General features: G+C 55.0%; 1 protein-coding gene across 7 annotated transcripts; it reads left to right on the top strand.

Moving 5' to 3' along the window:
* Positions 1–6,900: 6,900 nt before the first annotated feature.
* On the top strand, positions 6,901–42,877 carry Aspg (asparaginase). 7 transcript variants are annotated; one of them, XM_040742374.1, is made up of 17 exons: positions 12,632–12,746; positions 16,115–18,503; positions 18,832–21,427; positions 27,178–27,286; positions 28,154–28,265; positions 29,756–29,881; positions 30,991–31,074; positions 31,892–32,018; positions 35,478–35,590; positions 36,371–36,553; positions 36,679–36,792; positions 37,320–37,442; positions 38,491–38,586; positions 38,818–38,981; positions 40,420–40,506; positions 41,867–41,966; positions 42,196–42,877. In XM_040742374.1, the coding sequence occupies exons 3-17, from the start codon at positions 21,145–21,147 to the stop codon at positions 42,277–42,279; spliced, it is 1,905 nt and encodes a 634-aa protein (XP_040598308.1). In that variant the 5' UTR covers positions 12,632–12,746; positions 16,115–18,503; positions 18,832–21,144; the 3' UTR covers positions 42,280–42,877. The 7 variants fall into 7 exon arrangements, with proteins under 7 accessions (XP_040598311.1, XP_040598308.1, XP_040598312.1 ...); XM_040742376.1 differs by lacking the exon at positions 12,632–12,746 and having other exon boundaries at positions 15,597–16,238; positions 16,498–18,503; XM_040742372.1 differs by lacking the exon at positions 12,632–12,746 and having other exon boundaries at positions 15,597–17,999; positions 18,388–18,503.
* The last annotated feature ends 11,176 nt before the right edge of the window (positions 42,878–54,053 follow it).

The following is a 54,053-nucleotide window of genomic DNA, read 5'->3' as shown; positions in this document are numbered from 1 at the left end:
CGGTGAGCCACTGGACGCTATCACAGGCCTGGTTCTGTGACACCTTGGGGGTGGGGACTTTGGGCCTCTAGGATCACAAGAATCGGCTTTGGTTGTAGGAGCCTCACAGCTTGTAGTGATGTGTTAGGGTCCTAGTTTCCTTTTTTTGTTGCTATGGCAAAATACCTTGACAAAAGCAACTTAGGGGAAAAAGTTTATTTTAGTTCACAGTTCAAGGGACGGTCCTTCGTGGCCGGACAGTCAAAGAGGCGGGAGCTTGAAGCAGCTGTTCATGGTGCAGCCACTGTTGGGAAGCAAAACGGAATGGATGCCTGTGGCCCAGTTCTCTTTCTCCACTCAAACAGCCCAGGATCCCCTGCCCAGGAAATGGCACCACCCACAATTGAGAGTGACCAGCCGCATCGGTCACCAAAACTGAGATAGACAGTCCCCATAGCATGTGCAGAAGCCCATCCCCCCAGCGATGCCCGGCCCTGGCATTGGCTGCATCCATCACAGTCGCCATGGCCCCGGAAGAGGACCTAGCCAGCATCTTTAGTTTCCCCATCGACAAATGGACACAGCCGAGCTTATTTTCAAGTGTGGTTGACTGCGGACCATGGTCTCTGCCTTAACGTGTGCACATGTCTTGCTCCCAAATCTCTACAGAGAGTTCTCTTGTCCTTCATAAGTACATCGTTATTGGTCCATGCCTCACTGTCATATAGTGCCACAGGGGAGAGCCTTGTCACTTTGTATTTATCATTATCAGACAGTTGGAATCACCGAACTCATGTGAATTATTGGGATCTACCATTTTGTTTTCAGACTCCATTTTAAATGTAGGGTGAAACAAAGTTCAAGTTCCCAGACCCTGGGGAGCTGGGGACTTCCCGGTAGTGACCAACTTCCTCCTTAAACATCTTTGGTTCCCTAAAACATAATGGCTGTTCCTAACCACAAAGAACAAGTAGATGTGATTGGTTACACTGTAAAACTCACGTCCTGTATTGGGCGACAAAGATGAACCATGTAAGGAATGTTCCTAATCCCTAAGTCCTGATTGGTGGGAGATGTAACTGTGGCTGGCTCAGCTGTCTGTGATTTTTCTCCTTAAATGCTTGCTGAAGTGAGCGTCAGGGTCACAGTCAGCTCCTGACCAGTTAGTCGCTGCCACCATCTCAATGAACTCTTGCTTTGTGTGAACTCTTGTGCCTGCTTGGGTTGTTTGGGAATCTCCGACCCCACAGCATAATGAAATAACACCCGGTGGAGGCGCTCAACCAGTAGAGGTCGTGGTGGTTCACACAGACTCCCAGTAGCGACTGGGACGCCCAACTGCCTAAGACCTGTCTGCAAGCGAGAGAGGGGTTCCTTTTTACAACTGTTTTTTCCTGTAGTTGGACTTGTGTGTCCTTTATTTCTTCTCAAAGAGTGTACCCTGGTTTGAGTTTAGTGCAAACCTCTTGCTTATTTCTAGTGCTCTTCTGGCTTCTGCTTCAGTCCCCTGAGTTCCGGGACTGCGGGAGTTCCACCGTGCCCGCTCTCCCTGAGTCTTTTGTAAACTGGTTTTTTATTACTGGTTTTTTACTCTTGTGAGCCACCATGTGAATGCTGATTGAACTCTAGTCCCCTGGAAGGGCAGCTGCTCTAAGGTTTTGGTTAGTAGTTACAAATAATTGCTAATCTTTGTACATACTAATCTTTGTGGAGTTGTGTTTCATTCCTCTTGAGTGAATACCGTAGGATAGGATTGCTGGCTCTCGAGGTAAGTGTGCACTTTACTTTTTACTGAAACGTCTTAGATGCTTTCCAAAGTGGCAGTGCCATCTTCATTTCTGCTTGTAATGTGTTCCAAACTCCCCACCACAGGGAGACCTCTCTAACTGGAGAATTCACCGTTTTAGTTTTTCCTTCCAGGGCCATGATCCATTTCAAGTTCAACTTGTTTTCTATGTGTCTTTGGGGATATCAGGTGAGAAGGCGAGGTTGAGCTTCGTTTGTGTATTTTCCATGTATTTGTTCAGAGAATATATTTTCCGTACAGATTGTCTCTTGATTCATTTGGATCCTCTTTTTGTACTGTTAGCCCATGTCTTCTTTTCACCCTGTTTGTCACTTTATAGTAAGTCTTGAAGTTGGTGGCACTTACTGTGTGTGGGAGGCCAGCCTGATCTACAGTTTATGGGGAGGTCCTTTTGTTTATGTGTTTCTTATATTGGCTAATGAATAAAACAGTTTGGCCAGTGAAGCAGGAGGATAGGTGGGACTGGGAGACAGGGAGAATTCTAGGAAATATAGGCAGGCCAGCCAGCCAGAAAGAGTTGTCATATAGAGCCCAGGAAGAGGGTTAGCCAAGAAATACAGAACTAGCCAATAAGAAGCCCAAGTCACTGGCCAACAGTTTTATTTGGGGCTCAAGGATAAGGCAGGAAAGAAAACTCCACAACACACAGTGAGACTTTGTCAAAAAAATAAAAATAAGGAAGGAAAAAGGAGAAGGAAGGAAGGGAGGAAGAAAGAAAAGGAAGGAAGGAAAGAAGGAAGGAAATGCCATGGTTCCTTGTCAGAATGTAGGAAAACAACTGCCTTGTCTGCAGACTGCTATAACTACTAGTTTGTTCCAGACTCCCTACTTCTTGAGGAAGATTCTTTGGGATTTCTACATAAAAAATTGTATGCAAACCAAGACAGTTTTACTTTTTTTGTCTAGGCTGTATAGCTTATTTCCTTTCCTTTAAAAATGTTCATTAACAAACTAAATGAACAAAATAGTGGGCTTTATGTTTGGCACTGGTGTGTGTGTGTGTGTGTGTATGTGTGTGTGTGAGAGAGTGCGTGTGAGAGAGAGTGTGTGTGAGAGAGAGTGTGTGTGTGTGTGAGAGAGAGAGAGAGAGTGTGTGTGTGTGTGTGTGTGTGTGTGTAAGGTGCACCGCTCATACTGACCCTCGGTCCTCCTGTCCCTTCCACTGGCCTCATCCTCTTCCAGAATGGTCCCCATTCCTCCTTTGTATCTTAAGAAACTTAGACCTCGTGTATGAGAGAGAACGTGGTAGCTGTCACTTAACATGGTGATCTCCAGCTCTGCCTGTCTCCAGTGAGTGACAGTTCACTCTTCCGTGTGAGGCCATGTGTATACCTTCAAATATTGGTGCAGCCACTCCGACTCTCAGATTCCATTTGCTTGGAATATCATTTTTTCCCCCAGTCTGAGTGTGGTTTGTCCATTCTATCAGCTTGTGTCTCGTAATTGGCAAATAAATACTATTTATGTTTAAAGCTACTACTGAAATGTATGTGCTGATTTATTCCCCTTTCTTCATCTTGGGTTTCCTGGTTCGGTGAGTTAATAATGTTTGGTTTTTTCCCCTCCCGTTCTCATATGCTTGTACATTCTACTAGTGAGCTGTTCTCCCGGGCTGTCTGCCTGCCTTCTTGCCCTGTGAGTAGCATTCCTTTAAATGCCTTCCATGGTGTTGGCTGCAGAACTGGTCATGGCTTCTTCAGTTTGTGATAGTCGTGAAAACTCTTTATTTCTCCTCTGGGGTTACGAATGTGTGACTTTGCTGACAGAGAAGTTGTATCCAGCTTCACTTCGGGCTCGAACACACGCTTCCATGTTCTCTTTGCCTTTGGGTTCCGCTGGCTCTGAACTTGGTAATTCCTGTCTGACATGCACTCTTGACATTTTGGCTGTGACACGCCCTTTTCTGGCCATGTCCTTTGGGGTTCTCAGGTACTTGGGTGTCTATTTGCTTCCCTGGATTTGACACTCTCTGCTATACTTTTATTGAGTAGCCTTCTATGCCTTTAATTAACCTGTATCTTAATTAACCTGTATCTCGGTTCCTTCGTTTCTACCACAGATTCATAGGTTTGGGCTTTTGGATCCAAAGGTCTTGGATGCTGTGGTCATGACCGCTTCCCCTTGCTGTTTGAGTGGCAGTCCCCTTGCCTGCCGTGAGCACCTGGGGTTCTCTTGCCCAGCCTGCGACCGTGCTGCCCACGGGTGTTTCACAGGGTTTACTGAGGTTTCTGTCTATGAGATTTTCATCTTCTCAGGATCTCCGTTTCTGGCTGAATTTCTCAGCCAGGTCTGGATCGGATCCCGTTTACTGTGCTCACCTGTCCCCTTTAGTCCTCTGGTCTCTGACGACTTTTATAACCAGATTCTGGTTTCTTTGTCCCCTTTAGTCCTCTGGTCTCTGGCGACTTTTATAACCAGATTCTGGTTTCTTTGTCCCCTTTAGTCCTCTGGTCTCTGGCGACTTTTATAACCAGATTCTGGTTTCTTTGTCCCCTTTAGTCCTCTGGTCTCTGGCGACTTTTATAACCAGATTCTGGTTTCTTTGTCTGGCCCTTGAACTGTCTTCACACTTTGACTCAGTTATTGAAGGAGTATGAACTTTGAGGCATGTTGGTTTTGTCTTATCTCCTGTGTTCCTTTCTTAGTTTGTGTCTGTTTGGATGGATCTCCTCGGTTTCATATGAAAATCCTGTTAGCAGCCAGCTTCATCTGGAGCCTCAGTCTACCACTCAGAGAGGAAAACCAGCTGCCCTATAGCAGCAGCACCCAATAAACCTGAAGAAAACACAATAAAAGGCACTTAAAAACAGGTGGTGGTGTCGCCTTTAATCCCAGCACTAGGGAGGCAGAGGCAGGTGGATCTCTGTGAGTTAGAGGTCAGTCTGGTCTACAGGACAAGTTCCAGGACACCCAGGGCTACACAGAGAAACCCTGTCTCCATAAAACACACACAGACACAGATACAGACACAGACACAGACACAGACACACACACACACACACTAAAGACAACTCCTGTATTACCAATGACTGTAGAAATAAGATAGAAAAATCAACATAGGATAAGTGATGAAGGTAAGAAATAATAAAGATAAATAAAGCAATAACAAAAGAATGAAATTTTAAAAAGGGATCCAGGGGGAGACAGGAGAGACGGCTTATCAGTTAGAAGTACTTACTGCTCTCCACAGGACCCAGGTTCAGTATCAACACCCATGTTGGGTCACTCACAACCACCTGTTACTCCAGGTTCAGGGGATCTGACACCTTGTTTTGGTGTCTGTGGGCACACATACATGCACACACACACATACTTTTAGAAGTTAAAAGTGCAGAGAAAGGAGGGTAAGTTAAGAGAGAAGAACGTGAGAAAGGAATAGAAAAGAGCAAGAGAAAAACACCTGAAAAGTTGGGGCTGAAGACGGGGCTCCGCATGTGAGGACCCACACTGCACACCCATTGGTTCCTGGCACCCACGTCCGGTGCTCACAACCGCCTGTAGTCTAGCCCCAACACAGCTGACACCTTTTCTGGACTTTGTAGGCACATGCACACCCACCCACGCACATACGCATAATTAAAAATAAAATAAAAATACGTAACCTAAAAATGACTAGTGAACTCAGGAAAGCGGGGAGAGCAATAACACGCCTTTTATATGTGGGCTCTGGGCATCGAACCCAGGTCCTCACACTTTGCATGGCAAGCACTTGACTGAGTAGCCAGCCCTACCCCATTTTTATTCTGATAGTTTTATAGTTTAAGCTTTTATTTTCAGGTGTTCATCCACTCTGTACTAATATTTGTACGGGGGTAAGGCAGATATCCCAGAATGGCTGGCCTAAAAGAGCAGAAGACTCAAACAGTTAATGTTGGAAATCAAGTGCAGACTTCAGCACCAAATTTACGGAGTTACAGAAGGTCGACGCTGCACTCCAACACGTCAGAGAATACGGAAGAGAAGGGCAGCGCATCATGGGCTGCAGGATCCATGTCAGGAGGCAGAGAGGGAGGAAGAGGCAGGGAGGAGGCTGGGGCCAAGGCAGAGCCCTCAGGATGTGCTTTTCGTTCAGTCCCTTCCGGGTGATGTCAAACCATGGCGGATTAATAACCGACGGTTCCGGAGCTCTTGGGATCCATGAGCGGCAACCATGCCTGTAGCACGTGACCCGGGGCATTTCAGATTTGAACCGTATCAGAATTACATGGCTCTGTTTCAGAAAGCGCTAGTTCTGTAAAACCTCATCTCGACACAATTCCGATTGATACGCCTTGAGATACTAACGCGCTTCGATGGCAGCGTGGAAGGTTTGGAGGCCTTGGAGCTGATGTTTCCCGGGGTCATGCCTTGCTCATCACCTGCCCTCTGGCCTCAGATGTCTCTACAGTTGCTCATCGGGTCAGCGCAGGACCGCTTCTGCTGCAACAGGAACGCGGTCAATGCAGTCTACGTGGCGGACCCCCGGCTGTCCTGACCCCACCCTCACAGCCTGGTCCCATCCCCGCCTCTTCTCACGTCCACACGCTCATCCTTGTGCTTGAACTTGTCCTCCTCTGCTCCCTGTGAACCCTGCTCTTTCCCTTCAAGCTCCCAGCAGCGTTTCTTCTGCCAAACTATGCCGGGCCTCTGGGTCGACGTGAGCACCCTCTCCTACGCTCCAGGATGTGTCTGTGCTGAATGAAGCAACGCATTGGCTTGACACTCGTTTTTATTGCTGGGGAGGAGCTCTGTTAAGTATTTTCATCCTGGGCTGGTGCTGGGCTCCCCAAGACAGGGATGTCCTTGCTGGGCTGGGAAGAATGAGGTCCCTGACCCCTAATTCAGGTGTGGTTTGGATAGAATGTGTAAGGAGGAAGGACTCACTGGTGTGTGGGGGTGTCTGTCAGGACAGAGGAGGCAGCAGGCCCGCGACTAGGAATGACTGAGCCGTAGCACTTCACGTGGGGAGTAGGAAAATGGTACTGCTACCATGGAGACAACGCACGCCTCCTCCCCAGACCTGAACCCTGAAAGCCACCCCAGCAACAGCATCCAGGGGCTGGTTGCTATGGAGATGTCATGAGAACGACCTGCTAATGTAAAAATGGGTTGTGGGGTTGGAATGACAGCAGTTCACAATGACTAGCAAGTACGGAAATAAATTACTTCAAATACTTTTAGGGGAAAACAAGAACAACAGCTTCCGTTTGGAGTGGGATGCGCAGGGTGCCAGGCTTCGGAAACAAGAACCTTCAGCCTGGGGAAACCCACAGTTCAGCCGGGAGACAAGACACTCTGAGCACATCCTCTGCATGCAGGAGGGAGGCCAACCACGCAGCAGAGCGTCCCAGCAGCCTTGACCTGTCTCTGCCTCGTGGGTGTCGAGGTGGGAATGTAAGTCGAATGGGACAGGCTGAAACCCTCCTGGAGAGGTGAGTGGAGGCAGCCGCCATGTACTGGGTCACACAGAGTGTCTGGGCGTGGGCCAGAGGGAGGAAAAATTGGGAGGCAGAGAGCACATGGTGACATCCCCACCTCCCTTCACGGAATGTCTGACCCTGGACATTCCAACCCTGAACGCTGCTTTTCCCCTGGTGAGAATGTGTGCTATACAGGAGGCCTTTGAACTGCCAGGAGAGTCATAAAAATAGGTGATGGCCAGGCCCAGTGGTGCAGGCCTGTAATCCCAGCTACTTGGGAGGCAGGGGCAGGAGGACCACGAGCTCCAGGTCAGGTGGGCCTATAGTATTTTTTCTTATACGTAGGAGAGATTTATATAAAGTGATGACGCTTGGCTATAAAGAAACACGTTTTATGAGAGGAATCTGGAAGCCATGTTTTCATCATAATCCATTAAAATTATACACGTACGTAATAAATGTGTAGCCTCCCTCTTTCAACTGTTTGGAAGCTAAGTGCAACCCCCCACATAAAAAGCCCAAACAAACATGTTTCTAGAGCACTCTTGGATCAAAGAGGAGATCGCAGAGTGTAATTACAGCCAGTCAGAAGGCAATAAGATCTTTTTTTTTTTTTTTTGGTTTTTTACAAGACAGGGTTTCTCTGTATTATTTTGGAGGCTGTTGGTCCAGCCCAGCCTCGAACTCACAGAGATCCGCCTGCCTCTGCCTCCCGAGTGCTGGGATTAAAGGCGTGCGCCACCACCGCCCGGCTGGCAATAAGATCTTATACTAACACCCGTGAAATGCCCAGACTAAAAGATATCCACCAAATACTCTTTAGAAGCCAGAAAACAATTGCCAGGGGAGATGTATTAAAAAATCAGGTTACAGCAGGTGATAGGGAGTAGATCAGAGCCGGATCCACAAACAGAAGCAGATAAGCCCCTCATCAGTCTGATTAAAAACCAGGGCCCTGGCTCAAACTATACCAATGCGTCACAGTCCCAACGCCCCAAATCACCAGTGCTGTCGAAAGAGCCCCATCAGTAAGTAGTGCCACAGCAAGTGGTGTCAACCGGGAATCTTATCGGACTGTTCACTAGTGGTCACACGGCAGCACCTGCCTCACAGGAACCCCACTTCCAGACTCCCAGTTTCCCACAATCCAACACGTTTGTCCTAGAGCACAAGCACTCATATGTCTGTGGAAAGAGCATGTCTTACTGAAAACAAGGAGTCGAGTCTGGCCAGGAGAATTGAACTGCCAGCTCTCCCGTTAGCATGCAAATGCAATGCAGTTCTAATTAGGATCCCAGTGGGCTGGTATTTTTCTTAGAATTAGGTGGGCTGGAGAGATGGCTCAGGGGTTAAGAGTACTGCCTGTTCTTCCAGAGGTCCTGAGTTCAATTCCCAGCAACCACATGGTGGCTCACAACCATCTGTAATGAGATCTGGCGCCCTCTTCTGGCCTACAGGCATACATGCAGGCAGAATACTGTATACATAATAAATAAATCTTTAAAAAGAAAAGAGTTAGGTGAAATTATCTTAGTCTGTATGGATGTGAGCTGCCTTCTGCAGCTGAGAATGGTGGACGTCTCCTGAAATCCATTTCCAGGGCCTGCCTTGCCAGTAAGCTTCTGTGGCACAGCCCTGAAGGCTTCTGCTGGTTTTGGTCTGTGCTACAAGCAGCCAAACATAGCTCCCATTTGGTATGGGATGCACTGAAAACAAAGGAAAGGATGGCATATCCAGCAGGCTGCGTGGGCGTCGGTCGTGATCAGGGGCCAACAGAAATGGAGACCTAGACAAGAGCAGCCGTTAACATCCGTTTCCAGGCTGTTTATTCAGATAGGCTGAAACTCAAAATCAGTCAAGCTCTACTCTCCAGAAAGAGATGGCACAAGCCTGTGATCTCAGAACTCAGGAGGCTGCAGCAGGGAAGCCCAAATTCAAGGCCAGCGTTCATTGGGCAAATGAACAGCGTGAGAGAAGTACAATAAATACATGACATGTGCAGCATCCTGAGCCCTTGGGGACATCGCTGTGCCCATCCCGAGGAAAACTGTTTCCCCCACTCTCAGCATTCCTGGGCTGCCTGAAGTCCTTCTAGGTGGAGACCTCATGATCTTTCCCTTCCCAGTTAGCTCGTCTGTTTGTTCTGTCCTCCTTTAGGGAGGAGCACTGTTGTTATCCATACCACGTGGCGGCCCTGAAAACATACAACGGAGAAGTCTGGGCTTGCATACTGAGGAATACATTCATACCTACCTACCTACCTACCTACGGCATACTTGTATAATACTACGTACATACATACATACATGTGGTGATAGATTATTTATGATTTATTAAAGCTTGCCTGAGGATTCAGAAAGCAAAGCCAGCCTCAAGCTATAGAGCTCAGGCAGTGGTGACACACACCTTTAATCCCAGCAGTCAGAAGCTAGGAGGTGGTGGTGCACACCCTTAATCCCAGGACTCAGGATTAAGAGGTAGACAGATCTCTGTGAGTTCAAGGCCTCCCAGATCGACGCAAGATTGATCCAGTCCTAAAGAGACACAGCTCACACAAAGATGCCATCAGTACCTGGGATCACACGCCTTTAACCCCAGCACTAGAGGGGTATAAAAGATAGGAGCGCGGTGGTCTTCAGTAGTCAGGATCAGGCGTTCATTCTCCAGCCACACTGAGGATCGGAAGACACTGAAGTCTCAGGATTCTCCAGCTCATGGAGGAGAGGCTTCAGCCTGAGGTTTGGTGGAACCAGGATCCCCTTTCAGTCTGAGGTAGAGTGAGAGCTAGTGGCCAGCTGCTTTGCTTTTCTGACTTTCAGCGTGAAGTTTGAACCCCAACATCTGTCTCTTATTTTTTCACGTTATTGTATTTTTCATGTTACACACACACACATGGTTGTAGCAACAGTTATGAAAAGACTCACAGACTTGGAAGAGAGTGAAGAAGGGACATGTGAAGGACTGGAGGGGGAAGGGAAAGGGGACATGATATAATTATTATGTTTCTCTATATCCCAGACATGCCATATATATGCACATGTACATATATGTATACTAAGTGACATTGAGATTTCAGTGCGGTCACAGTAGTCACACCCGTAATCCCAGCACTTGGGAGGTAGAGGCAGGTGACTCTCTGCATTCAAGGCCAGCCTGGTCAACATAGAGAGACTCTGTCTCAAAAATAAAATAAAATAATAAAGACCCCAACTATCTTGAGTATCCATTTTACCCTAGGGATTTCAAGTTAGCATAACGTTCACAATCCTCATCATGATACCATTCACGGTAGCCGTGATAGGATACTGAGTCAGCCCAGACGCCGGTCCACAAGAGCTGATAAGGGACGCTCGTTGTGCACTTGGGGATTTTCTCAATTGTAAAGAATAAAACTGAGCTTCCCCCCCCCTCCAGGAAAAATAGAAGAACTGGGAGATCATCATACCAAGGAAAACAAGCAGGCTCAGAAAGACAGACGCCGTCTGCTTTCTCTTGTGTGCAGAATCTGGGGCTTTAAAACATGGACGCACTCATAAGACATGAAATCGGAGTGGGGTCTGTGTATTTGCAGGGAGGAAGTGGTCTCTCAGGAGTCAGGGCAGGGGTAGGGGAGATGAGAGCAGCAGGGGTGGGGGATGGACTGTCAGTATGAGCAAGAACAAAAAGCTGTTTTGAGTGCTACATCTCTGTTTTCCAGAGAAGGGTAGGGCAGGCGGGCAGCGGAGTCTGTGCAAGCAAGCTCGTACGGGGCACCGCCCTCCGCAGAGTGGGCTACCAAAGCCAGGCAGGACCTGTGCCCATCAGGAGCCTCGCCCCAGAGACCAGGCAGCCACACTCCTCAGGGAGGAGCAGGTGGGAGACAGGGCCTGCCTTTAGGTGAGCAATTTGTTATGTTAGTATGTGGATTCCCAAATGCCACGTTAACCTAAATAGCGTAACATTAAAAGGCTCTTGACAACCTGCAATTAGGAAGCGGCATGCCAACGCGTACGCAATGTTCTCCCCTGAAATATTTTCCAGTGAGCTGCTTCTGCGCCTGTTAAAAGTCTGGGGAAGGGCTCCTTGTCACTCGGGGTTGGATCAGCACCGCCACCTAGTGCATGCGTCTCAGCACTGCAGGCAGCCAATACCTCAGACACCAATAACACCCCTTGAGCCCAGGGTGGACCTGCGACCCCGTGGAAGCATGAGTTTTGTGTGTATTTTGCCTGCATGTATATCCGTTCACCACATGCACAGTTGGTGATCTCAAAGGCCAGGAGAGTGGACAGCTGTGAGCTGCCATGCGGGTGCTGGGAATTGAACCTGGGTCCTTTGGAAGAGCAGCCAGTGCTCTTAACTATTGAACGTTGTCTCTAGACGTGGAAGCATGTCTATACAGAACTCATGGGTGTCTGACTACTTTTGTTTGGTACCGTTGCTTGCTAAAGTCCTAGGCTCATTTCCGTTGCTGTGATAAATTTACTGGTGAAAGGCCACTTGCAGGACAAAGGGGTTTATTTCCGTTTGTAATTCCTGATCACAGTCCAGGATTGTGGGGAAGTCAACTGCAGGTAGCTAGTCGCATTGCGTCCACAGAGCAGAGAGGAGTGAGTGCAGACACACTGCCTGCCTGCTTGCCGTGCTCAGCCTGGTTTCTCCATTCTATCTGCCTGGAGAATGTTGCCGCCCACAGTGGGCTGGGTCTCCCCACATCAGTCAGTGAAGACAATCCCCGGACACGCCCACAAACCAACCGATGTGGACAGTCCTCACTGAGTCTCTCTCCCCAGGGTATGTCAAGTTGACAATTCAAGGTAGTCACCGAGGCAGATATGAAATGAAAAAGCCAGTGTGAGCAGTCAATACAATGTCAGTTTCAATTGAATTGGAATCGACAGAGTTTCAGCATCGATGCTTGATTTGCTTTTCTCACTGTTGAGGCAAAGCTCCCAGTAAAAGAGCTTGAGGTCACGCGGCATCCACGGTCGGGAGGCGGAGGAGACGGATGCGGGCACTCAGCCTGCTGTCTCGGTTCTGTCCTGGACCCACATGGTGCCATCCACACTCAGGGTAGAGTCTCCTCCTTAGGTCAACCCTAGCTGGAAACTCCTTCACAGACGTGACAAAGGTTTGTCTCATCTGCGATTCTGGATCCTGTCTAACTGACAGTGTTATTCACTGTCGTCAGAGCCTGCAAGTCCCGCACTGTGGATGGCGCCTTCTGCACCTCCTCCTCTCAAGGCAGCAGGGTGTTCCTGTCCCCACAGATGTTTGTGGCCCTCAGAGCCTGTGTGGCCTCATGTGGCCACTCTGCTGAGGTGAGTTTGAGCAAAAGTGTAGGAGCCCACATGGGGCAGGTCCTGCCCGTGTTCCTTGGGGCCAAGCTGCTTTCCCTCAACAATGTTTCTTAAATCTGTCATCTTATTGTGCAAGTCAGTGTGTGTTCTTCTATAGGCCGTTGCGAAAGTGTCCCAGCGTTGCCATCCATTTCCTCCAGACGCATGCGTCACCCCCTCCTACATTTTGTCTGCTATGACTGCTAAAACTAGCCTGCACGGACCCGTTTTCATTTCTCCTGGGTAAGTGCCTGGAAGTTCGGGGTTCCTGGATCTAGGAGCAGAGGTAGTATAAGGGCATCAAAAGCCACCGCCTCCCTAAGTGTTACCAGCTTCAGCGGAAGCCACTCTGTGCTGCCCACAGCAGGCCAGAGCTGGAGCCCACCCTTGTCTCCCAGCATGCCCTGGGGGCCCTGCAGGAGGGCGGCTGCTGGCTGTGTACCTTTCTTCTTGCCTGCAGGGGCTTCTCAGAGTCAGTGGTACCTGGTTCCCAGCAGCCAGTCCTTCCCTGGGCCTCAGCTAGACTGTCCAGAGGGATCTGAGCGTCAGCCTGGGGTGGCAGAGGCTCAGTGGCTCGGGGTTGCCTGTGGGTGTTGTCTCCAGTCTCTGCCCACGTCTCTTCCTGCTCTTTTGTCCTGTCTTCTCTTCAGACAGAGTCTCCAAAAGTGGCTGAGGTTGGCCTGGGGTTTGCTTTGTAGGCGGGGCTGCCCATGAATTCTCTTCTTGCCTCAGCCTTCTAAGTTTTGGGGTAACAGGTGTGTACCACTATGCCCAGCCACTGTGTCTTCCTGTCTGCACTGTGTGTTAAGTTCCATAGCACATTTGGGGGTTTCTCTGTTTGAGATAGGATCTCACTGTGTAGCCCAGGCTATCCTAGAACTTGTGGTCATTCTGCCTCAGCTTCTTGAGTGATGGGACTGCAGGCGTGGGTTTTTATTGAGTTGTGGGAGCTATTTATTCACAGTTCAATCCCTATTAGATACATGTCTTGTGGGCATTTTTCACTTTTCTGATCTTGTTTGTTCATTTTTTTTTGGAAATCGTGTGAAAAACTACACAACATAAAAGTTACCACAGCAGCTATTTGAGTGGTGTGCGTGTGTGTGTATGTGCATGCAGGTACATGTATGTGTGTGAAGGTGCGCATGCCTGTGTGTCTATGTGTATGCAGGTATGTGTGTATGTGAAGGCACACATGAATGCGTGTATGTGTGTGCGTGCGGGTACATGTGTGAGTGTGGATGTGCAATTGCATGTGTGTGTGCCTGCGTGTGATTGTGGAGGTCAGGGAACAATCTCAGGCGTCACTCCCCAGCTGCTGCCCACATGGTGTCTGACACAAGGCCCTCGCCGCTTTGAACTTGCCTGCTTGGCTAGGTTGGCTGGCCAGCAAGCCCCAGGGACTGCCTGTCTGCTTCTCCACACTGGGGTTAGAAGCACGCACTCACCACCACCCCTGGCTCTTATTTTGCATTGCCTGGGGACTGAACTGCGGCTCCTGTGTTCACAAGTGCTCTCTTGGCCAAGCTGTGCCCCGGCCCGACTGTAGTTGTTAAATAGCAAGCGTACACATACGTGGGACTGTTGCACGCGCTCTTTCATGTATGTGAGTGTGCTTGTCTGTACCTGGGCATGTGAAGGGCAGAGGTTGGCATTGGCTGTCTCCTCGGCTACGTTCCGCATCACTTTATGAGACTCTGGACTTGAAACTCACTGTTGGCTCCACCTGCTAGCCTGTGTGGCTCTGGGGTCCACCCTTGTCCAGGTGATAGGGTCCTGCTGCTCTGCCCGGCGTTTACGTAAACGCTGACATCTGTGCTCAGGCTTCACTTCATCCACTAGCTCTCTCTCGTCCCAGAGCTTCTCCGTCTTTTGTGTCTGGAACTCTGAACCCGTTTAGCAGCCTCCTCCTCCCAGCCTGGCAAGCAACACTCCATTTCCTGTCTCTATAGCTTGGCTGTGATTGCCAATCAGCCCGTTTTTGTGCTGCTGTAACAGAATACCTGAGACTGGATGATTTATAAAGGAGAAAAACTTATTTTCAGAGACTGGAAGACTCAAGGCCTGGTATTTTGTGAGGACCAGTACCCTGCATCCAAGACAGTACCTTGAATACAGTATCTTTGTGTGGCAAAAGAGCAGAGGAACCAAACTCCCTCAGTGAAGTCCTTGTGTGACGGCATTATTCTGTGTGTGAGGGGGAGCCCTCATAACACCTCGCAGAGGCCACACAAGCCCGCGCTGTTCGCAGCAGACGCACGTCTGGGCGTCTCAAGGAACCCCGCTCTGTGTGTCTCCGTGACTGGCTTATTTCTCCTCTTTGTCCTAGGAGTTCACCCCTGTGTCACATGACAGGATCTCCTTCCTTTCCTGTGTCCAGGCCACAGGAGCATGTGTCTAGGGTTGCATATGTGCTGCTTCTCGCAATGGTGCTTGCTGCGTGGCTGTGTGTCCCACAGGGGACCACCCAGGCAGCTTCCCATGGAGCCCTCTGCCTTGCGGTTCCACCAACGGTGCAGGCCAGGCTTCGGGTCCTTTTCCTTGTTGGTTTTTTTTTTTTTTTTTGGTTTTTATGAGACAGGGTTTCTCTGTATTGTTTTGGTGGCTGTCGGTCCAGCCCGGCCTCGAACTCACAGAGATCTGCCTGCCTCTGCCTCCCGAGTGCTGGGATTAAAGGCGTGTGCCACCACCGCCCGGCCTTTTCCTTGTTTTATAGTACCTTTTGGGTGGGGTGGGGTGGGGCGGGGCGTGAGGCGTTACCTCCTTGAGGTTTTTCACGCCACAGTGCACATGCGGAGGTCATTCCTTTCTCTTCTTCCATCGTTTCGTGGGTTCTGGGCTGGAACTTCTGTCTTTATCATGTGTATGTGTGTGCCTGAGTGCATGTGTGTGCACCATATGTGTCCAGTGCTCATGGAGGCCAGAAATAGGCACGGGATTCCTTGGAGCTGGAGTGACAGGTGGTCATGAGATATCTGATGTTGGTCCTGGGAACTGAACCCAGGTCCTCTGGGGAGCAGCGAGTGCTTTTAACCACTGAGACATCTCTGAAGCTCCAGACCCCTCCCCCTCCCCCTGCTTCTGCCTCTTATTTTTAATGTCTTTGTGTACATATGTGTGTGTGTTATTTTTTTCCTTTTTAAAATTTGAGGTCGGGTCCCTCTATGTAGCCCGAGCTGGCCTACATTTCACTATACAGGCTTAGTGGTGGTTTTAGTGAGGGGAAGCTTGGTGTTTTTGATGGCTTGTTTTGTTGAGTTGGAATTTTTGTAGCTGGTGCTTAGAGTCTACTCACTAAGACAACAGGGCCACAAACAAGCCCTTCTTTGTGTTTTTCTGGAAACTGTGTAACTTCAGCGTTTTTCTCTTGGGTTTGTAAGCTCTTGTGCTAGTGCCCGTGGGGAGGGGGTGATGGCTGAGATTGGGTTTGTTTTTCTCTACTGCCGGAGACTGCTGAGTGGTGTGTGGGTGCTGTGACACCCCTGTGGCGCCCAGAACTGTTGAGTTCTGAGGCTGCGGGGCTGCCAGGCTGGGGCCGCAGTTGCTGTTTTCTCTGGGACTGCTCATTGCTGAAGAGACAGTGACTCACAGAAGACCACGCTGACCTCCAGGTGAAGCTGGAACCCACGCCTGACCCACCTGGATCAGCGGCTGTCTCAGAGTGCCGTGCCCATGTCACATGGGGCAGGCTCCAGCTGAGCGGGTGGCCCGAGCCCACCCACTTCCGTCCTCCGGGTGAGTGGCCCATCCTGATGTGAGAGCACCTCCCTCACTCCCCCAAAGGATGCTCTGAGGTCTGCTGCACAGCTGGGAACTGACTTCACCACAGACCTTCAGCCGAAGAGGCTCAGGTCTCCCTGGGCCCCAAGACCCTCCCTGTACCTAGATCGCTCAGTTCTGTCTGTCTGTCTTTCTGTCTGTCTGTCCCCCAGCCCCATGCTTCAGGCTGCTCCCTCTTCTTTTACACTTGTGACCTTGCCCACTCCCCTGCCAGCCCTCCCTGCCGGTGCTCATGGTTCCACGAGGCCCATGCCTCTGTTCCCTGGCTTGCCCACCCGAGAGGCACCAAGCATCTGCTTCAGCACCATCTCAAGGGTCCTTGGAGCGTCATTCCTAAGGGGCCCACAGAATCCCCGGTGGTCACCACAGAGGCTGTCACAGTGGAAGGCAAGAGAGACAGCCACAGCTTGGAGGACGGTGCATGTACTGGTGAGGCCCGTTCCCAGGGCTTCTCTGCACCAACGGCCGTGGAGGAACACTAGCATGTTGTGTGGTTACATGTCTTGTGAAGTCTTCCTTCATCTGCGTGGTACAGCTCACCACAGCTGCTGTGAGGTCCCCTAGGTGGAATGACACCCTGTGGACAGTGGCCTGCCCTGTGAGGCCATCAGTGGTGCAGGAGCCCCCTGTGCTTCTCCCTGCCCATCTGCTGCCACGGGGTACGTAGGGGTCTCGTACAAATACTTCTTAGCGTCTCCTGACAGCTCCAGCCCAACTCTGAACTCGATGCAGTTTACTGTTAGGGCAGAAGCACCCTCAAAGCAAACAAAGACCTGCCGGCGAGCCAGGCCCTCGGATGAAACATTCTTACAAGTTAAGCTTCAGTAGAGACCTGGCTGTGAATTGTAGCAACTTTCGGTGGGCTCTGCTTGGACGACCATATTTAGCCAGTCAGGATCTGGCTCTGTCCACCTGGTGCCCTGTAAGTTTGTCCTCTTTCCTGCCTTGGCCTCTGAGACACCACTACGCTTCACCCGTGGACAGGAATGGACAGGGATTCAGTCTTGTGGCAGTTCCCAGTCCCCAGACATGGAGACCACCCACCATTTCAGAGACCCGCTGCTCCTGAAGTCGGGAAGAGCTGTGATGCTTCTCAGCCCTGCAGGCTTGCTCTACAAGGGCTGGCCCTTGTTTGGCACCGGAAGCCCTCTGAGAAGTTTGGACATAACACTCCCCAGAGCTGCCGATCGGCTGGCTCTGAAATGGACGGCTCCTGTTTGGCATCCCAAGGCCTCAGAGAGCTTTGCGCAACAGTATTTCCGGGAGTTGAATCAGCTCTCGGCTAGCATCCTGCAGCTACGGTGAACTAAAACCTGTTACGTTTCAATCCCGTGTAGCAATTTGTTTTTATCCCATTTCCAGTTTGTCCCCACTGATTACACAGCGTCTCCCGTTTGTAAAATCTCTGTCTGCCCGCCACATTCTTGGAGAAGGTTGGGACAAGGACCCAGTTGGGGACAGGTTTCCTGCAACTGTCTCACAACTGGAAGGCCAGCTGCAATGTTCCTGGGTCCTGGCTCGCCCCTCACAATGGGCCCAGCCATCGGGGAAAGCTGTCTTTTATTCAACGCGGAGACGACAGCTTCTCCCTGTGAGCCATGGTGTGCCAGCCCCGGTGCTAGAGTAGCGGCTCTTCGTCTTGGTTTGTGTCAGCAGCCTCCGGAGGGTGTGCCGCCACGAGGGTGGCTGGTCTCCTGCTATTTCCACAAGCTCCTGGTATTTATTGCTGCTGGGTCAAGGGCTACAGTTTAAGGACTATGCTCTGGAGAAGGCAGTATAAAACCAAAGTGGGCAGTGACGGAGGGAGCGGGCAGGGCAGGACCCAGGACTTAGTCTCCAGCACGAGTATTCAGAGGTGGGGCATTTGAGAGGTGACTGAGTCCTGACAGTGCTAGCCTTCAGGGAAAAAATGGCTTCACTCGTGGTTTCACAGGGGACGGGTTTGGAAGAAGGGGCTTTATCATAAGCGTTCTCTGGGGCGGGCTGTAGGGGTGTTGCTCATGATACAGCACTTACTCAATATTTACACAGCATGCCTCATACCAGCACCACAAGTAAGCATGTGTTTGCGCTACCCCGTGTCCCTCCCCTTCTGTACCAACAGGCTTTGAGCAGCTTTGTACCCACAATGCTCCTTGTTGTGTTGTTTGGCCTAAAAGTAACAGCCCACCAGCTGTGGACTGAAACCTTGGAAACCGTGAGCCTATGTCCTCCTTTAAGGTGACTTCCTTGGGTATTATTTTACAGTGACAGAGAATTAACTAACTCGGGGTCATTAGCTGCCTGGGTTTTCTTAACTTAGCAACAGCCTTGTCTAGAGCCTGCCCAGCTCAGAAGCTGAGAGCTGCAGCGTTAGGACCAGCAGTGTCTCCCTCCGGAAGCACTCAAGCACTTGTGTGGATGGCTTTAGTGCTTGCCCCGGAACTGTTGGGAGGCTGGAGGAATATTTAATGGGCAGGGCTGAGTGGAAGGAGCTTAATCATGATGGGCATGTCCTTGAGGGGAACAGTGTGTCCCGACCCACCCCCCGGTCTGCTTCTTCTCATAGGCTGTCATGAGGCGAACGAACAGACCTGCTCTGTGAGGCACCGCCCTGTGATGTTCTGCCTGACACAGGCTCCCTAGCAAACCAGAGACCAAAGCCTACAGCATCGTGAGCCAAAATAACCCTTTCCTTCTGTGTTTTTCTTTCATCAAAATTTTCCTTTTTACCTTCTTTTCTTTCTCTCTTTTCTTTTTTCTTTTTTTGGAGACAGAGCTTGCTGTGTAGCCCTGGCTGCCCTGGAATTCACTGTGTAGACCAGGCTGGCCTCAACTCACAGAGAACGGCCTACCTCTGCTCCCGCACTGCCCGCAGTGCTGAGATTAAAGGCATAGCCAGTCTGGCTTTGTTGAGACTGGGTCTCATTATGTAGCCTAGCTTGAACTTGAGTTTCTGATCTTCCTTCCTTACAAGTTGATTTTCTTTAGTCTTTTGTCACAGTAGGGAAAACTGACTGACAATCAAACCAGGTCGATTCTTCCCTCACATTCCGAGTTTCGGCACACCTTCCTGTCACCCCCGATGCTCACATCCCTCTCAACTACAAAGGTCCCCCAACTACTTGCCGTGGCTCCCGGGACCCCCACCCTCTGCTCACCCTTTTATCTGCCTCCCCCACAGCAGCAGAAGCCAATCACACGAAGGCTCTAGAGTGTCCCTAATGTCCCTCCTTAGCCGGTGTGGCCTTAGCCGGTGACCACATTCTGAGTTTCCCTGCATCCCTGGTGTGGACATTATGTGGACAATAGTTAGGGGTTCTATTACTGTAAGAAACACCACGGCGGGAGGGAAGGGCTTATTTGGTTCCACAACCCAGTCTGTCATCAAAGGCAGTCAGGGCAGGGACTCCAGACAGGAACCTAGAGGCAGGAGCTGAAGCAGAAGCCATGTACGGATGCTGCTTGTTCCTCGTGGCTTCCTTGGCCTCTTGCTTGTGGCACCCAGGACCTCCTGCCCCAGAGTGGTACCACCCACAGTGGGCTGGGCCCTCCCTCATCAAGCTATCAAAAAAATGCCGACAGACCAATGTTATGGAAGCATGTTTTCAGCTGAGAGTCCTCAAATGACGCTAGCTTGTGCCAAGCTGACAAAACCCCTCCACAGCTCGTCTCTAGCCTTAGATCTGGGTACCGCTCTCACCGTCTGGCTCGTTTGTCCTCTGCCGTATCTGCCCTGACTGTGCCATCATGGCTGCTTTTCATGGAGACCTTAGCCACCTGTGGAAGCATCACCATCTCCTTCATGTCCTCTTGCTTACAACCGTCACCGTCCCCTCTAAAGCGTTTTATCTATCACTATTCTGTCACCAGAGGGCAAATTCAAGAAGGACAAGAGCTGTGTCCCCAGAACAGGAACTCAAAGACATCTGACCAAGTCAGAGGACGCCGCAGCAGGAAGTGGACGCAGGGGATGAGAGCAGACCTGTGGAGCGGTGGCCGCTGTGGCCCTGGTTCCTGCGTGGGTTTAACTTCTGAGCTGGGGTATCAGCGGAGATGGCCTGCTCCACAAAGCCAGCGTGCTAGCAGGGTGGGGCACATCCTGTGTGACAGATCAGTGTGTCAGGTCTCCAGGGCTGCTATCATGGGTTAGGTTTGGGTGCCCAAATTCCTAGAAATGCCAAGGTACCAAGGACACAGTAAGAGGTCATGCCCCTCAGAGAGATTCCACAAGACTCTGAACCTGCTGCCACTGAGATGATGATGATGATTTGAGACAGGGTTTCTCTGTGTAGCCCTAGCTGTCTTAGAACTGGCTCTTATACACCAGGCTGGCTGGCCTGGAACTCACAGAGATCCGCCTGCCTCTGCCTCCCAAGTGCTGGGATTAAAGGCGTGTGCCAGCACCACCCGGCTGCCACTGGGATCTTGAACTGTTTTAGGTAGGAGAACAAATCCCATCATCTCATCTTGAGATAGCCTCACCTCTGACTAAGGCAGTCTAGAAGAGACATTCCTGGGGACAGCGCCTTCTGAAGGGCTGGGTCTGCTCCAAGTCCAGGAGTATAGTGGGTGGGCTGTCTCTGCATCAGGGTTTCAACAACTCTTAGGAGCCTGCAGTTGTGGCTCCCTGGCCGCCTGGTACCTCTGGATCACAAGTGAGTGCCGGTGCCCTGTGAAACTGCCTAGCTCAGCTTGGCCCTAAGAAACTCAGGGAGTCTGTGCAGAGGGTCTAGACCGCAATGCTGGGGCCCCAGAGGAGTAGGGGCTGCCTGGGCAGGAGAATGACCCTAACCGGGCATTCTGGAAGTCTTTGGCCTCCGAACTAGGTGAGGCAAACCCAGAAACCCCGCCCCGCCCCACTCATGAGGCCCCACCCCCTATGGGTTCAGCAGACATCCTTCCTGCACTCTACAAGTGTCCCGCTCCCTACTTTGAAGGCGACTCCTCCTCCACCCTGAGGTCCAGCCCCTGCCTCGGATCTTCAGCCCACACCAACCAGAACAGCCCCAGGCCTCCAGTAAGCCCCACCCTGAAGGCCCTGAGGCTTCCCTGGCTCACTGAGGAGTTCGCCGTCCCAGCCATGGCTCGCGCTGCGGGACGTGAGCGGCGGCTGCTGGCCATCTACACTGGCGGCACCATCGGCATGAGGAGCGAGGGCGGCGGTGAGTCAGCGTACCCGCGCCCTAGGCAGAGCGGTCTCCGGGCCTGGCCACCCGGAGCTCCGAGGCTGTCTTGCGGGGTGGGAGGTGGGGGGCGGGGGATGACGCTTCCTCCGGTGGTTGAGTGTCTGTCTGAAGTCCTGTGGAAGGGGTGAGGGGCATGGTAATTCTTCCAGACCTGAAGCGCCCTGAAGCCACGGGACACAAGGACAGAGGCGGGAACTGGGAAGATTGCTCTGTTCTGTGTCCAGGGCTATGGGAAGGATGCTGGAACATTCCACACCCTCTAGCCGGTGAAAGAAAGCCCCCAGGGGAGGGACACAGGCAGAGCCGCTTGCCTGCTCTCTCCCTGCAGAGAACTCTTAGTTTTCCCAAGGTAAGGGCCAAGCGGGACTGTCCTCCAGGAGCTTGGGCACTAGGGGCAGGGTCATCTAGGCTGTTGGAAGACCCGTCCTCAGACCCATCCTGTTGCCTCTGGTTGGGGCGCCCCGGTGAATGCCTTTGAGGACACCCCAGTAGCAGGTAGGAGCATGGCCAGTTTGCTTGACCTTCACTGGAGCGATGGAGAAGTAAGACACCCATTAAGGAGCTGAGCCCCAGGGGGTTGGCTGCTGCCAGCGGGCCTCGGGCACAGTGTACCCGCTGGGTCGTGTTGGGGGCTGTTTTGAGAGGGCTCCTGTGAGAACACGGGCTCCTGGAAGGAGTGGCGGCTAGACAGGAGAATGTGTGTCCAGAGGAGGACAGAAGTGTGAGGGGAATGAGGGAGGAACCCAGTGCACCGCTCAGAACGTTCTAGAGCAGAGACTGGACCCATGCGCTTGGCCTTGTCCCACAACTCTTCCCACCTGCCCTCCAGGCTTGACGATGGGTGGTTTCGGTCCTGTTGAACTCAACCAAGGGACAGTAGACTGTGCCACAGTCCCGCCTGTGGTGGCATTGTGCCCCATGCCCCCCTTCCCCGGGTGCTCTTAGAGGGGGCAAGGGCATGGTGGGTCTGGAAAGTGGATTTTCAGATGGGCAAAGATCTTCTAGACCCTCAGGAGTCTGCTCCATGCTCTGGGGTCTGCAAGTGCAGGGAAGAGATGAGACTAGAAGCCCCTTCCTTGGGAGGGCAGGCACTCTACGCTGAGCTCAGGGGGGCCAGCAGCCTTCAGAGCCCTGGCAGAGGTGCAGGCAGCTCCCGTGACGGTGCCTTCTGGCTTGAAGCTGAGGGCTCTGCTCCCCAGACAGCTGCTTCCCGAAAAGCTAGCCCAGGCCTTCGTGGGACCCCACAGCCCGCAGCCACTGACCCTTTCCCTCTTCAGAACTTTAGGGAACCCTGGGCTTAGTCCCCTGGGGACAAGGGAGAGCTAGAAAAGGGGTCTGGCCTTTGATGACCCCCCAACAGGGTCTGCGCACGTGAATGAGTAGCCAGTGCTGGGACTTGGAGCCTCGACACCACCTGTCGTCCTTCAGTCACACAGATGTGAATTGGCACCTCGATTTTCTTTAAAGAGGAAAGGTTTCCAGGAATGGGGCAGAACCCAAGGCATGGGAAGTTGGGGATTAACCTAACCCAGAAACCCGAGGCTCAGGCATGCCCCAGTCCTCTGTGTGCCCCGCTGTGGGGGTTGCTGAACTGTGGGCTGCAGGCCCTGCCTGCCCTGTACGGCCCCACTGGCATGAATGATTAACCAGCTTGGCCCTGCTTATATGGGTCCTGGCCCCTGGTGAGTGGGAGGGGTGGCTTCCTTTACAGAGAAGTTGTTTAGATTGTCACTTTTGGAACAGCTCATGTGCCTGCTGGTAAACAGTGTCCAACACTGTGTGACGCGTCCTGCCAGGGTAGGAGAGGACAGAGGTGACAACACGGCTCACCTCTTAGTCAACCCTTTCAGGGTTCTGTGAAGATGTCACAAGTCAAAAAACAACATGAGTCCAATGACCCCAAGCCTGGACCCAGGTGTGTGTTGGTGATACCTGGGCACCCGAGGACGTCCTGTGTTGGCTAGGGTACCTCTTGCCTGCTGCCCTTGGGGGCCATTGCTTCCTACCACCACAGGGGGCTAAGCTTTGCACAGAGTAGCCAAGGTGGCCCCTTGCCTAGGGCCCCAGCCGTAGAGTCTTGTTAGTTAGGGTGATGCCCAGTGTGTCAGTTGCACGGGTCACAGGGTGGTCCCAGGCAGGGTGGCACTCAGCATCTCGGGGCTGTGTGCTTTGGGGGTGCCCTCAGCACATTCTCACCTAAAGCACCGTGGTGGAACCCAGACAGATGCTTTCAGCGGGCAGCTCCGTCATCCTTGGCTGTTTCCATGACACATTTTTTTCTCTAGGACCTTGTCACATGATACCAAGTTTGTTGGCGGCACACGCCTTTAATCCCAGCGCTCGGGAGGCAGAGGCAGGCGGATCTCTGTGAGTTCAAGGCCAGCCTGGTCTACAGAGTGAGATCAAGGACAGCCTCTAAAACAATACAGAGAAACCCTGTCTCGAAAAACCAAAAAAAAAAAAAGAGGGGGGGAGAGTTTATCCTTCTCTTGGCTGGTTTTGATGCTTTCCAGGTGCCAGCCTTCAAGGCGGGGCTCTCAATCCGTACCCCCTCAATCCAGCCCATTCTTACCTCACTGCAGTGTGCCATGTGTCCCCAGGAGCCATCGCCCATGTTCAAAGGAAGGGTTTTGCCTTGCAGATGTGTCCATCAACCCCTAAGCCTAAGTGCACCCCCATCTCACCTTCCCTGTAGGTGAACTGCCAGGTTTCTATGGAAACGCTGGTGCCATCTGCTGCCAGGGGAACTCAGGTGGACAGTAGAGGTCTCGGTGTCCCAAGGCTGCCAAGCAACCAGCATCAGAAGCCTCGGGGTCCGTCCCTCTTCCTCGAGACAAAGTTAAAGTCTCAAGGCCATGACAGGGAGCTCCTCCTGCTCCTCCACCTTCTGGTGGCTGCCATGGTCCGTAGTTTGTGACCACAGTCCTCCTGTCTCTAACGAGACACCTCTAGTCTGTATGCTGCATTGTCAGGTGACACCCTCTCTGAGTGTATCACTCTCCTGCCTACCTGTTCTTACGAGGACATGCGGGCGACCCTTAGAGCTACCTGGAAAATCTAGCATCCTCTGCCCTCACAGGATGTTTGATACACTCATACCTCCAAAAACTGGGTCACAAAAGACAAGTGACACAGGTTCGTGGACTAGGATCCTGGGTGGCCCTGGAGGCCCATGTAGCTGGACTGAACACACAGGGTTCCTCTGTTTTCTGAACTCTGTCCATGGGACATTTCCACAAGTGACAGCTACACCAGCAAGCAGCAGCAGCAAACTACACCCAAGAAGTTTTAGGGGCTCTGTGCCAGGACTGGGGGTGCCTATTGAACCTGGGGGCATGCAGTGGTGAGGAACAGCTTTGTCAGCTCCAAAGTCTTCAGGGCTCATGGCCTGCACCTGGGAGACATGGACGCCCATCTGATTTGTGTTTTACTTGTGACCATGTTCTCAAGAACCAGATCTAGCCAGCAGCAGCCAAAGGCTGGCAGGCAGCCACTGGAGCCCCAGGCTAGCTGGGTAGGGGAGATGGGGGTGATGCTGCTAAGGGAAGGGGGCTGCCAGGGGACCTGGGGCTAGCCAGAGTGCTGAAGTGGCCCTATCCTTATACTCACCCCAAGAAACAGGATGTAGCAAGAGTATACTTGGGGAAGGCGGGCCCCTGTTAAATGGTAGCCAGGATGCTTACCATGGCTGGTGGCATCAGGCGGATGCAGGCATCAAACCTGCGTGGGGTCTGGTACTCCTCTGAGGCCAGCAGGTGTGCGAGCTGCGTAAGGGGAGGCCGCAGGGCCTCGTCCTCACCTTGGAGCTCCTCAGCGCCAGCCGCACACTCTGGGGTGGGTTGCTGGCGGCTTGACTCAGGCGCGGTGTGGGGAAGGAATGTCTGCCGGTGTCACTCCCCACTGACCCTGGCCAGAGACAGGGGATCCTCCCCAGGGTCCTCAGAAGTGTCATGCACTCACTTGTAAGCCTGGGCCTCGTGGCAAAGGGACTCTACGGATAGGATCAGAGAAGAGGCAGAGGGGGCCTGGCTTTGGAGACGGGGCACAGGGTCACAGTTGGGAATGAGCCGGGTGGACAAACATCCTTATGCCTACAGCGTGTGGAGCTGGCTCCTGTAGTCAGGGCTTGGCTGCAGAACCTCTGGGAGTAGACATTGCACGCCCATCCGACGCTGGGAAATGATGACCGGGCGGTTAAAGGCAATAGTGATACGGCAACAGGAAAGGTTCAGGCGGCAGAGTTCATGGCTGTGACCTGGTGACCCCCAGGACTGACCCACCTCTGCCTCCTCCTGAGGTCTCACGTGCTTCTCGGAGGGACCCTTGTGTCTTCACTGGTGTGCCCAAGGACCAGTGAGGGGAGGAGGAGGTTACCCAGTCTGCCCAAGGTCACAGAGCCAGTAGAGGGCAGCACAGAGCAACAGCTGGGGCTTGTTTTCTGCCGGGCAGTAGTGCCCTTTGGGGTGTCCTAGACGCAGGGTTCACAGTGTTCTCTTAGAGCCAGGCTTCTGACATGACTACTGCTGCAGACTGGGTTGGGACACGTGTGTGTTTGGCTCGGCTGTTTAGGGGGCAGGGGAGGGGGCCTGAGCTGGACATTGAGGTTGTACACAATCCATGCCCTCTGGGAGCACTTGAGCTGGTCAGGGGCTTATGGAAAGGGCACTGTGGCCTAGGCACCAGAGATGACTTCCTGGAGGAGTTGCCGCAGGCTAGGCCTTGAAGTACCTACTAGATAAGGGAGTGTGTGTGTGTGTGTGTGTGAGTGTGTGTGAGTGTGTGTGTGTGAGTGTATGTGTGTGTGAGTGTGTGTGTGTGTGAGTGTATGTGTGTGAGTGTATGTGTGTGAGTGTATGTGTGTGAGTGTATGTGAGTGTGTGTGAGTGTATGTGTGTGTGTGAGTGTGTGTGAGTGTATGTGTGTGAGTGTGTGTGAGTGTATGTGTGTGAGTGTGTGTGAGTGTGTGTGAGTGTATGTGTGTGTGTGAGTGTGTGTGAGTGTATGTGTGTGTGAGTGTGTGTGAGTGTATGTGTGTGTGAGTGTGTGAGTGTATGTGTGTGAGTGTGTGTGTGAGTGTGTGTGTGAGTGTGTGAGTGTGTGTGAGTGTGTGTGAGTGTATGTATGTGTGAGTGTGTGTGTGAGTGTGTGTGTGAGTGTGTGTGTGAGTGTGTGTGAGTGTGTGTGTGTGAGTGTGTGTGAGTGTGTGTGTGAGTGTGTGTGAGTGTGTGTGAGTGTGTGTGAGTGTGTGTGTGAGTGTGTGTGTGTGAGTGTGTGTGTGTGAGTGTGTGTGTGTGTGTAGGGGTAGACTTGTGAGTGTACATGGCAGTCACTGAGTCAAATCCCGGAGAGGACCTGGCCCCGAGGACCCCTTGGTACTGTGTACAGACATATTTGGTACAAGCAGAGGCAGGGCCGGGTCGAGTGATGCTTAGCGCTTCTGGGACCCTCCGGGTTTGAGACTGGGACTCAATCAGGAGTCAGCTCCAGGGCACGATGCCAAAGCTTCCACATAAAACTGCTAAGTTCCCAGGGGTCTTAGTGGTGGCTGTGGCTCAGCCCTCCCGGTCTGTGACATCTGTAAGAGTCTTGTCCAGCCCAGCTGACGCCGCCTAACCCGGGTCCCAGTCCAGGGCCCGACACCCAGGAGGAAGGGAAGGGTGTGTGAGTGCGGGAGTTTTCGATGGCCCTGGTCTGGAACCCACACTCCACTTGGACTCCGCTTGCAGTGCTGGTGCCCGGGAGAGGCCTGGCCGCTGTCCTGAGGACACTTCACATGTTCCACGATGAAGAGTACGCCCAGGCTCACCGCCTACCCGAGGATACGCTGGTGCTACCGTGAGTGCCTTCCGTTGGACTTCGAGGCAGGGATGGTGTGCGGGTGTCCTGGGGTTGAGAGGCTGGACAAGCCCTGCCAGGGCCAGAGGGCTCAGCCTCTGGTGTCCTGGGACTTCCGGGTGAGCCCTTTGCGGGTGGCATCTCTGACGCCTCTCCAGCTCCGGCCTTTAGAATCGGCCTTCACCTTGTTCTGGAGGTGGACATGCGCACTGCGGTGTGCCTGGGACTCCCTCACTGTCTGCCTTCCTCCTCCCCCTCCTCCTCCCCCTCCTCCTCCCCCTCCTCCTCCTTTCCCTCCCCCTCCTCCTCCTCCTCCTCCTCCTCCTCCCTAAGCTGAGCCCACAGGGGCGGGAGTAGAGGAAGCTCTAGCCAGCGTGGCAAGGAGCCTGGGCTGACCCGAATGGCCTCTGCCCCTTGGGCGTGGCCGCCTAGTGTACTCTCACCACCCCCAACTGCCTCAAGCCCTTCAGGACCAAGTGAGGTAGAACCCGGCTCTACATGAGTTGGTCTGAGCTGGCGTAGGGAATGACACCGCTTAAAGCCAGTCTGCCCTTTGGAGACGTCTCTGTCCCTGGGAATTCCAGGTGGAAGGGGAGCTGGGCTTGAGCACAAGATGTGAGGCGTGCCTGCCCATCCACGGGCACCACGAAGACCCTTCCACACTGGGGGCGGGGCTGGGGCGGGGCGGGGGCGGGGCAGGGGCGGGGGGGGCTTACCCAGCACAGCCCCCCACCATATCCCAACGCCCCGCCCCTGCTCCATAGCCCCGCCCACGCCAAGCCCCGCCCACCCTCGCGGGAGAGGGCGGTGGAGGACGTGGGCTTTGGGCGACGAGAGAGGCAGCCACAGTGGGTTCTGCTCCTGCAGCCTGGCCGGTCCTGACCAGAGGATCCTCTACACGGTGCTGGAGTGCCAGCCACTCTTCGACTCCAGTGACATGACCATCACTGAGTGGGTTCAGATTGCCCAGACCATAGAGGTAGAGGGTGGGCGTGTGGGCGGGGCCGAGTGTGGGGCTGTGTGCCATGGGTGGGACTGTGGAGTGTGGGCGGGGCCGAGTGTGGGGCTGGAGCTGTGTGCCATGGGTGGGGCTGTGGCGTGTGGGCGGGGCCGAGTGTGGGGCTGTGTGCCATGGGTGGGACTAGAGCGTGTGGGCGGGGCCGGAAGGCTGGGCTGAGCTGGAAGGTGGGACTAGAGCGTGTGGGCGGGCTGGGGGTGTGTGTGCTGTAGGAGGGGCTGGAGCGTAAAGGAACTGGGACGTGGGAAGGGTTAGGTGTGGATGGGACTGGAGGGCAGGGCGGGCTCCCTGCGGAAGCACTGGGTAAGCGAGTGACTGTGGGCTTGTGGTACAGTGTGTCTGCCCACCTGAGACCTGGCGGCCACCTGCAGGGCTGCCTCGGGCAAGCACTGGGTCCTGGGCCACACGCTGTACACTGTCTGGGGCCCTCTCTGTCACACACGTAGACGCCGGTTGCCCAAACTGTTCCAGTTAGTATTGTGGCGGGACGTGTGCAGGCAGGCTGGCTCTGTGGGCCTGACTCCCCCCGGATCCCAACCTCAGAGCTGCCTCTCCGTGGACTTGGCATCAGAGCCCCCACGCGCTGTCTGGCACTGGTAGTTCGGTGTCAAGGGCAGCTGCTTGACAGCTTGTTAGCTTTGCTCTTCTCCCATAGTCCCAGGGCTAGCTCCCAGGTGCAGGCCCGGCCACAGCTGTTCTGACTTCCCTCCCTTGAGAAGCCCCTGCCACCCTGAATAGGGCAACGTGGGCTCCGCATTCTCTGCCCCCCCCAACACCTGTCAGCTGCCTGGGAGACGGCAGCCCCTCCCACCAACTTTGAGTTGCCACACTAGGCTGTGGTGTCCCGGGGCAGTCTTCCTCACTCGTGACTGACAGGGTCTCCAGGCTAGGTCCAGATGGTGCTTCTGTCATGAAGCGGGATGGGCCGCATCTGTCTTTGGGACTCTGACTACCTGGTGCTCTCCATACCAGGGACACTACGCAGCTGTACCTCATATGGCCAGCAGAGGGCACGCTGCTCCACGACACTTCCTAGCTCTGATCTTTCACTGAGTCAAGGGGGTTCCTGCATAGCTTCTCAGCACTCAGAACTATTGTCTTGGTAGCCGCAATTTTGACTGGCATGCCACCAGGAAGTGATAGTTAGAGGTGTCCAGCATGGCCAGTTTGCTCCAGGGAGGCACCAGCCGGAAGTCTGTGGAGCTGTTCCTAGCAGTGCCCAGAGTCCCCGGGACCCACACCCCCTCATTCTTTAATGCAAGCTACAGGGGACTCCAGTCAAGGCTGGCCTTCCAGAGAGGGCCTATGTGTGTGTGTGGGGGGGTGAAATCGTGCCACTCTAAGCCCTCTCCCAGGGTCCCAGGCCTTTCCTCTCTCTCCTGGCCTGTGAGGAGATGCCCGTCTGTAGCCATGTTCCCGAAGGCCTGCCCTGAGCTCATCCTTCCCAACAGAGACACTACACACAGTACCAGGGCTTCGTGGTCATCCACGGCACGGACACCATGGCCTTTGCCGCCTCGGTGCTTTCCTTCATGCTGGAAAACCTCCAGAAGCCCGTCATCCTCACCGGTGCCCAGGTAACACGCCCTGTGGTTCTCAGTCCTCGGAGTCTCAGAACAGGGCCTTGGCCAGCCCTGGGTTTCTCGTTCGGGGCAGCCGTTTCTAACCATGCCTGCTGTGTGCTGCCAATGAGGGTGTCTGGCGCTTTAGGTGGTGGCCCTGCCTGGCCACTTCACTCCTAATGCTGTCCCTAGCCACCTTCATGTGTGACGTCCCCTCCTGTCACCTTAACCTGGCGCACCCTTCCCCAAACCGAGGTCAGCAGAACGCAGCAGGAAATGACTGTTTGAGTAAAGGCTGGCTTGGGGCTTCTCGTGCTTAGGGGTGACCATTGGAGCCATCCCAGCCAAGCCCTTAGAATCCCCCATGGGGCCGAGGCACAGGGAGCCAGCACCCGGGTCCCTTTGAGCACAACCTGGGGGAAGCTCCCCAGGCAGGAGTGGTTGCCCTGGCTCAGTTTCTCCCCTTTCCCTCCCAGAGAATCACATAGTACAATAGCCTTACCGTGGGAGCATCCCTAACCCTTATTATTCCCAGGGGGAAGCTGAGGCCAGTGTCCATAGGCCCTCCCAAACTTGTGCACCACAGGAGGAACCTCCCTCCAGAGGCCCTGTCCGCACCGATAATCCCTGGCTGACCCGTCTCCAGCCAGGGTCTCTTGAAGACCTTGGCCTCTGCGTACCCCTCGGCAGCCCTGCCCAGCTTTGTCCTCTTGGGCACTGCCCAGCCACGCCTGGACAGTCTGTGGTACACTTAGGCAGTGGAGGAACAAGCCAGACTACCCTGCATGCCCCAGGGAGGACGTTCCACGGCAGCCCACCCAGCCGCTGCCCTGGGTCCCCTGCCTGGCTACCAGCTCTTGGGAGAGTGAGGGAGCTGGGCTTTGCAGCTGAGTGGACTGGGGACCAGAACTGGACCCGGGTGCCTGCTGGTCACTTCACTTCTGTGAGAGCCAAATGGAGAGGCCCAGGTGCCCAGTGCAGGTTGACATGGCCAGAGGATGCCGGTGGTCACCAGCCTTGGGGGTCAGCTAACTCCCCCCAGACCCTGGGAGGTTTGCCTAGAGTGGGGGGCTGGGCATGTCCTGGCTTCCCAGGCCTTAGGCACCACTCTGGCCTCTCCCCAGGTGCCTATCCATGCCCTGTGGAACGATGGCCGTGAGAACCTGCTGGGGGCACTGCTCATGGCTGGCCAGTACATCATTCCTGAGGTATCTGCATGAGTGGCCTGGGGGGGGGGCGTGAATGTCAAAGAGCCTGTGGTGTGTCACACGTTGGGACGGCCCCACACAGCAGAGGCTGGAACAGTCTTTAAAGCCTCTGTCCCTTGCCTTACAAATAACACAACTGCGAAAAGCCTGGAGCTGTCAAAGCTAAGGAAGGAAAAACTGCCCCCCACCCCCGACGCCCCCCGACGACCTGTCAGCAGCCGGGTTCTGTGTTGTAGAGACTCTACACTGTGTTACACACAGACACACAGACACACACACACACACACACACACACACACACACACACGCGCGCGCGCGCCGCGCGCGCGCACGCACGTGCAACCGCACCCATGAAAGTGGGCTGGGCCCACGTTGGGTTTGGAGTCTGTTGTGTCCCTCCTCATGGGCTCCCTTTCTCACCTAGCAGACCAGGAAGAAAGGCAGGTCTGTCCCTCTCAGGCCAGGCTGGGAGTCACTCGGTCTTTAACAGTCCTGGAGGCTGGTGGTGTTAGGGTTAGGTATTATGAAAGAACAGCAGGCAGGTCAAAGGTCACCCCAGCCTCCTTCAGCCTGGAGGAGTCGCTGGCTCCTTGTCACGTGGTCTGAGCTCACCGCACCAATGGGGAAGCTCTGGCAGGACAGCCGGGGTTTCCTGCAGCCATCCGTGCCTTCAGTGCCCAGGCTCCCAGGGCCCCTCTGGGGCCCTCACTGTTGGCAAGAAGGTTTGGTGTGTTGATGGTGGTGGGGTTGGGAGAGCCGGAGCCGGCTCTCAGTGGGTGCCGGGGAGCCGTTCTCAGGGCCGCCTTGGCCTCCACAGGTCTGCCTGTTCTTCCAGAATCAGCTCTTCCGGGGCAATCGGACAACCAAGGTGGACGCTCGGAGGTTTGCAGCCTTCTGCTCCCCCAACCTGCCCCCTCTGGCCACTGTGGGTGCCGATGTCACAAGTAAGAGGGTCTGAAAGCGGGGCCTGCTGGCTGAGAGGAGGGAGGGGGCCCTGGGTTCTTGTGTGGAGGTGAGAAGCCTCCATGGTGAACACAGGCTCAGGGCTGGGGGTCCAGCTCTTGCGGGTTCTGTCCCGCTGCGTGACCCCCAGCTGGGAAGTTCCTCCCTCTGACAGCCTATGGCTCTGCTGCACACACTGGCCCTTCTCAGAACCTAGCTCTTTGTGGTATGACACAGCTCTGAGGAGTCAGTCCTAGAGGGTCCTGGAGCTTCTGTAAGGGCTTAGCAACTCCTTACCGTAATGAAAACGTCCGGCCTTGACTCCAGTGCTGCCCAGCTTTCCTATCTTGGATATATATCTGAAGAGCCTCCGTCTCTCTGAACTCAGGGCAGCTGCCTCCCGTCCTTAGGGCCTGTGCTGTGCAGGTGTAGAGGAGGCTTGAACCCAGTTGATACTGGGGCAGGTGCGTCACTGCCTACTGGTGCCTGACTCTTGAGCACCTGGACCTGCCTAGCAACAGATGCAGGCCCAGGTTCTGGTTCCTGACCTACTGTGTGTCGGGTTCTAGCCTAAGACCCGTCTTGTAAGGGTCTGGCAGGACCGAACTTCCATCTGGGAGTCTTGCACCTAGTAGGACTGACTCTGTGTGCATGGGAAGGTGCGGCTGCTAGTCTAGAGCTAGCTCTGTGGTCTTACAGGACGATTAGCAGTGTCCCAGCTCTCCAGGAGGGCGGAGGCGCCTCTCACCCACACTGTGCTTCTGCCTGGGCCCAGCAGGTCCTGTGGGTGGGACACGGCGTTGCTGTCTGCTCTTGGTACTCTTCCTGTGCACCAGAAACTGTCCAGGTTCAGCAGGAGCAGAACCTCCAGAGAGGGCAGGCCTGCTTCCTAAAAGCCTCCTCTTCCCCCTCCCAGACAGAAGTCCAGGGGCTCAGCTCATCCTAGAGACCCACCTGCACCCCAGGGGCTCTGGGGTGGCAGAGGTCCACTTGTTATCTGGGGGCTGGACCTGTTGAAGCCTCATTGGAAGAGCCTGCTTTGAATGGTGCTTGGGTTGGTCTGGCTGTTAGCCCATGCTGGGTGGTGACACTAGTGGCCCCCCAGGGGAGGGGGGGCAGGGAATACGGGCACTGCCCTGAAGCTCAGCTCTCTAAGCCTGAGTCACTCCTTATCCAGACTCAGGATTGGAGCATCTCCTGTGGGCGGAGAGGCCTTCCCCCTGAATCTAAAAGCCTGTGCCATGTTGGGACATCTGGGCTGCAAGCCCAAGCCCAGTAGTAGCTTCCCTAGCCCAGAGCTGAGGCTTGCCCACAGTGCCAGCCCAATATCCTGATGCGCCCGCCATCCTGCATGTGTGGGTGTGTGAGAACCTGCGCCTCGCCTTCTTGCTACTGTCAGGCTGCCCAGCCGGTTCTGACATCTCAGGTTGAGAAATCTGGGGTTCTGCTCAGGGCGTGGCTGCTGGGACCCTGGGGAGGGGTGCTGGGGCTCCTGCCAGACGCCCCCAGGACAGAGCCCTGATGATCTATGCAGTGTGGGCCTCCCACAGGCCGCCGCTGACTCCTCATTTACCGTCTGGGGTGTGAGGGGACCATCCCTGGTGATAGGCGAGATGGAGACTACAGCTGCCCAGTCCTCTCTGCGCTGGCACAGGGACATGGCGCAGGGGCAGCTAGGTCTTGCTGGCCCTGCTTGTTCCTGTGTATCTATCTATGCCACCCCCCCATCCTTAGTCCTAGCTTCTCCCTTCAGCTCGGCCTCTGCTAGGAAGCCCCCCTAGTCCACCAGAGCAGAGGAGCTGAGGGAGCGGTCACTCCCGCTGCCAACATGCACCTTGATCTTGTTACGCGCTAGCTTGGGGTCTTATGTCATGCCTTTGACACACAGACACATGGAACTCAGTGCCCTTCTCTGTACAGGGAAGTAGCCGGGCCACCTGGGACCCTAAGGCTAAGGGAAGACCTGACTACCAGGTTCGGCCTCTCAGCCTAGAGCACAGCAGGGACTATTAAAGGGCTGGGATGTCAGCCCGGTTGAGTCATTGATGCCGTCCCCTTTGTGTCCCAGCGTCCCTGTGGGGAGGACTTAAAGCTTCTAGGAGAGACTTCCTGGCTCGTAAGGAGGGTGACTGTCCATGGGGTGGTCCTTTGTCTCTGTGCGACCCTCCTCTGTGGCCATAACTCTTCTGGTGGCAACCCCCCTACCCCCAGCCTTATCTGTCCGCCCAGCTGAGGTGCACGGCTCTAAATTAAAGGACATCTCACAGCCATTGTGTCAGCTGATAGATGCTTTAGCGGTAGGGTGGGCAATCGCTGCTGGAGGAGCCTGCTCCCTCTCCTGCCCCTCCCTCCCTCCCTCCCTCCCTCCCTCATACCTTACCCTTCAGCGTGTGTCCAGACTATTGTCCAATCGGTTATCACATGTGACTGCTCTGGTAGACACAGCAGCTAGACCTCCTAAGTTGATGACCCCTGTGCCCCGCCCCCGTAGGATCAGGAGGATGGCGCATGGGCAGTCTTGGAGGAGGTGCCCGGACCTGTGGTCTGGTCCTGGCTCCGTGCCTCCTGGCTCCGTGCCTGGCTTCTGTGCGTAGCTCTTCAAGTGAGACCCCTCTCCAGGACTCAGGTGTCCTGGGCTGAGCTGGAGGATACCCTGGTGCCATTTAGTCCAGGGAAGTCACCAACACCCCATCTCTGTTGGGCTGGAGACTTCTGTGTGCCTAGGATTCAGGAATTGCAAGGGATAGCTTGCCGTTGCTTGTTCCTGCCCATGGCTACTGCCTGGGTGTTGACCTCACAGTGGTCTTTAACCCTGTGGACATGGTACTTCTCCGGAAGGTCCCCTGCATGGATCTGTTTAAGGGATGCTGACCCCGAATTCCTACTGTTCTCTGCCTTCCCCTGGCCTGGGATTCTGCCACTACCCAGCTTGGATGTGGGAGAGATTATGGGCTAGGCCTCTGGAATTTGGGGGTAAAGTAGATGGAGGCTTTCTTTGAAGGTGTGTGTCGAGGAGATCAGTTAGTTTACCCGGTGGGCAGTGGTCACAGGAGGCCCGCAGTACCCAGCAAGAGGGCAACAGCTGGGCTCTCCGTCAGAGGATGTGGCCTGGACATCCTCTGGGACCCACAGACTGCTGCTACAACCTGAATGCACGCCGGTCCCTTAGCCCGGAGCAGCTCTTTGTCCTTCAGCGAGGTCTGGCTTGCCTGAGAGCTTTCCTTCTCCCTCACTGTCAGCCACGATGCCCGGCCCTCAGCCCGTCACCCTTGTCACCATGGCCTGGCCATCGCTCTTTCTCCTCCCAGGCCATGGGCTTGCCGTGGAGCCTGGCCTGAGGGAGACCAGGCCTGAAAGGGTTTGATTCCTGGGGGGAGGATGGGCAGAGGGTGGGCATGAAAGACTGGAGACGGGCTGGGGTCTCAGTGACCTGCAGCCGCCACCCTCCTCTCTGCCCTCAGTTAACCGAGAGCTGGTGCGGAAGGCCAGCGGGAAGGACCGTCTGGTGGTGCATAGCAGCATGGAGCGTGACGTGGGCCTGCTCCGCCTTTACCCTGGGATTCCTGCCTCCCTGGTAGGGAAGCCTTAGAACCTGCTGCCCGACAGGCTCTCCATGGTTCCTATGCTCTCGTGCCTCCTGGGGCTCCCTGCGGCTGTAGACTCACTCCCTCTGTCCCAGGCCTTTCATGGGCCAAGATCTGCAAAACATGACAGCCTACCCGTGTGGGCACCTTTCTTTCTCAGCTGGGCTCGGCTCTTCTTGGGCGGAAGTCTAGCTTGCTTGAGGGGCCAGACTGGGCACCTAAGCCCAATGTGGGCTTGTTTGTGTGGACACTTGTGGGTGCTTGTGAACACCCGTGGGAGTGGCCCGGGACTCTGTTTCCTGCTGTTCCTGTTTTGCTTTCAGATGGGGGTCTTAGTATGTAGCCCAGGCTGGCCTGTGTCTGACTGCTCTCTCTCACCCACTGCGGGATCCCTGCCTCTAGAGTCTGGTCATGCTCTTGCCCTCCCTTGCTTCCTGTTTTCAGCCTCTTGCTTGGTGCTGGCCGTCCCCGTGGTGACTGGTGCCTCCCTTACCTGTTATACAAGATGCTGGGCAGACTCAGCACTGTCCTCTGTCCTTTGAAGTTGTCCAGCCTGGGGGAGGCTGGGCAGGGCCCTGTGAGGGCCTCCAAGTGTTAGGAGCCCTGTTCCTCCAGACTAACACTGGAGAGGTAGGGGGGATATCAAACTCAGCTCTCCTCACAGTCAAAGAGACCCAGGCTGCCCTGAGAGGAAAGTCAGTCAGACGGTTGGGAAGCTAGGGCAAACCCTGCTATTCTTGCCTGCCCGAACTCGTGTCTTACCTGCCCAGGTCCGGACCTTCCTGCGGCCCCCGCTGAAAGGTGTGGTCATGGAGACCTTCGGCTCTGGGAATGGGCCCACCAAGCCGGACCTGCTTCTTGAGCTGCGGGAGGCAGCAGAACAAGGCCTGATCATTGTCAACTGCACCCACTGCCTTCAGGGGGCTGTGACTTCGGACTATGCGTCTGGCATGGTAGGGGTAGACATGGGCCCAGGGAACGGTGGTGTCATGGCGTGAGCATCTGGGCTCTACTTCCCTGTGGTCAGGGGAGGTCCCTGAGCCAGCCTCCTTTTCTGGCCTGTTTGTCCCTCCCACAGGCCATGGCAGGAGCTGGCATTGTCTCAGGATTCGACATGACGTCGGAGGCTGCTCTGGCCAAACTGTCCTATGTGCTGGGCCAGCCAGGGCTGACCCTGGATGACAGGAAGAAGGTGTGTGCACCCTTGGGACTATTACAGGGACTCAGAGCATGTCTGTGTGCATATCCATGCCTGCCAGCTCCTGGGAAGGAGGAGTACTTGTGTATATGTTTTAGAAGTGGAAGGGTAATTCCCTGTGGGACATCAGGGCCAGTGCTGACACAGTTTATCCAGGCCACACCCTTGTCCTTCTCTGGGGAGCCTTGGGGACTTTGGGACCTCCTCCCCCGCTGCTCCTGACACCCTGTCCCTGCTTCCTCCTTCCCAGGTGGATCTCAGACCCACAGGGCTCCAGGCCCATAGGCTGCCAGAGCCTGGTTGATGGCTTAGGAAACCTGAGTTTGGAGGGAGGAAGGCAGCGTTAGCCTTCTTTGGGGATTGGTGGGGTCACACTAAGGCCTTGTGGGTAGGACACTGAGGAGGTATGTCATCCCTGGAGCAGGCCCGTCTCCCTGCCCTGGGAATCCATGTCCTCTCAGTTGGTCAGGACTCCCTGGTCCTGTGCTGGCTAAGCCCACCAGCCTCTCATCCTGTTCTAGCTGCTGGCCAAGAATCTTCGTGGGGAGATGACGCTGCCCATGACAGATGAGCGCCGGTCCTCGCTGCAAGATGGCATGTTGGGCTGCAGGGTAGCATGGCTTCTCAGTCTGAATGGCAGCCAGGTACTGGCTGCAGTGTCTGGGATGTCGGGAAGGAGTGGGGTGGGCGGTGAAGATTTGGAAGGATCATAGGACAGATCTGGGGGAAGGGACCCGTCTGTTGTGTGGAGCTAGGACACCAGCAGGGGCTGCTGTAGCCAGGGCATGTCAGTCCTGGCTTGGGCCTCGGACTGGAGTGAGCCCCAGCAAGGTGGGATGCTAACTTCCCAGGGTGTTGAATAGTCAGGGCTGACTGGGGTCTCTTCAAGACTTTGAGCTGGGGGTTGTAGGCCCCACACTTGCACCTTGGAATGTGGTCTAATTTGCAAGCTTCTGTCTGCTCTCACTATTTGAGTGTTCAGTGGGGCAGCTGAGGGCCCAGGAGTCCAGCAGGTGGCCCCAGCAAAGCTGTCTTATGAGCCCCCTGGTTAATTGCTCCATGCTGGCTGTGGGTGGTGGCCTGTCATTAGGGTGGCTGTGTGAGGTTCCTAATCCCTCTAGGGCCCAGCTGGTCAGAAGCTGATCACAAGGCAGTGATTAAGGCAGCCATGGACGCTGGACAAAGTGGCACTTTGAAGGCCTTCTGGAGCCTTGGAGAGCCCCCAGGGCAACTCGGTACTAGGGCAGGAGCCCTTCCAGGAATGCTATGCCCGTGCACTCGGACCCTTTGGGTGATGCATGGGGGCATGGGGCTGCACCGTTTCCCATGTTCCCTCAAGGAATGACTTGAGACTGTCATCCTGTCAGCAGTGGAGGCAGAAAATGAAACAGACATGTCAGTGTCAGGCCTCAGACAGCAGATGGAGGGAACCAAGTCATATCCTGGTGACCTGGCCTTTGTTTCCAGAGCATGGGGACGGGTGGACTTGTGGGTGTGCATGGAGACTTCTGCCAGAGGCCTCCAGTGGGGCGGTTGTGGCACCTTCCTCCTCTAGTGAGACACCTGCCCCCCTGTGCGGGGAAACGGGCTTCACATAGTTGGGGGACTGCTGGCTCTGTCCGCCCTTACCCTGTGGGTACTCGGGGCCTTAGAGCATGGCAGTGGCCCATGTTGCCATCGCCTTCCCGTTAGGAGGCTGATGCCATGCAGGATGTCCTGATGCCCAGCCTGGCCCTGGCTGCAGCTCATGCTGGTGACCTAGACACTCTGCAGGCCTTTGTGGAGCTGGTGAGTCCCCCCACCCCGAGGGTGGGACACTGCTCACATGGGTGTAACACCCCCCGGGTCCTCACTCTCCGAGCCACACTGGGCAGTGGGATAACATAGTAGTCCTGGGGCTTCTCCAGAAGTGGGTGGGTAGATCTACAAACCCCACTTCTATCCTTCCCAACCCTCTGTGTGGCCCACCTGACCTTGCCTAGCGCCCCCTTGAGGTTGTGTACCTTTATGCCACCGTAGGGCAGAGACCTCAACCTGAAGGACTGCAGCGGTCAAACCCCACTGCACGCAGCTGCGCGGAGGGGCCATGCTGCAGTGGTCGCCATGCTGCTACAGAGGGGTGTGGACGTGAACGCCCGTAATGAAGACGGCCATAGCCCGCTGCTGCTGGCCGTGAGGGGCAGGTACGAAGGGGCGGCGGGTGGAGTGTGGGCTGGGTAGTGGAGGCAGGATGCTTGTTTGGAGTGAGCACACATCCGATGGAGCAGGGCCAGGGCCAGTGAGGGGAGGGCCTATTTCCGTGGGGGCAATCTGGAAGGGCTTCATGGAGGAGATGGCCTCAGAAGATGCTGGCAGCATCTTGGAAAGGAGGAATACCGCTGACAAGGTATGAGGAGCTCCCGATGACCCCACGAAGCCACGTGTATCGCGCGCGATCGGGCAGAGAAAGCTATGACAGGTGCGGGTGTCCTGAGGGGAGGATCCCCGACCGGCCCTCGCCCTACATGGAAGAATGATCCTGCGTGATTGGGAACGCTGCCCACTCGCCCGTCCTCTCCAGCTGGTTCTGTCTGACAGCCTCAGGTGGGACAAGCCCTGCCTGGAAATGCTAAGACGGTGGGTGTTTGGGCGTTACCCAGCAGCCTGTGAGGGAAAAGAGATGAGACCCTGTGGTGCCCTCTTGCCTGCCAGCTACTCCGGTCTCACGCAGGAAGGCTAAGGCACACTGTGTGACCCAGCTGGTGCCCCATCCTGGAACTTAGAGCAGCATCAGGTGCAGAGGGCGTGTGCGCGGTGTGGGGTGCGTCCTCCTGAGACCTCTCCCTCTCCTGCCAGTACCCATGGAGGCAGCTTGGCTTGGGTTGGCAGTGGGACAGACCTTCCTGGCTTTCTCAAAGCCATGCACAGCCTGCAGACCCTGGGATGCTGGCGGGCAGGGTATCTGTGAGCTGCTCAGGGTATCAGGTGGCAGTATCCAGCCCTAGTCCCTGGGTGGTGAGACCCCAGGGTGGGGGTGTGAGGCTGAGCCTTTTCTTCAGAACAGGTCTGGCAGGCTCCGTAGCTCAGCCCTACTGACTCCCCTGCCACAGCAGGCAGCCCCCCTCCAGGTTTGGCTCCGCTTAGGAAATGGCTCAGGGCCCAGCTAGACACCACTGTTGATGTTTGTCTGCCATAACTCCTTCCCACCCTGTATCCAAGGGGGGAGTTGGGGCACACCTCACTTGGCTTCCCCAGAGCCTATCCGGGGCCTAGCCAGAGAGGTCACTTCAGGTGTGTGACACGGTGAAGGCTGACTGACTGAGGGTAGGAGACAGCTTCTGGGGTGCTGTTCCCAGCTGGGCAGGGAGACCACCTGGGGCGTGCAGTTTGTGTAAGAGCGAGCCGACTAGCACCTTGTGACTTGGGACAGCCTCTGGCCCCGGACATCCTGTGAAGGTGCCTTGGATGAATGGACCTTGAGGTGGCACCCTAGTGCGGGCAAAGAACCAGGGGACAGTCCTGGTCTGGAACTAGGCTGTGGGTGTCTGGGTGGGCATTTCCTGACCCTGCTCCTCCAGGCCCAGGGCTGAATGAGGCCAGCAGGGTGTAGGCCACACTGACCATCGGCATCTTTTCATGCAGGCATCAGGGTGTCATTGGGCTGCTGCGGGCTGCTGGGGCTTGCCTGTCTCCCCAGGAGCTGGAGGACGTTGGGACAGAACTGTGCAGGTGATGGTCTGAGCACCTCCATCTATGGGTGATGGCCTCAGGAAGGCAATGGGATTGATTGCTGGGAGGATCAGGTCAGGTCAGCCAGGTGGTGCTGAGGAGAGAGACCCCATACCTAGGTGGCCTGGCTGACAGAAGCACCCTTTTCCAACCCAATTACGGGAGTACCCAACCGAACAATCAGCAAGGGTGTGCCTGTGCTGTGGGCTTGCTTGACGTGAGGGAAAGAGGAGAGCAGATCTGGGCTACGGCCACGGGTGATAGCTGGGAGTGGGTGCTGTCAGCGGTGTGTCCATCCTGCCCAGGGTATGGATCATTTGTCGGGACATCCTCAGCCTCTCAGGCCCCTACACTGGTCTGCGGTATCCTAGGAGAGAAGTGATGTTTACTGAACCACTCCCCCTAAGATGGAGAGATAAGGGTGGCTCGCGGAGGCAATGGGGTGAGGGCCGGAGGACCCGAGAGGATGGAAGTTGGCCTTGGCTGGGTTAGTTTGGTTCAGGACTGCACCAAGGTAGACCTGTCAGCTCCAGTGAAAGGTGGGGAAACTGAGGCAGCATGCAGCTCGCCACCCTAGAGGACTCCTGCTTTACTGGGCCTGGGCTAAACTGAGGTGCTGGCTGGGCTGAGATGGGGGGAACCAGTGTAGGTAAATGGAGGGCTGCAGGTGCTCCCAGCGTGATCCACCTCAGAAATTATATATACGGTGCCCCCTGGGGACTGTGGCTTCCTGGACAGAAGGAGTCATGGGCCACTTGGGTCTCTTCTACCCCCAGCTTACCCAGGGTGGGGCCTGGCTCTCAGAGTGGAAATACAGAGCATGGGAGATTGAAGACACTGTCCAAGGACAAGGCTGTCCACCCCAACCTTCCACTATGGGAAAAGTGACCCCTGTAGTTTTCCCCAACCAGGGTGCTCCTGCAGCCTATTGGGGTCCAGGGCCACCTTGGACCCTACACCTCCTGGATTCCCTTCTATACCTACTGGCTGTCTGTATTTCCTTCTGTCTTGAGACAAGCCAGATACGTCACAAAGTCTGTGTTGTGAAATATGAAACTGGCGAGGGGTGGGTATGTACATGCTCACAGATGCATGTGTGTGTGTGTGTGTGTGTGTGTGTGTGTGTGTGTGTGTGTGTGTGTGTGTGAGCTCGTGCCCTTGACCTGAGTCACAGTCATACTCCATAGGTGAAACCAGACTCCAGGCCGCCTGTGGCTGGGACTCCTGCCCCAGGGTTGGGTGCTGCTGGATCAGCTGTAGGAGCACCCAGGGCACCGGGAGGGGCACATACAGAGAAGGTGGGCAGCTGAGGGGCCCAGCAGGTTCTGACAGCTTCCCTCCGCCCACTCCCTACCCCCAGGCTGGCATCCAGGGCAGACAGTGAAGGCCTGAGGGCGTGGTGGCAGGCAGGGGCCGACCTGGGACAGCTGGGCTATGATGGACACTGTGCCCTGCAAGTAGTGAGTGTCTGCCTCCTGCACTCTATTCTGGAGGTCTCCCCAGGATCCTCACTGTCCCAAGAGCTGCCCATCCCTCCTAGGGACAAACTTCCCTCAGAATCAGCCCAACCCATGGGGTGTGTCCTATCAGTCCCCAGTGTGGGGGTGGGGTGTCAGTCCTAGTGGGCGGGACTTTGGGGCCTCTGGGTTCTGGAGTCCAAGCAGACCCACAGATCTCTCTCCCTTACAGGCTGAAGCAGCTGGGAATGCTGATGTGGTGGCCCTGCTACAGAGCTTTAAGGACAGGCTCAGTGCCCAGCCCCAGGCCCACTAAGTCCCGGGCCGGGCTGACGTCCCCCCAGTGAGCTCCCATTGGTCTGAAGCTGGACCCTGGCACCTGGTATTCCAGAGCCGGCTCTGCAGGCAGCCTGAGGAGGTGGAGTGCACAGATGCATTGTCCAGAGCCTTTCGTGGGGCTCTGGGAGGAGCAGTCTGATGGAGATACAAGCTGGAGCTTCATGTAGGCCAGGCCCACCTCAGACCTTCACCCTGCCCAGTCTTGAGCTGGGAGGGCCTGGGCTGCCCAGCTGACTTCCGTTCCCTTTGCATTGTTGGAGTTTTGAGACCGGCTGGGCTACCCCGCCTCCTGGGAATGGCTGGACTACAGACACAGGGCACCTGCGGCGGAGTAGGGGGAGCCCTGCTTCTGGACATATCCTCCATACGTCGTCCTCCATGCATCCTCCAGGAAGTCCTCCTTGGCTCCCAACCTGCCATTCCGCGAGGTGATCCTTACTGCCGGAGGGACCTCAGGCACATACCAGCAGCTCCTGTTAAGCTGCCTCCTAGCCTGCTGGCGTGGCAGATCTGGAGGTCTCTGATGAGCAGAATGCCAATAAAATTGTGGGGACAGCTGCTGCTTGACCTGGATAGATCTCCGTGTGGACCGTGACTGTGTGGGCATGCGGGGAGTAGGCCTCAGGCTGTGGGACAGAGAGACATCCACGGCAGACAGTGGTCCGCTTAAGCAATCATCCTGACGCTGGCCGGGCACCCTAGGATAGGGTGATGGGATGGCCTGAGTAAGCCCTGTCCCACTCCGTCCCCTCAGGTAGCTTCTGCCCCATCTACATGTCCTGATTCTTCTCATCTGGGGTTATGTCACCTCTTCAGACATAGGAGCTGAAGGGGAGTGACAGGAGACCTCAGCATTCTGGCAGACAGCCTCCAAACATGGGGCATTTCCAGCTCCTGTCTGCGTGCTGGGCGGCCCACGGGCCAGGTGAGGCTCTGGGTTAGGCAGGCAGGCCTCCTGACACAGCTGGGCAGCTGCAGGTCTTGGGGAAGGCACAGTGGGGCTTTCTTTAGGAAGTGGGCTTCTGCTTGGCCCGCAGCCCACACTTTAGACATCTAGCAAGGACAGGGCCCACCCCAGGCTATTTCCTCTTGGATGAGACGCTCACATACAGCCCTCACCCTTCCTAGCCAGAAGCAAGGAGCTGCCCTGAGCCTCAGGTCCCCTCTCCCTACCTTGTACCCACATGAGAGTGCTCATTTGTTCGTTGGGCACCCAGGCCCCCATGAAAGTGTGTACCCTGAGGATGGTGGGCAAGTGGGACTCCCAGACCTGGCCCTCGGCATTTGGGCGAGCCAGGCTAAGGCTCCCCTACCCACGCCTCCGGCTCCTCAGCCTGGTTCCCAGGCCCCAGCAGACACTGCCCTGGCAGCCTCCCAGCTCCTCACCCAGACAGGTGTGCTCAGAGCTTGCACAACCCGGTAACACCACATGAACACGGCAGGGCCCAGAAGCCTTTGCCCCACACCTCAGTGAATCCCTGATGAGTGGGTGGAGAGGGGCCACGGGGTATGAGCGTCGGAAGTCCAGTTACCACCTGTGGGCTGAGGCTTCCAGGGTCCGTGGTAGGGTGGCGAGGCCATCAGACATGCGCCTGGGGAAGGTATGGAGCGTGAGCTCAGTCTGCAAGTAGCAGGCCCTCACTTTTCTCTCTGGGAGAGCCATGGCTTAGGGTAACACCACACTCAGTAGATTGTGCAAGCCTGCATTCCCTTTCCCCATCCTACTGGATGCTACTCCCCCCCCCCGTGCTGACCTGCCAGCTGGGGAAGCCTGACTGAGCTTCATGTTAGTCACACAGGTTCTGCAGAGGTGGGGGCAACAAGAGTCAGGGGGCTTCAGGAGCTGGGCAGCAATAGGAACTCCTACTAGGGCTGCCAGCCAGCCTTGGTTCTCAGAGGCCTCTCCTCAGCGATGAAGGAGTTCAGACTCACATCAGACCCTGGGTTGGCTTCACAAGCACTGACTGTCCAGAAGCCTTGGGAGGAAGGCAGATACCCCATGCGTATGTTCCTCTGAGGCTCATGGATAAGTTGCTTAGGTAGAGGCCATGGTCCAAGGCGATTCAACACTTTGGGGTCCTCACGTGTCCCTTCCAGGCCCCTAAGAAGAGCATTGGGTCACCCTTATCTTCCAGATTAATAAGTGACAGAGCTCCTCCAGGAACACTGGGGTCTCAGATTGGCAGCTGCAGAGCTGAGGTGACTCTGACTGCGCTAAGATCAGACTCCTGTTTGGATGAGGTGTGGAACTCTGTGCCCCTCCTCATGAGTGGGAGGAGGCCAGAGCCCTGCCCCCAGCAGGCAGGGCTCACCGCTGTTTTCCACACTGGTAATTTCCCTCTAGGGAGGCTTCAACTCCTCTGAGGCCAGGTTATCTCTGGGGAACATCTCCTTTTCATCACACCCTCAATGTTTTCCCAGCGTTTTCTGTGCTATAATCAGACTCCCCCGTTGAGAGCCCTCCAGGCCACCCCCACCCCTCTTCATATACGGGTGATGTCTTGCAAGGCCCATTTCCTATTGCGAGGGAACCATAGGGGCCTGTAGGTGTCACCTGTCTTCCCAAAGTCCCCTCTGAGCCACAGCGCCCACCTTTGTTGAGGAAAGGGAGCCCACTCAGGCTAGGTTGCTTGTGAAGGAGTCGTCTCTGCCACCCCCCACGCTATCCCAGGGGCTCTCGCTGAGGAAGGAGATAACTTACAGTCTAAGCATGTGTGCCGGGTGGTGACTTGCATGCCTCTTCTTAGTCATCCCCTTAGTCCTCCAGGCGGGTCCCTCTGACTCCACATTCAGTCAGACTTTACTGCCGAGGACCGTGGAACCTAGTCACGGCTGCTCTCTCAGGCTGTTTACCCAATTGCAAAATGAAACCCCTAAACCTTCACTGTTCACCCTACAGGCTGAATGCAAAAGTTAACCGACAGAGCATCACTGAAAAGCCTAGGGACTCCCTCACAGCCCAGTGGGTGCCTCCTAACAGGGCCCAGTCTGTGGCATCCGGAGGACTCTGGTGTCCCCTGGGCTGGTCATGGATAAATTATGCTAACCTCCTGCTGGTCCTCAGAGACTTCAGTTTTGAGGGAATGAGTAAGATTGCCACCTCCAATCGCTCTCCATTTCCTATAACACTGTCCCTACAGCGGGCTGCACCAGAACGGAACCCTTCTGGGCTCAGGGACTAAGAAGGCAGGTGCATAGCACACGAGGCCCTTTGAGCTGGGGACAAGGTCCCAGGCGACTGACGGAAGGACCCAGACTAGGCTCGCCGCGCCGCCCCCTCCGACTGCCCGAGAGGCCCAGGTCTGGGAAGCAGAAACTCACCACAGCCCCCCCACCCAGTTTCACTTTCTCTTTGTTCCCTCCTTCCCTCCCACGGAGTTCTCTTTGAAGCGAGTCCGCGGTGCGGGCGTGTCCCGTCCCGCCCCCGCGAGGCTCGGTGCGTGCCCTGCCGGCGTGGCCCCTTAGCGAGCTTTGCAAACCCGGCGCTCCGGGTTCCACCGGGTGCGGCCCCTGCACCGACCCCGGGCCAGGTGCGTCAAGCTGGGCGCCGGGCGCGGCCGGTGAGTCAGGGCCACCCCCGCGCGGGCACGCGGAGCCGGTCCCGGGGCCTCGGGCCGACCCGCCGTGCGACCCGAGGGCCTGGAAAAACCGGTCGGGCCAGCGCGGCCGGCGCGTTCCGGCGCCGAGCGGGGCGGCCGTGCGGCATAAAAGGCGCAGCCACGCCGGCCGCCGCCGCACGGAGTGCAGCCGGGCCACGCGGGCCAGGTCGTGGGAGGGCGCGGACCTGTGGCCCCGGAGCTCCCGGCCACGCGGAGCTTCTGTCTGCAGGCGCGCCGGGTCCAGTGGTTCTTAACAGTTCAACAGTTCTGTAGCGCAATTGTGAAATGTTTAGGACCACTAGATCCGGCACGCAAGGCGACCACGACAACAGCGACGACGGGGCGGCCCACGACGGCCAAGGTCTGCTTGGGGGAGGGAGGGAGCAGTGCCCGGGCCGGCTGGGGTGCGGAGCGGCGACCGGGTAGGCACACCAGCCCTGGACACACGCGCACTGTAGCCTGGTCTTTCGCCCATGCTGCTGACACGTGCGTGCGGAGTCGGCAGGCGCCGGCGTCTCCTTCCGTCTCTCCAGATCCACCCTTGTCCGTAACCACCGAATCTCCGGTGGGAGCTGGCCTCAGGCCTCGGGGTCAAGGGACACTCCTTGTTCCAGGGCTTCCTGGGAGCGGCGATTGGGGCTTAGGCTGCTGAGCCCTCAGCAAGCTGGTTACTGAGCTGCGAACTCCACTGCCAGAGCCTTCCTTCTCCAGGGTGGGGCAGGGATCCCGAGAGTGCGAGCAGCATGAATGGATGACCTCCAGGGCCAGAGGAGGGCTGGAGAGGAGACATGAGGGGTGGTGGACACAGGCGCTGATGTGGGGTCTCAGGCGCCTCTCTTAGATGGGGGTGCACCCATGGGAGAGGTCTAAGTGAGACCTTAGGTGGCCCTGAGCAAAGTGTGCTTGACATTTCCACCTCAGGTGGCCAGGGCCTGTCATTTGGGACTGTATGGGAAGGAACGGACAGCCTGCAGACCTCTGAGCTCACAGCCCCCTCCTGCTCCAGTCTCCTTGGCTGTGACAGGGAGTCCAGGGCAGCCTAGGGTGGATCTGCACCTGGTTAGAGCATTTCCCACTGGATGGGTCCCTGTGCCCCAACTGCACGTTGGAGGGGTACCCAGGCAAGCAGCTGGGGGGTTGTGCAGGAGACAGTCAGAGGAGACAGGGAGGGGTGCCGCGTGCCCCCCTACCCCCGCCCCCGGCATTCACCCCGGGCCAGCATCGTGTTCGTGGTTGCCCAGGAAGTGCCAATGTGGACAGCAGCCTCGGGCAGCTTGAGAGCTGGTATGTGGGGTAACCCAGGGTGCCCCTAGGAACCAGAGGCCTCCCGGGTGTGCTCTGCTGCCTCCCCTCCCAGAGGGTTTTTTCTATGCCGTGTTCTCCCTGTGGGGGCTGCATCGCCCTTGGCCACTCAGGCAGGGGTTGACATGTTGAGTGTTCCTGGCTTGTAGTTCTGAATCATTTAATTTGGTTTAAATATGTATATGGCAGGTTGATAAAAATAATAAAGATATTCCCAAAGCACCCTGTGTCCTTGAGGCTTTTCATTCAGGCCTGTCGTGAGGCCTCATCTGGGCAACCCCACCACCCTTGCCCTTCTAACTCCAGGCCTCTTGTGGGGAGGGGCTGCTCCTGCCCCCGGCCCTGCCTCTGCTCTCTGCCAGCTTTCTCCTGGCTGGGGACCAGAGGCCTCTGTGGCTGCGTCTCACTTCCATGAGCCAAGCTGCAGGGCCAGACACCCTTCCAGGAGTTTGAGTGGCACTGCCCAGGGCCCAGGTGGGTAGTGGGCTTAGGCTTCAGGGATCAGGATTCCAGCCACCGCAGTCTGCTTCCTGTCCCTTTATGGAGATCTCAGTTGGCTTCTGCCCTGTCCAAGGCTGGAGACCTAAGCTAGCTACTCTTGGGGACCTGGTTCTGGAAAGGTGAGCTGAGGGGCTGGAAAGAAAGATGTCCCATCTCCCGTCCTATTCCTGCTCCAGACACAGGATTGGGTAGGGCGGGTCATGGGTGGGGGTGTGTCCAAACCCTGTTCTACCTCCTACAAGCAAGAGACTTTGTCAACGCCCTTATGCCCAGGAATTCCCACATCCTCCTAGGAGGAGGAACCACTGAAAACAGTGCAACAGATCTCCCGCCCCCAACATACTCCAGGGGAGTGACAGCTTTGTGGGCAAGCATTGCTTCATGGTGGAAAGACCTTTGGTGGGCTCACTGGAGAGGTAACTACCCGTGGAAGGCCCCAGGTAGCACTGTGTTGGGGCTTCTAGGAGGACAAGAGGCTCTTACTCTGCAGAGACCATGCATATGCTTGTGACGCTCCTGTCCCTTACACTCAGCTTCCCGAGAATCCCCGTGATTCATTGCCTTTGATGATGGAGCCCCTAGGGTTATCCCATCCATCACAGGTTGGCTCTCCCAGCCTGTTCCTGGACTGCAGTGTCGTGTGAACACAGGCTCCTTCCTACACTGCAGGGGTGTCAACAGAGGTGGTTGTAGTGTTCCTGTACTGCCTTCTCTGCCCCTCAGTGGAACCTGGACAGCACTGGGCCACATCCTGGGGCCCAGCACAGCCTCCCCTGGAGAATGAACAAGTTTTAAAGGTTTGCCTGGTACCTCCTGGTTTAGCACTGAAGGTCACATGATCTCGGAAGGGTCCCTGTCCTGGCAAGGTTGTCCGCTCTACCCTGGACCAGCTCATAGAACATTCATTCTATCTTAGCCACTCAGACCCCTTTCCCTACCAGCTGGCTTTCCCACGGGAGACACACACCTGTGTTTATAGAGCTTGCGTTATTCTGGGCTCCATTAAAGCTGCTAAGCCAGTATGCTAGCTGGGTTCTCAGGCTTGGATAGCTGACTCACCTGGAGGGCTAATGAAGAGCAGAGGTCCAGGCTCCTGAACCAGGATGGCCGGTTCCCAGGTGATTGTAGAAATGCCCCAGGCTGAGAACCAGTATCGGGCAACAGGCCTCAGCAGGGAGAGAGGATTGCGAGAGAGGCAAGTCCCTGCACTGCTGGGCTTTGGAGATGTCCAGAGCCTCTTGTCCCCAGAGGAGCCCATGACATAGCTGGCGTCAGCATTCCAAGCCAGGGCTTCCTGGACAGGTGACCTGAAGGAGGCCTGGGCTGGGTGAGTGTCTGCCTGTGCAGGGCACTCTGAGACACACAAACATCACATAAACAAAAACAATAAAGAAAAATAAGCTTCTAGCCAGACAGATGAAGGTTGTGTGTGTGTGTGTGTGTGTGTGTGTGTGTGTGTGAGAGAGAGAGAGAGAGAGAGAGAGAGAGAATACAAATGTGACGACTTTATATTGTAAGCTATTGAGCCAGGTATAGTGTATAGTGTGCATATCTCTAATCCTGGCACTCAGGAGGCAAAGCAGGAGGGTGTATCCAGGGAGCTCTCCAGGCCTGAAAGGGCTATATTATATATTGAGAATTTGTTTTGAAAAAGATATATATATGTATATGTATATGCATATATGCACATATATATGATATATAATACCTATACACACTATCAAAACAAAAAATGGAAAACCTTGATAATCCTATATCTAATAGAAGTTTAGAAATTTCAGTTAAAATTTTTTGAGAGTCATTGATTTTTATTTTGTGTGTATGGTGTTTGCCTGAGTGTGCAATCTGTGAACCACATGCACGCAGGGCCTACAGAGGCCAGAAGAGGGAGTCAGAACCCCTCTGATCCCTTGGCATCTCCCTGGAACTGGAGTTACTTACAGACAGTTGTCAGTGGCCATGTGTGTGCTGGGAATTGAACCCCGGGGAAACTCTGGAAGAGAAGTCAGTGCTCTGCATCTCCAGCCTGAATTTGCAGTTTATACCTTCCAACAAAAATTGCAGGGGACGTGGAGAGGAATGGAGGTGACAGGAAGGTCGCATCTTTAGGAGAGTGAGAAGATTTTACTTGTGATCTTGACAGTGGTAATTAATGCCTAAAATTGTTTCATTTTTATTTCTCTCTCTCTCTCTCTCTCTCTCTCTCTCTCTATATATATATATATATATATATATATATATATATATATATGTGTGTGTGTGTGTGTGTGTGTGTGTGTGTGTGTGTGTGTGTGTGTAGATCAGAGTGCAACCTGCAGGAGTTCTCTCTCTTCTCCATGTAGTGTCCCAGGATTGAACTCAAGTTGGTAGTCTTTTGTTGTTGATTGTTTTTGTTTTGTGTTTTTGAGACAGGGTTTCTCTGTGTAACAGCTCTGACTGTCCTGGAACTCACTCTGTGGACCAGGCTGGCCTCAGAGATGCGCCTGCCTCTGCCTCCTGAGTGCTGGGATTAAAGGCGTGCACCACCAGCACCTGGCTTGTTTTGTTCTTTTTGAGACAGGCTGTTCTGGAACTCACCATGTAAACTAGGCTGGCCTCAAACTCACTGAGACCCTCCTGTGAACCACCACACCCATTCTGCTAATTACTTTCCTTTAATAGGGAGACTGATGTTCCACTGAGTGTGAGTGCCTTCAGTTTTTTATTCCTCTCTGGCTCCCCCTGCTTTCCTATGATACTGGGGATGGAACAAAAGGCTGGCTCATGCCATCCCCGAGCTGTGCGAGCAGCCAGCCTACACCATCCTCTGCTTCTGCATTTCCCAGCGGTGGCATTCGGGTGGCTCTACAGTTTGGCTCCTGAAAAGCATACTATTGTGAACATGGGTGTTGGAGCTTGCTACATGTGGGCAACTTTCCTGGGGTCCTTCCTGGTAGCTAACCATGGTCCTGTGCTCTGTAGACGTGTTCTCAGAAGTTTGTGTAGCAGGCTTGGTTCAACCCCCGGGAACTAGGAGAGCTAACCTTTGTGCTCTACTCTGACACTATGTCGCCTCTATGCTCGAACAATGTGACCCCCTCTAGGGTTTTCCCTTCAGAAGTTGTAAACTCTCTTCAGGCAAGAAGCTGGAGTAGGTACGAGACCTACCTCCTTACCCTCCATCCTTCAGAGATCACCTGTGTGCTCCTTAGTCAATGTCACTCTCTCTGCCACTGTTTAAATTGTTTTTGAAGCTAAACCGTGTTCCTACTGTTCTATTTCGCTCAGAGTGAAAGTCCTCCTTGGCACCCCAAGAACTCGAATGCCTATTTCTACCTTTGGGCTGTTCTCTTCAAAGATACTTTGTTCTCCTGCAAGGCATGCCAGGGTCGCAAATGTATCCAGTGTGCTCTCACTTGGGGCCGCTCTGCAATGGGCTGTGTTGGGTTCTCCTGGGCTCTGCTGTGCTTTTGCTGGCTGGTTCAGGGGCTAGCCATACCTCCCACTACCCTTAGGGACCAGGATCCAGGAGTACATCTGACACATACATCGTTCCCCTAGATGTTGTGGCAGCGCGAGTGTAACACCCAGGAGAGCAGCCTCCAGCAATGGCTGCCCAGTGATGCCCAAGAGGCCAGACGGGCGCAGGCAGAGCTGGTGCAGGCCCAAGAAAGCTCCCAGACGAATTCGCTCTTGCTGCTGCTCGTCTTCCCTTAGCTTTGGAAGATAGTCACCTGCCCCCCCCTTAGAATGCTCAGTGTCTTGGGCAGATGCCCCAATGCACAGGCCACCGCTACCCAGGACTAGGTCACACTGGCACCATAGTTGGCAAGGTCTGGCTAACTAGTATTTGTTTTCTCTGCCTCTATTATGTCCACATATAAGAACTTTCATCCGAGAACCACTTTGGTCTTAAACTTCATGTGGTGATGTCTTGTGTTCCTTTTCTTTGTAATTCCACTGAGATGTCTTTGTAAGTGAATCAGAAGTATGCTTCTTCTTTGATCTGCGTATTTAAATTGGATGAATACTTTTTAAGAAAAGAATTTAAACAAGCATATGATTTTAAAAGTAGAATTGATGGGGCTGGGGGCTGGGGAGGTGGGGGGGGTCTGAGAAGGTGGGGGGCTGAGGAGGTGGGGGCTGGGGGAGGGAGGTGACTCAGCTGGTAAACCTCTTGCTGTGGCAGCATGAACAGCTGGACTCAGGTTCTCAGCACCCGCAAAAAGCTTGCTGTGATGGCCTACACACACAATCCCAGTGCTGGGAGAGACAGGAAGATCCTTGGAGCTCATTGGCCAGCCAGTTCAGCCAATGGGTGAACTCTAGGTTCTGTGAACTCAGGTCCTCTGGAAGGACAGTCAGTGCCCTAGACCAGTGGTCCATCTCTCCAGCTCCTCTTGCTTCTTTCCCAATTATTCGTCCTTTACTTTCGGGGGAAATCTTTTTGGTCTCCTATATATTTTTAATTAAAGATTTATTTACTTTATGTGTATCAATGTTTTGCCTGCATGTCTGCAACATACATATCCACAAAGGTCAGAAGACAGTTATGAGCCATCATGTGGGTGCAGGGAATTGAACCTGTGTCCTCTGCAAGAGCATTAAGTGCTCTAAACCACTGAGCTACCTCTCCAGCCCGGTCTTTGATCTTACCTTTCAGTTTCTTTATTTTATTTTATTTTTTGGTTTTACGAGACAGGGTTTCTCTGTATTGTTTTGGAGGCTGTCGGTCCAGCCCCGTCTCGAACTCACAGAGATCCGCCTGCCTCTGCCTCCCGAGTGCTCAGTCTCTTTTTAAACTCTATTCCTGCTATTGTATATTTATAAGCCGGGTTTTTTGCTTGCTGTGTGAATTACATTTGTGCTTACATTCATGGAGCTCAGTACCATGGCTTTACCCAGGACTAACTGGAGGAGCCACAGGGAATCACAACTCTCCGGGGATACAATGGTCCTTGCTGTGCTCTGTGGTGTTGCCTGGACTCCCCAGGATCACATCTTCAAGCCGTCACCTCAGACTGCAGTCTCTCTCCACAACACTAATGCCACCACACGCTCATACTCAGAGCTGCAGCCACAAGGCTGCCTTCACACTCATCTGGGAGCTCCCCAAGGATGTGGTTCCCAGGAGGGCTCTCTAGGAAACAGTGGGCACATTGGTGGGGTGTTTGGATGACACATCTGTGCTGGGGTTTCCCAAAGGTCTCCAGATTGTACTCTCAATGTGCCTGCAGAGCTGAGGGCTGTGGCTGCTGTATGTCCCTTTCCACTGGACACTGCCCATTCAAAGATGGACACTGAGCCCAGATTTGGAATGGAGAGAGGAAGAGAGAAAGTCAGTCTTGGGGTCCCCAAGGCCTGTTAGGCATGTGTACTGTCACAGAGAGGCATCAGGGCTGGAGGCAGGAGTCCTGGGATCCTTGTCTTGAAGTATCACACCCGGTCAGGGAACCAGAGTTATCTTCGACCCTTAGGTCCTCAGTTTCCAATAGGACAGACAATGGACCAAATGATTACTTTGGTTCCTACCATAAGGACTATGGCCAAGGGGCGCCACCTGCTGGCTGTAAGCACAAGGGTGTAGCTCTGGGAGGAGGCTCAACATCTACCTGGGATTGGGTGTGGGAGGCTGAAGAGTTATCACTCCAAGAAGGGGATGAAGGAGGGTTAAGCTGCGGGCGGGATGCAGGGTCTTGCAGGCTGGCTGGGGATTGCAAGTTTGGAAGGGGCTCCAGGGGAAAAATCTCAGGATCTTTACCTGGGCCAGCAGTCCCAGCAGGTATGGCTGGGGGACCGAGGCTCTGTCTGTGCAGGGGACTGGTTGGCAGGGTGCAGGGCATATAGCACCACGTGCATTCCTTCCCTGGGTTTCGTGCTGCAGAGGTGCCCGGATGGACTGGCACAAAGTCAGTACCCAGGAGTTCAGATATCCCTTAATGCCGTCAGCAAACACAGGGATTCTTCTCTACTCTAGGTGTTCGGAAACAGCACCAGACTTCCTGCTGTTCTGAGCTGACTTTATGATAGGTGACTGACATTCAGGAAGAGAGAGGCTTGATTGTGGTAAAAAGATGAGGAAAACAGGCGTTTGTGTGTGTGTGTGGGGGTGGAGGGCTGGGAGGAGCTGTTGTGAATGGGAATTTTAGGTAAGGAAGCTTTCCCTGCCAAGGCAGCACTCCGGGACAACCTGGAGAAAAACAGCCCAGTGCTGTGTGTGTGAAGAGTTCCCACCTCCCCAGTTGCAGCAGCAGAGCAGGGGGCTCCCGTTTGGGAGCAGTGAGGAGGCCTGGGGGCTGGGTCTGAGCCAACGTCAGAGAGGGGTGGCCAGGCCAGGCGCTGCCAGGTCCTGGTGGGGATCATGGAAAGC

Source organism: Mesocricetus auratus, unplaced genomic scaffold (genome assembly GCF_017639785.1).
Source record: "Mesocricetus auratus isolate SY011 unplaced genomic scaffold, BCM_Maur_2.0 Super-Scaffold_15014, whole genome shotgun sequence".
Classification (NCBI taxonomy): Eukaryota; Metazoa; Chordata; class Mammalia; order Rodentia; family Cricetidae; genus Mesocricetus; species Mesocricetus auratus.
Note: the sequence above shows the minus strand (reverse complement) of the source record. Positions and strands in the feature narration are given on the sequence as shown.

Coding starts and splice junctions, on each gene's coding strand:
- Aspg (XM_040742374.1), top strand. CDS start 21,145: ATGGGTTCAGCAGACATCCTTCCTGCACTCTACAAGTGTCCCGCTCCC. Junction 27,287..28,153: donor GAGGATACGCTGGTGCTACC/GTGAGTGCCTTC, acceptor CTGCTCCTGCAG/CCTGGCCGGTCCTGACCAGA. Junction 35,591..36,370: donor CTGGGATTCCTGCCTCCCTG/GTAGGGAAGCCT, acceptor TTACCTGCCCAG/GTCCGGACCTTCCTGCGGCC.